This window comes from Balaenoptera acutorostrata, unplaced genomic scaffold (genome assembly GCF_949987535.1).
Source record: "Balaenoptera acutorostrata unplaced genomic scaffold, mBalAcu1.1 scaffold_1009, whole genome shotgun sequence".
NCBI classification, from domain to species: Eukaryota; Metazoa; Chordata; class Mammalia; order Artiodactyla; family Balaenopteridae; genus Balaenoptera; species Balaenoptera acutorostrata.
Window position 1 is genome coordinate 6,930 of NW_026645685.1, and position 72,089 is coordinate 79,018.

General features: G+C 38.6%; 2 protein-coding genes across 2 annotated transcripts; both read left to right on the plus strand.

The window, feature by feature from the left end:
* The first annotated feature begins 15,590 nt into the window (after positions 1 to 15,590).
* LOC130706681 (spermatogenesis-associated protein 1-like) lies at positions 15,591 to 28,968 on the plus strand. The gene is made up of 4 exons (XM_057539340.1): positions 15,591 to 15,662; positions 16,056 to 16,286; positions 16,415 to 16,443; positions 28,104 to 28,968. The coding sequence occupies exons 1-4, from the start codon at positions 15,591 to 15,593 to the stop codon at positions 28,966 to 28,968; spliced, it is 1,197 nt and encodes a 398-aa protein (XP_057395323.1).
* Positions 28,969 to 29,265: 297 nt separating this feature from the next.
* Positions 29,266 to 29,505, plus strand: LOC130706680 (transmembrane protein 258-like). Its single transcript, XM_057539339.1, has one exon. The coding sequence runs from the start codon at positions 29,266 to 29,268 to the stop codon at positions 29,503 to 29,505; it is 240 nt and encodes a 79-aa protein (XP_057395322.1).
* The last annotated feature ends 42,584 nt before the right edge of the window (positions 29,506 to 72,089 follow it).

The window sequence follows — 72,089 nt, forward strand, 5'->3', positions numbered from 1 at the left end:
AGGGCATTCTCAGCTGTGGCTGACAGCTCTCTTCTGTCTTAAAGATGCTCTGGCGTCTCACTCAGGGCTTTGAGCCACTATGTGCAGGAAGGGAAATGCGGGAAGTATGTTAACGTGGGAGAAAAGAGATTATTTCAAAAGCAGCATGCTAGTAATTTATAAGAAGCTACTTAAGGAGCCAGTTTCCTTCAGTGCCTAAAACACTCCCTTGAGTGAGTTAAGAAGCAGCTTTCTGGTTTTGTGTATGTGGTTTCTTAGCCTGAAAGAGTTAAAAGTTTTTGAGGAAAAGCGGGCATGTGTGTGCTCACATGTGTTTTAGCTATACCAATTGACTGTTTTAATCAAATATAATAAACACCGTCTTAATTTCTACTCGACAACACAGACCTAGTCTTCTCTAACAGAATGTTTATAAAAGGTTCACATTTTATCAACTATCGTGTGTCATGAGAATTTAAACATATTTAAACATATTTAAAACCAATTATTTCACTGAACTGATACAATGTATTCACTGTGTGCTAAGCACATGTGGGTTTTGACAATCTTCCTAATTTTATCTGCAAACTGCCTTATTTTTATAATCAGAACTCAGGTCAGATTAGGTAGAATACGGCTTGAAAAGCATTAACACGTGGAATATGTAGCTTCTTAGTAACTTTGAAATGAAAAACCTGTCTCTTCTATTTTACCTGTTGGTTCTAATTGTTCATAACCCCTCTGGCTATACAATAACAATGTTACCTTCAGCAGATTGATGGAAATAGAAGGTAGGAAATGCCAGTTTTACAATTGCCTTGAAGTGGATTGAAATAGAAGAGGGGGTGTAAACCATCAGCCATGCCTGTCCTTCCTCTCCCTTTGCTAGTGCCCTTTATCTCCCATTAGTGTCTGGTAGAAGTCCTGTATGTCTTGGAGCTGTCTACCATAAAGGTGCTGGCTGTGATCCACAGTGGTGAACCCAGCTAACAGGGGGAAGTGTGGAATGAACTTAGGTCTACAAAGTCTTATTCTCTACCTGAGGACATCCTTGTGGGTGCAGGTTGCAGAAAGCATCTTCAGTGAACCTGCTTTAGGTTATTCTGTCTTTTCAGATTTGTTGCCTCCACCGTGCTAATGACTTTAAAAAGCCAAAGAAGATTGTGTTCTCTTGTGTATTAACTAAAGATAGAAGTATGGGCTTAGAAAGCCAGAGAAACTTCAAATATTAGCTGACTTTTTTTGGTTTTTTTTTTTTCAGAATAGCACTCTCCTTCTGATTTGGTATCATTTTTGTCTATAGAAGTAGATCTTTCAGGGTTCAGTGACCTGAGAAGTGCTGTTCGTTGTGAGGTGGTTGGTGTCTCAGATCAGCCTTGTTGGCATGGAATGGAATGTCCCAGCGATGGCAGTTGTGCTTGTCTCTTTGCTTGGTCTACACAGTTTTTGCACATATATCTGGTGATTTATTGCAAGCCCAGCTGCTTTGCTTATTTTTTCATTACTTGAAATTAAAAAATTCATTTGTAATTGAAACTCAGAGAGAAATTATATTAAAAATGACTTTCCCTCAGCCAAGGAGCAGAATGTACAAGTTTGTCTCGTGATTTACAGCCATCTGCAGACAGATGCATGGTTATTTAGAGTAGACCTCTGGATGCTGGCTGGAATGCATTTTTAGCTGTAGGAGGTGCTTACTCTTGGGACTTAAGCTTAAAAACAACTGTATGGTTTTCTGATTAGCATGACTAGCACTAGCCATCCAGAAATAAAATGAGACTTTAAAACACATGTGCAGACATTTACGCCTACACACCTTCGCTCCTGCCTTTACACACACACACCCACACGCACACAGTTACGGTATTGTGTGGATTCAGAACTAGAGTTAAAGAGAACCAAGTAGAAACATTTCCAATAGATCTAAATGAAAGGAACAGTTGAGGTCAAAAGAAAGATGTCTAGGAAAGGAGGGGAAAAGCTCCAGAAGCCTCTCTCTTAGCAGTTTTTACAATTACTGTGTTCTTCACAGTAGAGAATTGGTGTCCCATTGGACTCCATTCAGGCATTTTTTTTCAAAGCACCATTCAGTTTCTTCATTCATCCATGATTTTCATTTGTTTGTGTATTTATCCTACTTCAACAGTTCATTTTAATGAGAGCCTTAGGTGTTCCTTCCTCTTTGCAGGCTCTGTGGTAGTATCTGGATGACCCAAAATTGTTAGGACTAAGCCCCTGCTTTGTGTGAGTGTATGTGTGAGAGACAGACATAATACATTATTTTTGTGATGACTGCATGTAACTAGGAGAATAAACAAAGTGTTATGGGACCACAGGAAAAAGAGTGACCAGCAGCTTTACGAAAGAGAGCAGTGGGTATGGTTCTTTTCACTGAATTTCCCTGAGAATTCACTTTTTCATACAATCCTAGGTCCTCTTTCCACTTGATCCTAAATAACAGGAGAACCTCTTCTATTTTCCTGTATCCACTCATTTTCCTTCTTCCCTTCCTTTCTCTAGGCTTTATTTCCTTTTCTCATTCATTGAAGACTTAAAGACTTAAGAATTGACTCTTTTTTTTTTGGTGGATATTCTTAATATCAGCTTCCAGTATGGTCAACTTCTGGCCATGGTCTTTCTTTTTTAAAATAATTAATTAATTAATTAATTAATTAATGTGGCTGTGTCGGCTCTTTGTTGCGGCACTCGTGATCTTTCATTGCAGCGCAAGGGCTTCTTTCTATTTGTGGTCCGTGGGCTCCAGAGTGCGCGGGCTCAGTAGTTGTAGTGCACGGGCTCTCTAGTTGTGGTGCACGGGCTCTAGAGTGCACGGACTCAGTAGTTGGGACATGTAGGATCTTAGTTCCCTGACCAGGGATCAAACCCATGTCCCCTGCATTGCAAGGCAGATTTTTTTTTTTTTTTTGAATAACTGAATCATCCTTGGATGAAGAAGTCATCCATTTATTTATTTATTTATTTATTTTCTCTCTTTAATATTCTAAACTGAAATAGAACTGTGGCATCATATTAAGAAACGCTGGATTCGACTTGACAGAGAAGAGGTAGGGGATTTTGAACAAGCATGGACCCAAACTGAGATAAGACATGGAACATGTATATAATTAGGATAGAATTAGTACCAAGTATGTCTCAGACCTTCTCACAAATCACTATATAAAGCAAAGCTACTAGAAATCACATTAAAAATTCAAATAGCATTTCAAAGAAGATGAAAAGATGAAATGATGTTCAACTTCTCATTAATCAGGAGAATGAAAATAAAAATATCAATGAGATACTATTTTATGTCATCTATACTGGTTTAAAAAAAAGTCTTATAGTATCAAGTGTCTCCAGGATGTGGAACAGTATGAACTGTTTCGTGGTAGTGGTGAATTTGTATTTGATTCAATCATATTTTGAAAATAATTGTTGTCATCTTTTTTTTTTTTTTTTTTTTATGTCAAAAATATTATTTATTTCATGTGGCTCTTCTCGATCTGGAAGGATTCCACATAGTGAGGCTAGTTCAGGACCGAGGACCAGATGTGACCAATTGTTGCTAAAGGCAGCAACAATTTGACTTTGACTGATGTAGGCCTGAAACAGAGCCAAGAAGTAGATCGACAAAGTCTCATCAGGGCATGGCTCCTTGAGCCTGCTTTTGGCTGAAAGAAACAGAAACTTCAACTCAGAATGGTTTGGACAGTAAAGACCATTGTCCTTATCATCGCCCATAAAAAGAGATCTCGAGGTAGGGTGCTGCAGGGGTTGGTTAATTCAGTGGCTCATCTAGCATCAAGGCCCCAGTTTCTGTCCATACTTCTATTCTGCCCTTTTCAACACATCAGCTTTTTTTTTTTTTTTTTTTTTTTTTTCCTACTTCTGTGTCTTTATTCCTGTCCGGCCCCTAGGTTCATCAGAACCTTTTTTTTTTTTTTTTTTCCCACACACACACACTGTATTTTATTTTTACAAGAGATAGATAGACTGACACCAAGCATTGTACATGGATGACCACAACAAAAGCAACAATGATTGCAATTACCAAACATGAAACACACTTATACTATGTCATAACATTGACATTCAGTCCAGTAATATTTGCATTTGTATGGAAATATGTATGGAAATATGTTAATATAAATGTTTCAGACATTACATGAAATTTCTAAAAATCTTATATTTGTATTTGTATGGAAATATGTATGGAAATATGTTAATATAAATGTTTCAGACATTACATGAAATTTCTAAAAATCTTATATTTGTATTTGTATGGAAATATGTATGGAAATATGTTAATATAAATGTTTCAGACATTACATGAAATTTCTAAAAATCTTATATTTGTATTTGTATGGAAATATGTATGGAAATATGTTAATATAAATGTTTCAGACATTACATGAAATTTCTAAAAATCTTATATTTGTATTTGTATGGAAATATGTATGGAAATATGTTAATATAAATGTTTCAGACATTACAGGAAACGTCTAAAAATCTTATATGTTCTGGTATAATGTTATAAGTAATAATCCTAGTTATTACTTTAAAATGTATATCTCAGAAATAACTAATTTTCTTGCAAGGCAGATTTTGAACCACTGGACCACCAGGGAAGTCCCTGGCCATAGTCTTTCAAACATCTTGTCAGGTTTCAGCCAGGACAAACAGTAAACATCCCTGGCAGAGTATTGAACAAACTCATGGATGCCACAGGCATCCTTAAAGAGATACAAAAGATGCTACCTTCCCAAGATCCAGAGCCACTCCCAGAGATAACCAAAAGAAAGACAAGTCTCCTGAGAGCCAGCAACAGTCAGGAGGACCTGAGCCACAAATGGGGTGCAACCCACATTTCTCTGCATATTTCTGGGCCCCACCTGATGTGCCAGGTCAAGTTCTCAGGACACAGAGTGAGGCCGGAAGGCAGTGCTGTCCCTGGGAGAGAGGATCCATAACCAGTGGGCACCCGAAAGCAAATTCAAAGGTCTAATTTTTAATTTTTTTTGGCCTGCCAATCTGAATTTGGGAAGGTAGGGACAAGTGAAATTTTACCTTTTTCTCCCAACCAAGCTCCACAGATAAAGATCTGGAGAGAGCTGACTTTGTTAAGAATTGTCACCCTTTGCTAGCTTTTCCAAGTTTTCCCAGGATCCTGTCTACAGCTTTTGAGTGAGTGGAGTGTCCAGAGGGATTCCTCCTTATCTCCAGAAACTGTAGAGGAGGAAACTGTAGAGGAGAAACTGTAGAGGAGGAAAAAGAATTTTCCTTCTGCTCTTTATGGTGAGGGCTTTGCCGAGACTCCTTTTTCTCTTGGGCACCTCATAAATGGATGAATTACCTGGGTTGAAAGTTCTTCACTGTGGCCACTGTAGTCCAAGATCATCCTTGGTACGGTTAATCTGCTTCTTGAGCCTAAAAATTAAGGCTCCTTGTGTTGGGCCCCCTTGTGTCACGCCCTCCTGTGTCAACAAGAAATGCTCCAAGTTGGAAAGCTCATAACACAAAAACTGAGAAGTTAGGGTCCATGGGGGACTTGGCCACCACCTCCAGTGGCAGTGAGCAAGCTGTGAGCTCAAGGGGCTCTACCTTCACCTGGTTGCTCATTGCTTCTGGGGGCCATTGCGAGTCTGATGTTTCTAGAACTGTTCAAAGAAACTGAGGCATATTAAAAATCTTAGTTTATTTGAGCAAAAATGAATTCAGTCAAGAAGCATCCCATCTAGCAGGTTGAAAGGAGCACTGACTGAGGAGCAGTATGAAATGGAAGACTTGTATAGGCAAAAGGAAGTGGGAACAAGGAAGCTGTCATAATCAACCTACTTCTGATGTCTAGGGTAAGGTTACTTTCTTTAGGGGATGGCAGGGGGCTATGAAGCAGATTACCTAGCTAGTGCTGATCGGGGGATTCCTGATGGACTCATTTAAGATTCAGTTTCTGGGAGAGTCAAAACTGTAATTACGTCTTGGTTTGGTGACGTGGGGTTTAGCATCACTGACTCAATTTCGGGCCTGGTATCTTGTTTTTAACAGTATATATTTTGGAGATTAACCCCTTATCAAATACATGATTTACAGATATTTTCTCCAGTTTCATAGGTTGCCTTTTCATTTTGTGGATTGTTTCTTTTGCTGTGCAGAAGCTTTTTAGTTGGATGTAGTCCAACTTGGTTTTTCGCTTTTCTTTGTACTTTTTGTGTCATATCCAGGAAATCACTGTGGAGACCAGTGTCAAGGAGCATTTTCCCCTTTCATTCTAGGAGTTATATGATTTCAGATCTTAAATTTAAGTCTTTAATCCATTTTGAGTTCATTTTTATGAGAGGTATAATAAGGAGCCAATTTGATTCTTCTGCATGTGGTTATCCAGTTTTCTCAACATCATTTATTGAAGACTATCCTTTCCCCCACTGAGTAATCTTGGCTCCCTTGTTAAATATTAGTTGACCTGAAAAAATTCTGGAAAGCTATCACCAAGAGACTGTTGAAATAAGGAAACAAGCAAAACCACTATTCCCTATAATAAAAATAAGGAAAGGTCTAGAGATAAGGGACTCCTTTGGGTTCAAAGGCAACATCCCTGTCACTGTGCACCTACCCCTTATTAGCTACCTGAGAATGAGGAAAGCATTTCTTCAGCCTCAGTTTCTAAATCTCTTAACTGGGGAGCTTGACTAAATCAGACTTTGAACTTACCTTTTCTGCAGCAAATGAGAAGTATGATGACCTGCCCAGTGCAAGTCTCAGGGCATTAACTGTACCTGAAGCTCTTTCTCTCCTATAAAAGAAATCTTAGCAGAAAGCAGTCAAGTACCGCTACTCTTGGATGGCGTTGAATTCTCATTAATTTATGTAATTGTATTTTGCGATTTTAATGATGATTAGTACTAAGTTACTTGGGATCTTCTCACATTTTTACAGACTACTCCTGAAAAGGAGAACTCCAAGAAGCTGAAAGGAGCATTCTAGATATCATATTTTATTTTGCCAGTGCAGAAAAAGGTTAACATAGCCAGGCCTGAGATTGCTGTTATTGAAAGGTCTATTTGTAAAGGTGGCCTTTCGCTGGCATCTGGGAACTTGACTGAAAAAGAGTTCCCTACGCTGATTAGGAGGCCTTTCCTAAATGGTAAGGGTGGCTCAATGTGTCTAGACTGTGCCAACAACACACTTTATGTGGAAAAACTGCTTTCTTTCTGGGAGTCTGGAATTGTGGTCCATGCTAGGTAGAGGGTATCTATGTGACCAGCCTCCAATAAACCTTGGATGCTGAGTCTCTGAGCTTCCTTGGTAGACAACATTTGGTAGCTGTTGTCACAATTTGTTGCTGGTGGAATTAAGCATGTGTTCTGTGATCTAGCTGGAGAATTCTTGGAAGCCTGCACCTAGTTTCCTCTGGACTTTACCCTATGTGCCTTTTCCCTTTGCTGGTTTTGCTCTGTATCCTTTCACTGATGTCTTTGTGCTGGGTCTTGTGAGTCAGCTGAACCTGGGGTGGTCTTGGGGATCCCTAACACAGGACAACTTAATGATTTCTGTTTAAAAAATCATTTCTTGAACAAATAATGCCTATGGAATTTATTTCGGGATGAGAAGACAGAGTAATAGGAGAAGAACAAAGATGAATAACACATAGACATGCCCTAGGTCAGTGGATGAGATTGACTTATTCGGGGGACAAATGCAGTGGGAACGATGGGCAGGTGGGCAGATGAGAGGGCCTGGGGAGCTGAATGTGGGCTGAGTATCTTGGAAGCTAGTAAGATTGAAGATGGAAATAAGAGGGCTGTGATAAGTGCTTCTTTTAAACTGTGCTACAATGTCTAGGTGATCTAGAAAGCCTGACCTGAGTTTGGGTATAAGGAGAAACCCCAGGAGATGTTAGGGGAGAGTAATGTTATGTTTGAGAAGGGCTACCCAGGATTGTATTTAGTCTTCTCCTACCTGAGAGAGAAGGTATTAGCATTTAGTGAGGAACACCTTTTGAAAGAGTCTTCAGGTTGGGGCCCCGGGAATTTCAAGTCAGCGGGAAAGACTCTATATCCTTAAGTGCAGTAAGCATTAGTTTGGTGCTTGTGAAAACAATGACTAAACTTAGTGAGTGCTTGCTTTGTGCAGTTACTGTTCTAAGTTTTATACACATTAAATATTTGAATCATCTCAACAACCTAGGACGTAAATACTTTTATCATCTTCCCTATTTTATAGGTGTAGAGTAGAGAACCGAAAGTTGTTTTTCCCTGGGTTATAAAGCCGGTAGACCCCAACTTGGAACTTCTGTGCTCGACTGCTCTGCTGGAAGTTAGCAGAGGGTTCATTCATGGGAGGCAGAACTTGTTTCCTGTCAGCATACGCCTTTCCTTGGAATACTCCAGAGCCCATGCAAGAGCAATGGAGCACTGGGGAGAAAGAAGCAGTCTCTCCTCCTGCCTAAGACCACGGTGATAGAGCTGTAGGGAAGCAGGCAGTGCACTGTTTAAGTGCCTGGCTTGGAGTCAGGAAGCTGGACTGGATCTACTCTGCTGTTACTGGCTGAATGATTTGGGACAGGTTCCCTAGATTTCTCTGTGTCTCAACTTCTTTCCTAAATCGAGGAAACCTAGTGTCTACATTTATGTGGATGATGGGAGGACTGAATGCCATAAAATGATGGCTCTAAGTCCTTGGCACACTGCCTGGTACGTAGTAAACACTCAACAAATGGTAGCTCTTATTAATCCGTAGGGGATAGGTTATTCTCACACCAGTTTCCATTTCATGGCCACTTGGAATTTACCACTAATTACATTTTGATGGCATTTGCATACAGTATTTAGTTGACGGAAAAATCCCATTAATACTTCATAACAAAGTACACAAATTATATGGGGAAATCATTGTTAGGATATTACAAAGGAAGGCCCACTTTTTCCTTTTAATTAAACATTTATGTCTCATGAAGATGACTGTATCGCAACGGTAACTTTTATTTAGTGGGACCATTAGGTTCCTCATGAGCAAGGGATGCAGTCATTTCATAGCCTTACGCCATTCTTTGTGTACCACCCGGAAAAGTGCAACTCCCCCATTCAACCCCTTCTCTACCCCCACCATTACCATGTCAATCTGCTCCCTCCCCTACGGTGGTTTTTTGAGTCACATCTTTGTTCACTTGTCAGCATTACTCTTAGCATTCCGATAGGCCATCAGCTCCCATCTTCTGCATCTTAGTCAGTTGCTGGTTACACACACATGAATTGGTTTTCTACCGTCTTCATGCTGCTTCTAGCAATGTCCTGAATGGTGTTTCTCAACCACATGTCACTGGCTGCCTTCTCCTCCCCATTCTCAACCTAGTCTTGAAAAAGGTGAGAAAAATTGTGCCTAGACCCACTCATGGATTTCCAGTTCTTTCTCTTCAGTGGCATTTGGTGACCTGAAATTGTGTGCCCACCCTTGAATCCTCGTCACGTGCATCAACATCGCCTCTCACAAGGCTGGAGGGGAGGGGTCTGAAATGAGCTTGCTAACATTTCCACATAAAGGGACCTTTTGAATATCCATTCTTGCTGTTATTTAAGTCCACTGTGTTGCCTACACATTTTCCACCTGTACTTCTGTACGGCCTTTATTTCTTAGTCTACTATTTGTACTGCAGGTGTTTGTCTTTAGGTATTACTTTACGCTTGTCCTGACTGAAATCCATCAATTGTTATTGACATTTAAAATATTTTCTGTTCGAGTTCTAACTATAGCACTTTATCAAATAATATATGAAAATTTTATGAGAAACATTGAGAAAATTTTATGGAAAACATTGTCTATTATTTCATTCATTCATATGTAACATCTTCAAAACTCTTTGCTGTATACACATACCTCCTCTACTATTGCTTAATATGTTTAAAGTCAAATGTCCCCGGGTGGGCAGAATTGCTGACGTGATTCACGCACATGGGAGAGACCCACGCAGATCTCCTTGTCTTGATACTTACTCTTAGTTCAAATCTCGGGTTGGTTAGTCACATCAACAAGACTGTAGTTGGACCATCCTTACTTGTTCTGTGATTGAAAAGGTCACATGAGACATCAAATCAGACTGCACGTATTGTTTATGGAGGCCGTCAATGCTGTCACAGAAGGAAACTAGATAGGTTTGCTAAGATTTATCCTCTTGTTAGCTATGCAGTATTTAAATCAGGGGTCTGTTCTTCGAGGGGCTAGAGAGGAGCTATTTGTCTCACTTGATTCATCACAAACAGAATGGGACCCTGACATGGAGAGGTGCTACCGATTGCCTGATAAGTCATGGGAGGGGTAGACAGATGACAGATCAGCAGATGCTACTGCAGTCCTTACCTTGTTTCTAGGTTCTGCAGCTGTTCCTGTGATAAGGCTGATGCAAGGAAAATAATGCTCTTTCCCTCTCTCTGGTTCTGTATTGGTAGAAGAATTTGAAATATCATAAGAGAAACATACCCATCCATACAATTAAAAAATGTGTTTTTTTTTTTTTTTGCTTAAGTCACATTTGGAAGTGGATTTGGGAGGTCCCCTGAGGCATCTGTTCTCTAAGTGCTTACTCAGGAATCTCAGTACTGCTGCCTTTTTGACTATGTAGTGAGAGCATCTTGGGTCAAGAGCTCTGAGAAGGTCATCTGGGGTATTTCAGGCCAGGCTTGGAAGTGGCAAACTTGACTTCTCTCCATAATTCATTGTCTAGAATAGTTTACCAAGATGTAATATGGGTAAAACACACACTTTTTTTCTTTTCCTCCTCTGGAGGAAAGGAAAATTCTAAACAGATAGCATTGCCTTTACCCTGCTACCTCCATGTAAAGACGTGGTCTTGCCTCTGGGTTTGGGACTGATGACTTTAAAAGTCAGGGGAGAAAGGAGAAAGTGTAGTCCATACCCACAGTATAGACTCAACATGTATCTCATTCTTCTTACCAGCTCCTGCCATATAGCTGAGTCCAAGTCCTCACCTTGTAATAATCACAATGTATTTTCTATTGTCGCTGTAACAAATTACCACAAACTTAGTGGCTTGAAATAACCCAAATGTATTACTTTATAGTTCTCTAGGTTCGAAGTTAACACAAGTCTCACTGGCCACTACAACAAGGTGTTGACAGGGTTGTTCTTTCTGGGGATTCTAGGGTAGAACTAGTTTCCTTCTCCCAGCTTCTAGAGGCCACCCACATTCTTTGGCTTGTGGCCCCTTCTGTCTTCATACTCAACAATGTTGTATCTCTCTGACCCTTCTTCCATGGTCACATCTCCCTCCCACCCTGACCTTAGCCATGAAAGGTTCTTTTGAGGACCCAAATAATTAGGTAGTCTAGGGTAATCTTTCCATCTCAAGGTCCTTAACCTTAATAATACCATCAAAGTCCCCTTTTCCATATAAAGTAACATATTCACAAGTTCCAGGGATTAGGATGTGGATATCTTTGGGTGGGAGCCTTATTCTGTCTACCACTCCCAGCAAACACTTACATAGTGGTTACTATCTAGCAGGTTCTTAATGTTCCTTATATATACTTCTCTCATTTAAACCTCATAACAATTCTCTGAGATAGATCCTAATTATATGCCCATTTTCAGGTGGATTTTTAGATGAGTAAACTATGGTTCAAAGAGGTTAACTCATCCAAATTCATAGAGCTAGGAAGTACAAGAGGTCAGATTCCATCCTAAGTAGCAGACTTCAGAATCCAGGCACTTAATCATAACCTTATACTACCTATATACTGTAACATAGTAATGTATAGTATATAATATATACTTCATAGTGAGTATATAATAATATATAACACATAGTGAATCATACTAGAGATCTGGTATATATTCTAACTTATCACTGGAACCCTCCCTGTTTCCTCTTCTGCTACTTTGCTTCCATTCTTTTGCAAACCAGCCCCCTCCCTTGTTCTAGAGCCCTGCTTATCTACAGGCCTGGAGTCCTGTTACTGACTTGGTGTGCATGCAACTTGCTACTTGCTGACACGCTTGTTAATGCTAAGTCTGGAATTTCCCAAGTGTGGATTGGGCAGACTATTGATGGTCCACGGATGGGCATTGTCTATTTCAGTCGGCTTTTAACATTTCCATATAAATCCAGGAGAAAGTTGCTGCTCAGCTTATGTTTTTCAAACACTCTAAAACCTGTTAATCTCTTGTTCACAAAGAGAGAAGATCTCATTTTGTTAGAGGTCTATAGAGCAGGGTAAAGGCCTGCAGGAAAACAGGGTTGGCCAGCATTTAATAACATTGATTATTTTGGTTACCTACTAATGATGGCAGGTAATTCTGTGTTCTCATTTACAAACATAAAGTTCTTTAAAATTTTATTTCAATAAAGTATACCTATTTCAAGAAAATAGTAAGTACTTACAGTGGAAAAGTAGGTCCATGGTGATGACAGTAATTGTGAGGGAGGCATATGAGTGGATGTCATTTGCCAGATGAAGTGCCTACGGCCTTCCTGCATCCTGGCCTCTCCCATGCTTCTAGATGACCATTGCCTGTGGGATCCTCCTGACTATTCGGATCATAGGCTCTGGGTACCTGTCTGCCTGACAGGACTCCTTGCCGTGTCCTGTATTGCTTCCCTGATGTCTGCCCCACCTCAACTCCAAATCCCAGCCACTCCCACCCTCATCACTCAGTTACACAGTCCCTTTTCTGGTCCTCTGTGTGACAAGATACGGCAGCTGTATGGGCTCAAACTGTTCTACTGGGATTATAGTCTGCGATCTCAGACAATGAACCATGACTCCCCAAAGTTACAAGCCCAGACATTCCAACGAGAAGGAATGTTGGGAAATGCCTTCTCATGTCAGATGAGATTTTGCAAATGCGAGAATATACTTTGAGAGAAATGTGAGGTTTTATTTTTAATAGTATGCCTGTTAGAGATGGAGTTATAACTAAAATAAGGAGATTTTCTCCATCAGCAAAACCCAAAGCCACTCTCGCTACAGTCTGGTCACCCTTGACAAAGATGAAAATGTAAGAACAGTTTTGACTGTTTTCATTATGAGGTTTATAGCCAGGTATTTGCATAACATAGTGGACTTACATAAAAACACTACAAAACCCAAACAAACCCACAATTGTTTGTGTGAAGATAATGCGAAAGAAAATCTTAAACTCAAAAGTTGCATTTTTACTCTCTTCTCTTAGCAATGTTTTTTTCCTTCATGAAGAGGGCAACAGTTTCTCTGCATCTCTTGTACTCATCATACCTAGAAATACTGTTGTTGATGTTTTATACTTTGCTTAATCAAATAAAACTTGATGTTAAGCAAAATTGTGAAAGAGGCAAAATCTATATTCTAGCCACCCCAATCCTCTGCTTTTAACTACACGTCTAGGTTCATGTTTCCCTCAGATGCAAATATTCTAGAGCTGTTTTTGTAGGATGGGGATGCTGTCGATCAAAGGTAATGGGTGTGGTTTCTTTGTAATCCTCCAGTTTGTCTACACAGGGATTTTAAAGAGCAGGGTGTGAGCAATAAATGTTGGTCCCATTGATGCCTGCTTATCCCTTGCCTATTGGCTTTGTTTTTACTGCCATTCAGGGAAAAAAATTATCCAGTGAACTAAATATACATCAAGGTGTTAGGGGACTAATATATTGCTTCCCTTAGGAGAAAATTTTTATGTCCTTTACAAAACTAGGATGTTTTATTTCATGTTAAGCTATTTAGAAGAAAAAGCAGCTGAAAACTTTAATTCCATATATGTATTGGAAACTGAGATGGCTCGGAGCACACCAGCCTATGGAGGTTAATAGACGAGCAGCAATCATAAGAAAACTTGAAGAAACATTTTTTTGTGGCAGGGAGGCACTTCACCCTCTCATCTTTGTATTCAGTAACTTTGGGGTTCCTCAGGGGAATCCTTCCAATCTTTGTCCTCATGGCCATTAGGCCTGCTGTTTATCCTGTTTCTGGAGCCAGTAAGGTCCTCTAAGTCCCAGTATCCGATACCCTTAGCTTCTGATTTTCGAGGTTTTTCCGTCCATGTTTTCACATGTTCCAATCACAAGCCCCAAGCAAAAGAGTCCTCTTCTTCCTCAGCCCTCTGAGCTTTGGAATGCTGTTCTTTAGTGAAACAGATGCTGTAGTGAGTTGAATGGTGGCCCCTGCAAAAGATATGCCTATGTCCTGATTTCTGTAAACTGTGAATGTGACCTTACTTTGGAAAAGAGTATTTGTTAAGGATCTTGAGATGAGACCATTCTGAATTACCCAAGTGGGCCCTAAATCCAATGACAATATCCTTATAAGAGACAAAAGAAAAGAAACAGACAAAAAAGAAAGGCCATGTGAAGACAGAGGCAGAAATCAGAATTTTGCTGCCACAACGCAAGGAATATCTGGAGCTGTTGGAATCTGGAAGAGTTTCGAGAATGTTCTCCCTTAGAGCCTTTGGAGGGAGTGTGACCCTGCGGACACCTTGATTTCAGACTTGTGGCCTCCAGAACTGAGAGAATCAACTTCTCTTTCAAGTCACCGAGTTGGTGAAAATTTGTTAAAGCAGCCCTAAGAAAGTAATACAGGTGGACTTTTCAGACATTATTTCTACCTCTTGGCTCCATTCCTGGGGATTGGGTTTAGGGCATGGTGTATGACAGTCTCAAAATCAGGCCTCAATCAGATGCTGACTCCTTGACCCTGAGCCATACTATATGCCTCAGTTTTCTCTTCTTCCCTTAGGTTCAAGTTGTTGTGATTACCCTTCAGGGGCTCCCCTAGAACCTGTGAAGGGACTCTGGGTGTCCGTACAGGGGGTGTGTCCCTAGCAGCCATGGTCACTTACCCTGCCTTAATAGAGAAGTTCAGAGGTAGACACCTGACTCTGACATAGCCAGTCAGTCAACTGAGATGGGGGAATTGGGACCCAGAGCAGTGGGCAGATGGAGTAGTCACATGTAAATTCAGGAGTGGGTAGGACCACACTGCATGGAGTAAACTGAAGCACAAAGGAAGTGTCTGCAGATTAAAAAAAAAAAAAGTGGACCCACAGATAGGAGAATGAAGCATGTTCCCAAGGCTGTCCACTTTCTGGTCCTTCCTGAGGCCTGTATTTTGGCTCTTTGTTCCCAATCATGAATGTAACAAGTTCTCATTTTTTTTTTTGCTTACATAAACTTGATTTGGTTAATATTATTTGTCATGAAAGAGTCCTACAGACCCAAACTGTGGGTTCTTCAGTCAAGCCTAGGAACAGTGAGGCTCAGACCGGTTCCCTCCTGGCTAGCATTTGCAACCTGCAAAATATTTTTATCACATTATCTCATTCCAACCTTGCACGGGAGGATGAGCTACGAGGCACTGGGGGCAGGAGCTTTGACCCGTACTTGGCGTACGAAGACACTGAACTTAAGAGAGTGGTAGCAGCTCTGGATTCCCAGTGTATTCTGCTCAGTACAATTCTGTTGTATAAAACAAACACCCACAGCCGAACTAAACAACCCCAGCAGGGCCAGGTTATGAAAGCTGCTTCACCGTAGAAGGTTCTGAGCAGGAGAAATAACGGGACCAGTGCATTTTGTGACTAAATTCAGGTCAGACAGTGGGAAGGAAGGGGTTGGAGCAGGACAGAGAATGGCCCAGGCTGAGAGCTGTTACGAGCTCTCAGCCCCGCCCCCAGAAAGGATGACAGGGAGCACTAAAGAGGTAATTAGGCCCCTGATGTGAGAAGCAGTCACAAATAAGCCGACAAAGCCATAAGTAAGCCAGAGGCATCCAGCAAGGATTAAGTACCATTAGCTAACCTGTTAGCTTAGAAGTATCTGGCTTTTAGAAGACAGTTTTGTTTTAACTCATGCGTTGACCTATACCAGTTAATTCTAAAATGGAAAGCAGGCTTTGTGGTTACATGTTTCAGGTTTTAACATTTTAAAAAGAGTTTGGGAGCACAAATGATGAATATCAGAAGGCTCCTGCAGTTTCTGTCCTACTCATTTTCAAACCTAGCTCAAGTTCTTTGGGTTTTTTTTTTTTTTTTTTTTTTTACAGTATAATTATCACTCTTTTTGCTACAGCCTGTTTTTCCTCTCTGAGCTTTAGATTTCTAGCTGTTCGCCCAGCAGGAACAAGGCAAGTACAATGAAGAATCCTCCCAGTGGTCTGGTCATTCATTCAACCAACTATGTGCCAAGCATTGTTCTAACAGCTCGGGATATATCAGTGAAGAAAGATTGCTGCCTTTTTGGAGCTTACATTAAAAAGTTTGGTAAAAAGGAAAAGTGCAATAGAGCAGGAAAAGGGATGGGAGAATGGGTTGGAGTTTTCCGTAGGGTAGGTTATTTCTATTTTGACCTACACCCACTCTGCTGATCTTATGTAAGATCTCCTTTGATCGGCCCTTTGATCTGCTCCTCTACAACCCTTAATGTTTTACGATGGAACCATTCTCCTGATTTTAGGTTTCCTACTTAAATCTATTGGAATTGAGGTAACACTTGCCAAGGGCTCAGGATTTGGGCTATGTGGCAAGTAAAGAAATTCTCAGCCATGAGGCTGATATAATATTGTGTCCATGTGTTACCTATCTGCATTATAATTATTCCAAAGGCTTAGAAAAGAAAAGGACAACCTTCTTTCCTCTTTATCACATTACAGTTGACATTAATTATGCTGCCTATTTGTCCTCCATTCACCTTATTAGGAAAATAATTCAGAGTAGAGGAAAAGTCTGTCTTAAATAATCAATCTGGCTATTTCTGACATGTTTAACAGGAACAAAATAACTAAATTATCTATTTTTCAGAAATAAAAAGAATTTTCCATTTGTTTTGCCTTTCTTGCCTTCTCCACCTTCTGAAGAATTGACACTAGTAGGGAACTTCCTTTGAAGTCAAGCAAATGAATCCTTGAGATTTCAGAGTGTGAACTTTGTTAAACTTCATTATTTGGAAAGCCTTTCTACCTTTGAGTTCTTAGCTTGCCCTGGAGGACCAGCTACATAGTTTTCAGGGCCCAGGGCAAAATGAGTACTTGGAGCTGGTGTTCAAAATTAAGAATTTCAAGATGGCGATAGCAGGGCATTAAACCAAATGTGGGACCCTGCTGACCTGGCCATCAAGCTGGCTGTACCAATTTGTATTGCTACCAATACAAATACAATAGTGTACAATAGTACACAAGGATTCCCTTTTCTCCACATCCTTTCCAACACTTGTTAGAATGGCTATTACTAAAAAGACAACTAAGAGGTGTGGGGTGATACTTCATTGTGGTTTTGATTTGTTTTTCCCTGATGATTAGTAATGTTGAATGCCTTTTCATGTACCTGCTGGCCATTTATACATCATCTTTAGAAAAATGTCTGTTCAAATCCTCTGCTCATTTTAAAATTTGATCACTTGGGTGGTTTTGCTATTGAGTTATATGAGTTCTTTATGTATTTTGGATATTAACTCTTTATCAGATACATGACTTGCAAATATTTTGTTCCATTCAGTGAGTCGCCTTTTCATTTTATTGATGGCTTCCTTTGCTGTGCAGAAGCTTTTTAGTTTGATATAGTTCCACTTGTTGAGTTTTGTGTTTGGTGTCAAATCCAAAAAATCATTTCCAAGACTGTAATCAAGGAGTTAACTGCCTGTGTTTCCTTCTAGAAGTTTTATGGTTTCAGATCTTACATTCAAGTCTTTAATCCATCTTGAGTTAATTTTTCTGTATGGTGTAAGATAGTGGTCCTATTCACTCTTTTGCATGTGGCTATTCAGTTTTCCCAGCACCATGTATTGAAGAGCTTGTCCTTTCCCCATTGTATGTTCTTGGATCCTTTGTCATATTAATTACCCATATATGTATGGGTTTGTTTCTGGGCTTTCTATTCTGTTCCATTGGTCTATATATCTGTTTTTATGCCAGTATCACGCTGTTTGGATTACTATAGTTTTGTAGTGTATTTTGAAATCACTAGGTAGTGTGGTGCCTCTCACATTGTCCTTTTTGCTCAAGATTGCTTTGTCTAGTTACAGTTTTTTGGTTTCATATGAATTTTCGGGTTTTTCCTTACTTTTGTGAAAAATGCATTAGGATTTTGATAGGGATTGCATTGAATCTAAAGATGACTTTAGGTAATAAGGACACTTTAACCATATTCTTTCAATCCATGAACATGGGATAGCTCTTCATTTATTTGTGTTTTCTTCATTTCTTTCATCAGTGATTTCGAGTTTTTAGTATAGAGATCTCTCACCTCTTCAGTTAAGTTTATCCCTAAGTAATATTTTATTTTTTTGATGCTATTGTAAGTTAGATTTTTTTCTTAGTTCTGTTTTGTATAGTTCATTGTTAGTGTATGGAAATAGATCTGATTTTTGCTTGTTGATTGTGTATCTTTCAACCTTACTGAATTTATTAGTTCTAAAGAGTATTTTGGTGGAGTCTTTAGGGTTTTTCTATATATAAGATCACACCGTCTTCTTCCTTTCCAATTTGGATGTTTTTATTTCTTTTTCTTGCCTAATTACTTGTTATGACTACCAATACCATGTTTAATAAAAGTGGCAGGAGTGGACATCCTTGTCTTATCTCTAGTCTCAGAGGAAAAGCTCAGCTTTTCCCTGTGGGTATAATGTTAGCTGTGGACTTGTAATATATGTCCTTTACCTATGTTGAGGTACATTCTCTTTATACTCCCTGAGAGTATAGTATTTATTTATACCCAATGAGAATTTTTATCATGAATGAATGTTGAATTCTGTCACATGCTTTTTCTGCATCTATGAGATAACTGTGTGATTTTTATCCTTCGTTTTGTTGCTGTGATAAAGCTCATTGATAATGCAAATGTTAAACCATTCTTGCATTCCTAGAATAAACCCACTTAATCATGGTGTGTGATCCTTTTAATGAACTGTTGAGTTGAGGATTCAACGATTAAGGAACTGAAACTTTTCGTTTAACCTTGCCTAGGTGTTGGTTGTCTCTCCAACATTTGTGATGACCCAAGCAGCCTACTTTGTTGCTAGTAGTTGAGGGTGTGCCAAGACCTATCAGTGTTCCTCAGGGGAGGATCTCAGTAAGCATATAGACTCAAGCTAATTGGTTGTTGGATCCTCAGGCTGCAGCTTATAAAGTTTGCAAATATATCTATTTCAGGGCAAGACTGGGAGATGGGTGTTTCTGTCTGTTCCTTCTGCACTGAGCCCTGGTCTGATAGCTGGTTAAGAACTGTTTCCTTGTTTGCTCCCATCCCAATGAACCCAAGTCCTGCTGGCCACCAGAGCCAGGCTATCAAGGAGTGTGTCTTTTGGATGGCAGCCACAGAAGCTAGGGTGCCAGTTACGTGTACAAGCTCCTTTCTTGGAGATACCACTGACCTGGGGTAAGGCAGAGAAAGAGTGCAAAGATGGTACTTGCTAACCTCTGCTCTTTTGGAGAGTAGTTCAGTAGGCCCCTAGTTGTGTGTTGAATTGAATGCCTGCAACTTGGGCCAAAGTGTTGAGATAAGCAAATAGGCTTCTTCCACAGAAAGATGGTACATTTCAGTTTGCTGCCTCTGTACTGGGCCCTGAGGGGTAGCCAGGTGAGCCCGTGCAAGCCCCTTAAGAACTGTTCCTCAGTTGACTACACATTCAGTTCTCTCACAGCATGTGCCTTTGATGTCATGTTGATACCACTTTTATTTAACTTTATTTAAAATTATTATTTAAAACTAGTTCATATTTATTTAAAATTTTAATAATTTTAAAATAAAATTAAAAAAATTCTTTGGGTAATCTAAGCATTTAACATTACTTAAAACTACATTATTCAAGTTTCAAAATTATTATCTACTAGGTCTGTCAAATGTGTATAGGGATCTGCTAAAGATTGTTTTCTCTAACTTTGTTCTTATATTTTGGGGCAAAACTATTTGAAATATGAATTTTAATGGCTTTTAAATTTTTTTAAACAAATTGTCATAGATGTATACACCTGTGTAACTACCACCTCAATCAAGATATAGGGCATTTTAATCATCCCAGGGAGTCCCTTTATTCTCCCTTGAAGTTGATCCTCAATTTCATGGTCAACTACTTCTTAAATCTATCACTATAAATTAGTTTTGTCTTTTTTTTTTTTTTTTTGCTCAGCATGTCTTTAAGAATCATTCATATTGTGGTGTATATAAGTAGTTTCTTTTTATTGCTGAGTAGTATTCCTTTATATGAATACCATAAAGTGCTTATCCGATCTCCTATTGATAGACATTTGGGTTATTTTCAGTTTTTTGCCATTACAAAAAAATCTGGTGTAAACATTCTTCTACAAGACTTTTTACAGACATGAGTTTTCATTTCTCTTGGGTCAATACCTATGAGTGAAATTCTGAGTTGCAGGAAAATGTTAACTTTATAAGAAACTGCTGAAGATTGTTTTAAAGTTTTCACAGCAATTTAAACTCCCCACCAGCAATGTATGAAGGTTACTCTACATGCTTGTAGGTAAAAGACGCTTGATTCTGGTTGCCCTCAGAAATGATTCTCAGAGTGTTCTTTGTGTCAGTTGGTTCTTTTGTTGAACTCAACAGAGAGAGGTTCTTGGTAAATTAAGGAAGAGGGAACACAGTCAACACTGTAAGTGGCTCAAAGAAGCAGTGGGATTGGAACGAGCCACAGTAACAGGCTGATGGGAGGAGCCATCAACTGATGGCAGGGATGGAAATTTCAACCACCCTCGAAGATAGAAATACCAGGCAAGAGTATCTAATTTATCTTAACTGAGTCATAATTTGCCTCTTGGCTAGGGACCAGCAGGACCCCCAAACACATTTTCTGCCACGAAGGTATTAGTTCCTCAAATGTTAAGGGGATCTGTTAAGGAGAGGAATTAGATATTTGGTAGTCAAACCCAACAAATAGCCATTATAATCTTCTGAATTTTCAGGATGATAGTTCTCTCATTGTCCTAATGTATATTTTCTTAAGTATCTTTTTATTTTTGCTCTTTTCTTGCTTATTCATCCTGGAATGAGGGAGAATCTCTGCAGACCCAGTGTTTGCCAGTGGACATAGTAACAACTTTCCTTCCCATGTTACCACCAGTTCTTTGGCAGTCTGATCCAGCAGAGCATCTGAAAATACATCATCTCAGGAATGTCCTGCTGTGAGGCTTTTAAAAAAAACTCTTGACTTTCCAATTCTTTGAGTACTCTTCAGGAATTCAACCTATGCACACGTAAGGGGACATGACCCCTTCCTCCCTTCGCTTCCTATTTTATTATTATGCGATTGTTGAAACTGTCCAGTGGCTATAAGAGGGATTTCTATTAGATGGTACTTCTCTAGCCACCTCTTGGCTGTGGGACAGTGGCTGAACTGACTGGTACAGAGCTGGTTTACCTAGTTAGGGGACAGGCAAAAGAATAGCCCAACCAAAGGAGTCTCTCTGACTGCTTTCAAGCTGGTGAATCAGATTGCTTTCTCCTTGGGAAGCCTGTGTCCGTTGCCAATAACTAATCCAAATTCACTCCATAGATTTTATAGCTCTTTCTTATTTTTACTAGTTTTTCTCCCAGTGTTAAGAGTTTGATCTCTCTCAATGATTTTATACCTGTTATATCAGAAAATTGGAAGGGATAGCAGTAGCTGACAACCATTTTGGACTGAATATGCATTTATCACAGATTGTGTATATTAATAGCACAATTAAACATAGTTGTTTAAATAGTCTTCTGTATCAATTAGTGGTACCTTCAGTATTGCAAAGAAAAGTTGAAAACTAAAACATTTCTACATGGGAATCTTCTAGAGTGTGTCTACTACTTCCCTGGAGAGTGCATTCAATGGTTCGTTCACCAGACATGTATCCTGACAGGCCTGTGATCAGCTTTCCTAGAGGCATGAACACCAACAAACTATAACAAGATTTTGGACTCTAATTTTGGAGAGATGGTTATTTTCTGAAGAATAACAATTTATTTTAGGTACATTCATACAACTACCTCAATCAAATGGTGTGTTTATGCCATTGTCTTCCTTGTAACGGTATTTAAATCTGTTCTATTTAATAATAGAAGTCTGACTATGTGTTTTTTGTACATATAAATTGCTGTAGAGGTTTATCAAAATAAGTAGGGCTACAAAAAGGGCAAAAACTAGACTGACAAACTCATAGCAGGATGGATGAGAGAGCAGCAAATGAATAAAGTGAAAAAGCAGGTTTCTCTGGTTTCCCTGACTATTCATAAGTAGCTAATACAATTTGTTCCAGTGCTGAGGATAATCAGAGTCTATATCCCTAAACTCTTTGACTGAAGTAAGCTGTAAGCAAAGAAAAAGAGACAAGATATAACTCAGAGAAATTTAATCCATTCATCAAAATTAATCCACATGAATAAGTAAAGCTAGGCATAAAGAAGAGAGAATACATGTCATGTTTATCTTTTTCTCCAAGTTTGCAGTCAAATGCATGGGAAGAAACTCGGTGCATTTCATTTGTGATGCTTTTGAAGTCTTTGCTTGAAACTGCAAATTATTGCTTTGCTTCTTAACATCAAGCTCTAGAAGTGATTGTTGTTAATTTTGAAAATATTTTGTTTATTTTCTCTGTCAAAGAAGAATAAATCCTGATTGACAGATGACAGGAACTACTGCTGCTTCTTATAGAGACATGTACCAACATGCTTCTGAGTAACCAAGTGACCTCCAAAGGGAACTGATTAAAAACGTTCCATTATGGCATCCGACATACCACATTGGAGAGCTAGTTTGGTAGGAACCGTATTGGATATCTAGCATTTTTTTTTCTGCACAATAACAAATAATAAAAATTATCTGATGTTTTCCATGGGAAGAACTAGAACTGAAGGATTTTCTGAGAGTTGAATGACATCTGACAGGGACTCCCTAATCCCTTCCCTCTAAATAACTTCTTGTGAATTCAGGGTTTTGACCCAGCATTTGTCTGCTTTGTGTGAGCTTCTGAATAGAAAGATGATATCAGGTAATATGTGATATGGGGATTAGCTCACAAAGACACGGTGGCACAGGATTTTTGTAGCCATATATTACCATAAAATCTACAACTGAAGAGCCCAGGCATAGAGAGAAAGTTGATCATTTTTTTTTTTTAATCTTTATTGGAGTATAATTACTTCACAATACTGTGTTAGTTTCTGTTGTACACCAAAGTGAATCAGCCATATGCATACATATGTCCCCATATCCCCTCCCTCTTGAGCCTCCCTCCCGTCCTCCCTATCCCACCTCTCTAGGTCATCGCAAAGCACCGAGCTGATCTCCCTGTGCTATGCTGCTGCTTTCCACTAGCTGTTTTACATTCAGTAGTGTATATATGTCGATGCTACTCTCACTTCGCCCCAGCTTCTCCCTCCCACCCCATGTCCTCAAGTCCATTCTCTAGGTCTACATCTTTATTCCTGCCCTGCAACTATGTTCATCAGTACCTTTTTTTTTTTTTTTTTAGATTCCATATATATGTGTTAGAATACGGTATTTGTTTTTCTTTTTTTTAAAGAAGAATGTCTCATTATTTTGGATACACTCTTGGGAATCTGAGTACTAAGGTCAAGTTCAAGAAATACTTTTTACTTTGGTTCTGTTTTTTATTCAGTTATTTCAAATGACTTTTGAAAACCCTCTGCTCCATTTGAAAGGATTCCTTTGACCATGGTGCATGGGAAAAGGGGGAAGTTGTATTCCAAAAGGGAATAAATTGAAAGTACTTAATCCTAATTCATAAAACATTAGACTAGAAGCGACCTTTGAGATCATGAGTCTAATCTTTCTGAAGATAATCATTTGGTCTCACTTAAGCATTTCTAGTGATTAGAAACTCATTATGTTTTAGAGGATTATGTTGTAGAGGAAATGGACTACAAGTTCTTACCTTGAGATTAAATCTGCATACCTGTAATTTCTACATCTCAGAGCAATACAAAAGATGATTAAGCCGTTCATATAAAACAGCAGTTGTTTTAGGGCTCTTCAAATATTTGAAGAAAGCTTGTGTCCTCACATAAGTGTGAGAACATAGCTAGCTAATAAATATATGACCAGGACTAGATGAGTCTTGAAAAAGTGTATTAAGCATTTTAGGAGAAGGTAGTATTTACCATTTATAAGAGGCGTATTCGGTGCCTGGCATCAAGCTTAAGTATGAATTCACTTAAATATAAAACTTAGTTACTTTGAGCCTCAGGTTCTTATTCCTAAGTGACACGATCAAGGTGATATTGCCAGGAACAAAGAGGCGAGGAGCTTCCACACCAGGCTCTCTGGCCCTTGAACTAACCTCCCTCTTGATCACTTGGCTGTGATCTAATTTGTATCCAGCACAGTGCTAGTCACTTAGACTCTTTCACTGTAAGCTCCTTTATGTTATACTCTTAAGTGTTCTAGTTAAAACATAATCCATGTTAAAAATAGGTATATGTGGATTGTTAAAGGAGCACATGTAACTATTTTGCCAGATAAGACAGCTACAAATTCTTTGGTGCTCCTCCCATTGAGAGGTGAGGTCTTTGTTCCCTGCCCTTGGTTCTGGTTGGGCTCTGTGACTAAGGTACTGGCAGCTTGCCCTTCCGGTCTGGGAAGGCTTACGCTTGCAGTGTACCCTCTGGGCAGCCCATCTGCCATGATGTGAGAATCTCAGTTCACCTAGTGAGCCTGTGTACAGGTGCTTTCATCACCAGCCACAGCTGAACTCCCATGTGACAGCCAGAATTAGCTGTTGGCCATGAGAAAGAGCTATTTTCAGTGTTCTGACCAGTTGGACCTTTCCATGACTGCTGCCCTACTGACATCTGACTGCAACCTTAGAGGACATTCTGCATGTGAACCATCCAACTAGCCCAGTCAACTTACAGAAACATGAGAAATAATAAAAACAATCTTGTTTTAAACCACTAACAGTTTCAGTGTGGTTGTTATGCTAAAATAGATAACTGGTCTACTTATTCAAGTTTTAGGGAAGGTTTCTTAGTTAAAGGTATATTGCTTAACATGACCTTCTTCTGCATAAGTTGGTCACTTATTTTGAGTTAGAAGATGAGTTTGAGTTATCCATAGAAGAAAGTCAAGGGAATTGGTAGGAGCAAAAGTACAGAGGTATAAACATTCTGATATGTTTAGGAAAATATAAGCAGTTTAGTTTTACTAAGACTGAAATGATAAAGAAGGCTAGAAAGTAGAAAGTTGATCATGGAGGTACCTACGTACTTGTCGAGGACCCGCGTCCGTGACCTAAATTGTCCTCAAGAAGCTAACAGTCTTAGGTCATCAATTAATTGGCTAATGAACCTATGGGCTCATTCCAAATTATCTACAAATATATTAATTAGCAATGAATAAGGCTCATTCATCCAGCCATCCAAAGATTTATAGAGCATTACTTTGTACTAGATGTTAAAGGGTTTAGGAAACCAAAAAGTCATGCTTCCTTGAAAAAGCTTGGAGTTTCTTTGAGATCTAAATGTTGAAGTAAAAACATACAGAACAGCAAATGATAGATGGAAAAATAAACCTTCTAAATGATCTAGGAGTTGAGAGAAGAAATCATGATTGTGAACTGCAGCCCAAGAGGGATTGTGGTTATTTATATCTTAGGAAGGAACTACCACCACCAACCCAAGCCAATACTGCAGCAGTACTCATCTCCAAAAAAGACTGACTTCCTCAATATTTTATGAAATAACAATGAAAGCCAATACTTAAATAGCATTAATAAGCACCATTCTAAGTGCTTCAAATTAACTCATTTAAAGATAATTCATAACAAAGCAATCCTATAGGGTAGTACTAGTATCATTGTTCCAATTTTAGAGAGAAGCCCCAAAGAGTCATTACCTCACCTAAGGTCACATAGCAGTGTCAGAGCTGGGATTTGAACCCAGGTTGCCATTACTAACCAGTACAGTACTGCCTCTCATTAAAATGCAATGGGTCTATCTAAATGTTTTATGAAAGATTACTTTTGAACTACAAGTTGGTGACCCGCTTTTGCTTCCTTTATATATACCTATGAATATTCTTAAAAAATAATAATAAAAATGCTACTTGGTCAAAGTATCAGTCAGTCTGACTCATTTATACCATTATTACCTCGTACTTTAATGCAGCACTAAATTGATTTTCATTGCTAAGAATACTTTGTTAAGCAAAAGAGAATTGGGACTTTGTTTTTATCCCTGAGGGCATTTGACCCAGCGCATATGTCCATTTTTTTCATCAAACACTTCTTATAAAAAGCCAAAACTTTGATTAAGCTCTGAAGGCTTAAATGCATAAATGCTGAGGGTTAAAAGCGTGTCTGTGCCATGGTTTTAGTCTTTCCTTGATTCTTTTGTTTGAACATACCCATCAAGTTGGCCGATTTGGCCAAAGAAAGCAGCTGCAATGAGAAGAATGTGGGTGAGGGGAGAGCACACACGTCAGTGGCAAGAGTGAGAAAGGATTGAGATTGCTTTTGCTTGTGTAGTAACGGTCAGCAGAGGCTGTTCCCAGAGACCTGTGCACACACGACTGGCTTTCTGAGTTCTTTTATTTTGTTCTGATTTTTTTCCCCCCAAACAAAGCTACATTCAACTTAGTGGTCTTCAGAAAATCACTGCCTCATTAGCTTCCAAGGATAATTGGAAATAAGTAGACCACCAGTACTTTAACTTGTCATATGTACGCAGATTAGACCTAGAGGGATGAATTGTTTGGAACATACTGACAGAAATAATAAGCTGCGATTTACTGAGCATATACTATAGGCCAGGCCCTGTTCTAAGCATTACCTCATACCAACCCTATGAGATAAGAACTACTACAATCCCATCGTAAACAATGGGTTCAGAGACCGTCAGTAACTTGCAAGGGCCACGTAATTGGTGTGTGTTGGAGCCAGGTCTTGAACTGGTGGGGTTCTGAGAGGAGTGCTTTGTGACTCTCTGAGGACAAAGTGCCCATTAGAGTTAGGTCAGCCTGCCCATTCTCTTGTTTGATGCTGGGAACATTCTCTTTTCTCTGAATGAGGCAATGCCACACTCACAGTTAACCTTACATGCATTTTTTACCTCCCCCCTCTGGAGGCTCCTCTTGGGAATTTTTTTTCGAAGTCACCGTCTGGTGATAATTGAATAATCCCCGTCTGCCTCAGAGTCTTTGTACTGGCATACCATCCTCCAGATTTTAAGCAGCCTATTCTTTAGTGTCTTCCAGCCCCTGCTAGATTTAAAGGATAGAACACGGAGTGCCCTTTCCCGGAAGAGTGCTTGAAAGTGGATCCGGCTGACCAAAAGCAAAGGAAAACAACAAGTGTCAACAGATCGGCAGGGTTCACTGAAACCAGGATAAATTTAGAGAATTGGACAATGGAAATCTAATCACAGAATTCAATGAGAAATCTTAGAACTCTTGCTGAAAATATAGATACAAGTGATTAAAAATGACGTATAAAAGTAAACTGGATTCTATGACCCTGAATTAAGAACTTGGAATTGGAAAAAAGAGTAGGCTGCTTAAGCAGTGGTGATCAGAGCAGCTCAGGAGAACCCACAGGCTGAACCGGCAACCCTGTGCCTCATTGTGGGTGGAGGTGGAACCAGTGCTCCTAACAGAACACAAAGCAATAGGATAAATGGCTATTTTGCAGGCTTGCCCACAATCCCCGTCTGAGATTTTCTTTATCCATCAATGCCAAGTGATGCTTTAATTGGGACAAACGGAGATCATGCTTTGAAGGTGCTCAGGTTTTAGAGCGTACCGTCTTCTCTGCTGTCCATCCTCTGATTCCACCTCTTGGCATTTCAGAATCCAGTGGGCACCCTCCTCTTGATCTCAGACACTGAACGTGTGTATTGGTGGCAGCTGCCAAGGGAATAAACAGGAGATGGCAGTTGTGGCAACAGTTGGAATGAACTCAGTTCATTTTGAAACTGCTTTTCAAGGGAGGCTCAGCCAAACACCTCCCGGACCTATTCATGTGTGTTCCTTTGGTTAGTTAAAAGTGCAAGACAGAGCGGTGGGATGCTAACGCGACCAGACACCTATCCTCTCCGCTCTCCCTCTCCGGAAAGGCCGATTTGAGAGAGACCAGAAATGAGTGGAATGCTATCTTAAACAAGCCAAAAATCTGTTATAACCTTTATTAAATACTACTTCAATGAAGAAAGATTTTAAAAAACCCTACAAGATTACCCCATTCAGACGCTGGTGAATATGTCCCTCAGTCCAAGTCGACCTTCCTCATCAGAGCTGGGGGAAAAGCCACTCCAAATGAAAATCAGACTGGAAATAATCAAATTGGAAATGCTGAATTGCCAGGATCACAGGAAGATTCAGATGATGATTATTTTAGCGGCAAAAAAAGTCAGTTTCTTTGGAAAACTGAAGATGATAGAACTAATATCATTAGAAGAGAGGACAATCAGCTAGGTAAAAAAGAGTGCATCAGCCTACCAGACCTTATTGATTTTCCTTCAGTTCCTTGTCAACCTGCTCTTTCTCCAGGAATAACTGATATATTGTTATTACAGATTGAGAGAGAGAATATTATCGAACAAATGAAACAAGTAAGGGAAGAAAGAAGATATCTGGAAAGAATTAGAGAAGAACTAATAAAAAAAGTTGAAAGGCTATTGGAACAAGGCAAATTAAAGCGATATCATGCTTGTGATGTTTGGAAGAAAAAGTACTTTGAAACAAAGAAAGTTGCAGCATCATTGGAGGAGGTTTTAACAAAACTTCGAGAAGATTTGGAACTTTACTATAAAAAATTGCTCATTCAGCTTGGAGCCAGGGAGATCAAGATGAGACCAAAGAATCTGGCAACCATCACAAACTCTAAGAATTACCTTATCATCGAGATCACTGAAGTACAGCATGCTATTGACCAACTTAAGAGAAAATTGGATACTGACAAAATGAAACTGATAACAGAAATTAAGGTGAGAAAACAAGCAGTTTCAGATTTACGCACATTGAAAGCTGAACTGGCCCAGAAGAAATTTAATACATCTTTTCAATCTCAATAAGCAATCTACAGAATGAAGGAAAAGTGTCTGAGACCAAAATGTGTGAGGAGAGGAGTATGGTGGCCTGCATACCAGGATTCCAATGATGCTAAGTGAAGAGCCAATTTGTGAAGTGAGGAGAGAGGTCACTGGAGCATTCCAGGCAAAAAGAACAGCAGGTGCAAAGGCCCAGAGGATCATTCTGGGCAGTCTTCCTGATGCTATCACAACCTCTGCCTGAACCCCAACAGGAAGGTCCAAAGCAGCAGATGCAAACCCAGACGGGGCAAACTGGTGGATTACTCTGTGTCCAGAAAAATGGAGCTCAAGGCCGTGAACAGATACACCATCCCAGGGAACCTGGCTGTCTTCCCCTATCTGACCATGGGGCTGTTGGCTATTGTCTGGTTCTTCACTCGCTGGTACTTTGTTTATGAAGCCACCTCCACCAAGCACACTCATGATATGTACAAAAAGCTTCTCATCTCCTTGGTGACCTTGCTATTCATTGACTTTGGAGTTCTCTTCCTGTTGCTCTGGGTTGGCATCTACATATGAGCTCCTAAGGGATCCAACCAGGTGGATTCATTGAATCTTGGTTTTTGTAAATTAATTTTTTTTTAAACTATTGCTGGAAGTGTCCCACCTGCTGCTCACAGTAAAGGCAGATGTGGAAAGAAAGAAAGAAAGAAAGAAAGGAAGGAAGGAAGGAAGGAAGGAGGAAGGAAGGAAGGAAGAAAGAAAAAGAAAGAAAGAAAGAAAGAAAAAGAAAGAAAGAGAAAGAAAGATAGAAAGAAAGAAAGAAAGAGGGAGGGAGGGAGGGAGGGAAGGAGGAAAGAAGGAAGGAAGGAAAGAAGGAAGGAAGGAAGAAAGAAGGAAAGAAAGAAATCCTGAATAGGAACTTCAGAATAAGTTTGATGCTGGTAAGCTGCCCAGCATTGCCCCTGACCTTCAGAACTAGGACCATGTCATCCTCATAGCATTTACAGCCACAGCTGCAAAGTCATGGAAACCTGCAAAGCAAGCCCATCATCAGGCAATAAAAATCATAATAGGGGCTTCCCTGGTGGCGCAGTGGTTGAGAGTCTACCTGCCAATGCAGGGGACACGGGCTCGAACCCTGGTCTGGGAAGATCCCACATGTCGCGGAGCAACTAGGCCCGTGAGCCACAACTACTGAGCTTGCGCATCTGGAGCCTGTGCTCTGCAACAAGAGAGGCCGCGATAGTGAGAGGCCCGCTCACCGCGATGAAGAGTGGCCCCCGCTCGCCGCAACTAGAGAAAGCCCTCGCACAGAAACGAAGACCCAACACAGCCAAAAAAAAAAAAAAAAAGAAAAAATCATAATAGCACTTACTATGTGCCAGGCACTGTTGATTTAGTCATTTAAAAAAAAACAAAAACAAAAGCAAAACTAAAAAAAAAAAAAAAAAAAAAAAAAGTGCAAGACATTTATACTTGAATTAGGAAGTCTTAGAAAATGTTTTAAAATGGAACGTTTTGATCTGAAGAACTAGATGGAAAAGTCAGGGCTTCCTAGCATGCCTAGCTCCCGAGGTGTATGTAATTGTCTATGTAGTCATTGACGCTGGTAAAGCTTTCCCTAGAGGAGTTTTCCTAGTTAGAAAGTAAACTAATCTTTGAGATCTTCAGTCTCCATATCACTTCACCTGGGGCTCTGAGAGCTAAACCTGGGTTCCGTTCGAGCAGAGGCAGGAGAGAGTCTCATTTAATTGGGCTGGGGTTTAGCCTAGCCATCTGGATTTTCAAAGGCTCTGCAAGTGGTTCTTACGTCCAACCAGGTCTGAGAACCACTGATGTAGATAGAATTGTCATAGGCAATCATGATGCCCTGTTGCTGGGGAAATTTGTAATCCTTTCCGCTTTGATGGTTAGGTTTATTGACATCAGCGTGAGTTGGAAGCTAAGGAAAAGGCTTAGAGAGAAAGAGAGACTTGGGATCCAAGGGTGTCTCCATCACTTTCTCTCTGTGTGATTTTGGGAAAAGTAACCTCTGTGGTTTTGTGTCTTCCTTTTAAAATGATGATAATAGCACTTTCCTGTAGGGCTGCTGATAAACTAAATGAGATAATTCATGGAAAGTGTTAAGCACCAAACCTGGCACTTGGTATATGCTCGATACGTGTGAGTTTCCTAATGTCCTTCCCCCCTGGACAGCCACATTCTACAACACATGTGTATCTGTGTTTATGTTTATATTTAATATTTAGGTTAACTCTTTTCTAGAGCATGGGTTTGCTCTAGGCAAAATAATAACTCAATAAATATTTGTCGATCTGAAGTGGATAACGAAGTTGATATATAACCCCAGGTGGAAAATATGGCTGGAAGTACCCTAACATAGAACGGAAGTACTGCCTGGCATTTTCCCTACTGCTTCATCTATATCTGCTTCTCTCTGATTAACAGAAGAATTCTAAGATGTTTCCTCAAAAATCAGCAAAAATAGTACTTTGCAGCATTAATACACAGCCTTCTGATTTTGCTGTCACGGTGCGTTTTATGTGGGATGAGTGGGCGCTTGGCTTGGAACTGTCTTCCACATTCAGGTTTCATGTAAGACTCTGATTGGCAGTCAGCGTTCTTCTGTTATGGAATTCTGATGAACATTTCTAGTCAACCGTACTCTATTGATGAGGAAACTGAGGCCCTATCAAGTTAAATGGTTTTCCAAGTTCTCTCTGCAAATAAGTGAATGAACTGGGTGGTGAATTCAGCTCTCCTGTCTCCTCCCACTTGCACCCACCCACTCCCATTCCACACTTCCCAGTTGTTCTCAGGGGTCCATAGGGACCCTTAGCAGACTTGAATGTGTGTAAGGATGCCCTGTGGATTTTGTACAAATGCAGATCCACATTCATTAGGCCTGGGACAAGGCCCGAGTGTCTCCATTTCTAACTGGCTTTCGGATGTCAGAATGCAGCAGCCCTTTGACTGTGTGACAGTGACATCCAGGTGCTTCACTTAGGTGCTCCGTGGAGTGAAAGCTACACCTCCACCCCACACATACTCATCTCTTACCGTTTCTAAGCAGGCAGCTCTCATTTGGAAAGTGTCTGCTCCTCGCTCCATGCATCAGAATCCCACCGTTCATCCACGCCTCCCTCACTATTCCAGCCTTGCGCATCTTCTTTCCTCTCCACTCTCACAAATTAACATTTAATAATTATCTTGATGTTTCATAGATGATTGCCTGTACAGTAGTATCTTTATAACTACATCATGAACCCCTTTAGATGGGAATTCTGTCCTGACTTTTCACAATTCTGCCTGTGTGTAAAATGACCAATAAATGCGTGTAGACTAAGAAAATGTACCCCAGTCAGCTTGACTGGCACCTGGTAGTGGGGAATTGCAGACTTTCTTTTTCACATGTGTATCCTGAAATAGACCCTACAGTCATTATTATTTTCATGAGCATTGCTTTATTATTTTTTTCTTTCCTCAGGTGGTCGGCTAGGTCTCTGCACGACAGTGCTTTTCTGTAAAATTCTGACACGCCATTCGCTTTACTCAGGCAGGGTCAGTTCTAGCCAGTTGTTGCTTAGCGATGATACTGACATGTGGAGAATCGTCTGAGGGGCTTTGAACACCCCGAGCAGAGGCTAGCCAAGGGCAGCTGGTTGGTTAATTGTGGCCTCCAGTCATCACCAGGGGACCAGCACTGATGAGGGAAGAAAAGTGCTGGAACCCCTGCAAAATGCATTTGAAATCAGATTGCTGGTACAAATACACATTTTGAAAAATTAAATGGTAATAAAATCCTTAATACATAGTAGATAATTTTCACGTGCCTGAAACAATGGAGATCTGGCCTGAAATCACACGTTCTCCCCAACAGCCCAAGAGGTGATTTGCCGGTGTGTGTGGTTCCTGCTTTCCAGAATTCTCTGTGGGTGATGGATGGTGAAGGCCATGGCGCTGATGGCAGAATGCTCACCTGAGGAATAGTCACTTGTAAAATGTCACTTGTAAACAGTGCCGTTTATGAACGATTGGAGTTTATGTTTGGTGCTCTGTTTTTTTTAATATAACTCAGAATGAGCTGATGATGGTCCTACGCCTGGGGCCTTTCACGTCAAGTTTAAGTCGACAGTGGATCACAAGTGCCAAGTTATAAAATCCTGAAAATAGGGCTTCTATTGGAAACCTTGGAACTGCACGCTAGCAATTAGAGAGACTGACGAATGCTCTGGATGACCTCATCCTCTCTTTCCTCCTTCAAGCCCCAGAGCTTTGCAATCATGTTGCAATTAGTGATGTAGTGATAGTGTGTGTACAGAACAGTTGTCATTACTGATGACTGTTTCTATTGTCATCCTGACAGTATTGTTACTACTTCTTGGAACATTGAGACCCTGCAGTGTCATAGGCATAGGGCAGAACAAGTCTAGGAGTCTGAAAGACACTTGAAATAAAAGGGAAGATGGACAAAATCCCAGAGAGAAAGACATCGGGGACTGATGGGAATTCCAGCAGGTGACCATCAGATGCAACATACAATGCAGGGATGAGGATATGTTTGTTTGTTTGTTTTTTTTAAATAAAAATATTCTGGGCTTCCCTGGTGGCACAGTGGTTAAGAATCTGCCTGCCAATGCAGGGGACACGGGTTCGAGCCCTGGTCCGGGAAGATACCACATGCCGCGGATCAACTAAGCCCGTGCACCACAACTACTGAGCCTGCTCTCTAGAGCCCGGGAGCCACAACTACTGAGCCCATGTGCCACAACTACTGAATCCCACACACCTAGAGCCCATGCTCCGCAACAAGAGAAGCCACCGTGATGAGAGGCCTGCACACCACAACAAAGAGTAGCCCCTGCTTGTCGTAGCTAGAGAAAGCCCAGGCACGGCAATGAAGACCCAACGCAGCCAAAAATAAATAAATAAATTAATTAATTAAAAAAAAATATTCTCAAGAGACTCAAGTGGGACAAAAGATGGCCAGCGACATTACATTTTGAGGTCTATTGCTTGGTTCTCTAGAGAAGTATCCTAATGAGATGTAGTTAACTCACACTTGGGTTAGCGTCACTGCGGAGAATCTTTCTTGTGATTCTCTGGCTTCCCTTATTCTTACAACAAGGGATAAAATGTTTTAAGGTTACTTCTGGGCATTTTCTCATTAGTGGCTAGAGTCCCTGAACTTTGAAAATGAGATGTGAAGAGTCACAGATTCTGTCTGCCTCTAGCAAATCCCTAAATAAATTTGAAGTTTGTTCTCAACCATCGCTCTACTTGGCTACAAAATATTTGTTACTGCTGTCATCACACCTGCAGCTTTTATTACTATATTCCTTTCTGGAACATCAAGGCCCTATAATGCTGGAATGCTCTGTGTATGACAGGGCAGAACCAGGAATCTCTAAGAAAACATTCAAAGGAAAGATAGAAAAACCCAAAAGAGGGGAAGAGAAATTGCGCTTAAAAAATACATCTTTAAAAAAACGTGCCTGTCTCTCCATACCCAGTACAATCAGACCCATCCCTTTAAAACATTACATTTGTGAAGTCACTCCCATGCTCAAAAACTTCAATGGTTCCCCCAAATCTATAGGATAAAATATAAACACTGCATTCAGCCTTCAAGACTTGCCCGGCTAATCTTCCTCGCCAAATCAAAATGCATCTCACCCCATTTTCACTACATGTAAGGTTTTAAATTTCTGCTGCGTATGTCTTTCTTTTCTCATTAGATTATGATTACCTGGTCAGGGATCGGTTTTTATATACCTTTATGTCATTTACAGTGTCAATGTCTGCTTTCCTTTGCCCCTACTGGGAGAAATCACTTATGACTCCCTCCCTTCCTCAGCTGACCAAAGATGAACCCATCCCCTTTCCTTGCCTGAGATGTGTCTCAGGCCATAGACTTTTCCTGTCCCAGAGTGTTCATGTGTACTTTGTACCCAGGCTTCAGTCTTGGTTTCTTTCCCAGTGTCCTAACGAATCACCCACCGGGTGGCTCAGAATTGTCAAGTTCCTTAAGTCCTTTAGCCTGCTGCCACCCCTTTCGCCCCCATACACTTCACCTTGTCAACTTGTTTTGACCTTGTAAACACTAAGACTTGTCTAGACCTGGTCCAGCTGGACACTGTGGTTTGAGCTGCTCTTCTTCCTTTGAAACTACACCCTGAGGTAAAGATATGTCTTTGCAAGCTGCTGAACTCTTTCAGGCTTCTAGGGTTTTGTTTTCCAAGGGTATTCATGTACTTTCCTCCTGTGAAGTGTGTAGCAGAAAGTAAGACTCTAGTCTACCGAAGAAAGTTTAAACTTGAGTTTGGCCTGGAGACAGGATAGGCATAATGCCTTGAATATGCTCTGTGTATCTATGGCTTAGTGACTGAATCCAAAAGGATCCCTGAGGTGTGAAATCATGAGCAGACTTTATAACATTCAAAGGTTTTGGACAATAAGGGAATTGTGTGTAATGTGGGAAAATTTGTTATAATGTGCTGTTATTAGAATTGGAAAATTTTTTTTTCTTTTTTTAATTGAAGTATAGTTGATTTACAATGTTGTCAAAGTGATTCAGTTACACACACACATATATACATTCTTTTTTATATTCTTTTCCATTGTGGTTTATCACAGGATATTGTATAGTTCCCTGTGCTGTACGGTAGGACCTTGTTGTTTATCCATTCTGTATATACTAGTTTGCATCTGCTAACCCCAAACTCCCAGTCCATCCTTCCCCCACCCCTTAGAACAGGAAAATTTTAAGAGGAAAAATAATGATTCATTGTACTTAGGGCTCTAAGAATGGTGAGAGTCAATAGAGACTCTAAATATTCTGAAATTCAGAAAATTCCTACACAGTTTGGTGTTTGCTTAAATTATGTACATGCCCAGATAAATGCCTTACTTCTGATTCATGTCTCCAAGAGAAGAATTATATACCTGAGGTTATTCCTATTTATTGACATTTGTTTTTACAATTATAATAAAACTTTTAGAAGACTTAAGAACAAAAACTATGAGCCAAAAGAACAAAATTGCTTACCATCACATAGCCCAACGATAACTTTGATCCTTTTGGTCTCTTACTTTCCCTTTCTCATTACCATATACATAATTTTTACCAACATTAGATCCTTCTCTCTGTACTTTTTTGTAACCAGCTTTCTTAATTGACAAAAATTCATGAATGTATTTTCACACCGATAGATACGTACACATATCATCTCTTTTAATGGCCAGTAGAGTTCCTTGTATTCATGCCCTGTAGCAGGACTAGTTTCCTATGGCTGGGTATTATAGATATTCTTCATCTTGCTATTTTTAAAATGCTGCAAAATATCCTTCAGCTCACATCTTTGAAATCTTGTTCTTTAGTATAAATATACAGAAATTGATGGCTGGCACGGAAGAATATGCAGTTTTCAGCTTTTAAATACTTATTGCCAAATTGCCCTCAAGAAAGTTTGTCATTTTGACTTCTCTCCAGCAGTATGGCACTGCTCTTTTCTTTATGTTCCACTGTGTTCTTTAGATTAGTAGAGTTCTTTTAAATTTTTGGCAAGCTGATAGGCAAAACACATTGTGTATTTTATTGTGTTTGTTCATTCATTTAATAGATATTTATGAAATGCCTACTGTGTACCAGGGACTGTTCAAGGGATGGGGGTGTCAGAGTAAAACAAGACAGAAAGTTCCCTTCTTACGTGAGGTAAGGATATAATTGCAGTCAGAAGGGGGAACTGAAATGCGTGCAAAGTAATCTTAGATAGCGAGAAGTGCTATGTTGAGATTGGGACAGCAAATGATTGGGAAGCTGTATTGGAAAGGTGATCAGGAAAGACTCCTTTAAAGAGGTAACATCTATGCTGAGACCTGAATGACAAGGCGCTGGCTTTGTAGTGATCTTGGAGAAGAGTATTCCAGTTAGTGCAACAGCTAGTGCTAAATTGCTGAGGTCAAAAAGGGAGAAATAATCCAATTGTTCATCAACTGGTGAATGGAGAAACAAAATGTGGTATATCTCTACATTGGAATATTATTCAGCCATAAAAAGGAATGAAGTACTGATGCATACTACAGTGTGGATGAACCTTGACAACATTAGGCTAAGTAAAGGAAGACAGACACAAAAAAGGCTACAGAGTGTAAGATCCCATTTATATAAAATACCAAGAATAGGTAAATCCAAAGAGACAGAAAGCAGATTAATGGTGGCTAGGGTGATGGAGAGTGACTGCTTAATGGGTACAGAGATTTTTTGGGAGGTGGATGAAGATGTTCTGGAACAAGATTAGGGTGATTTCTGCAGAACATTGTAAATGTGCTGAATGCCACTGAACTGTATACATTAAAATGGTTAATTTTATGTTATGTGAACATAAAAGGCCAGGGTGGGTACATGTGACAGTCGTAAGGAGGGAGTTGAGTTCTCTGTGCCTCCCCCAGGGCAGAACATTTTGCTTCTATCCCTTGTCCAATGGCAATAGATCCTTGGCAATATCCTGTGGGAAGACGGGCTTCCTGACCCTCCTGGAAAGCAGTGGATGACTGCCTGGGCCCTGGGGATGGGAGAGACAAAGGTTTGTGCCCTCTGCCCAGCATTCAGTTCTTAGGAGAAAAGGGACAGGGGAAGTAGGTAGTATTTTGTGCCTCTCCCCCAGCAGCTGTGGATCACCTCCCACAGGCTGGCCTCACACTGGTGGTGGGGGTTCTTTTGTCTCCTCCGCCCTGCATCCAGGCTTCTTTGTGGGAAAGGAGCTAGCCAGAGAATGCAACTTCCCATGAGTCTGGAGTTTCCAGCTATTTCATCTTGAACTCTAGCCCATCGTTGGCCTTTATTAATTTTTAGCAATATCAGATGATTTCTTCTTCCTTGCTTGTATGCTGGCTATTTCTTACTCTGTCAGAGCTGAAACAGTTGATATGTTTTGCCTCTCCTAGGAAGGGCTTGCTACTCTTTGGAACTTTTTGTTCATTTGTTTGCCTAACATGTTCAGCTCCAGAAAAGTTACTGGTTTGTAGATTATCTGTCTTTTTCTCACTGTTAAGTTGGGAGTCATGTTCACATACAGCTTTCTATATTCTAAGTGGAAATGAAACTGTGTGTGTGTGTGTGTGTATTTAGTTTGTGCATAGTCAAATCAATTCATTTTTTTCCTTAAAGATTTCTGCTTATGGTCACATTTTTAGGAAAGAAAAAAAAACTTTGTCACCAAATATTATATAAATATTTATCTGTATGTTTTAAAATATTTCATAGTTTTCTTTTCATGTTTAGATTGTTAATCTATCTGGAATTTACTCTAGGGTAAGATTTAAAGTAAATAATCTTTTTTCCCCCCAAATAATTAGACAGTTTTTTAAAGCATAACTTATGAAATAATCTGTCATTTTCTCTTTTAATTTGAAATAGTACTTTCATATATATACTTTTGGCCTGTTTATTGGTTTCCCATTCTGATCTATCGATATGTCTTCTACTTTTTTTTTTTTTTTAAACTATGTCACTGAGTTTTAATTACTGTAGCTTTATAATATGTTTTAACCAATGGGATAATTTCCCCCTCATTTCTCATCCTTAAAAAAAGATCTAGTTTATTTTTGCATTTCTTTTTTCTAGATGATCATGAATATTATCTTTCATGTTCTTCAGAAGTTCCCATTGGAATTGTGATTCTGTTAAACTTTAAAGCAGTTTAGTGAGAAAATAACATTTTAAAACAATGTCTTTCTGTTCAGGAGTGTGCGACATTTATTCCACCTTCCTTTACGCCTTTCAGCAAAACTTTAATATTTTTATATATGTATTTTTTTGTTACTTATGGACAATATTCCCCCCATATTTTCCACCTATTTATTGTTGGCATATAGGAAATTATTAATATTAGTAAGAGCTAACATATTGAACTCTACTCAAGTGTGAAATACTATGGCAAGGAATTTTGTACAATTATATAATTTAATTCTGCCAACACTCTTGAGTTGGGTACAAATTTAGATCTATTTTGCATATAAAGAAACTAAAGTTTGAAAAGATTAAATTGTCTGATGTTAGAGATAAGTATATAACAGACTTTGGATTTGAAAAAGCAGTATGGCTTTAGTGTTGTATTTTTAATCAGTCACTTGTTCTAATATTTTACTATGATGATGGTGGTTAATTCTATGAGTTTTTCAAGGATACATCATATCTGAGTATACTACTAATTTTATATTATTATTATAAAGGCTATAATTTCCTTTACCTTAGTTTCTAATTTCATTGGCTAGTACTTTTAGCATTATATGAGATAATACTAGACATGATAGGCAGTGTTGCTTTGTTTCTTCTTTTTAGATAAATAAAAAAGGAATAAGATAAGGTGGAGAAGGGCAAAACCCATATGTATGAACACAATTTTCCCCAGAGATGCAGTGAGCCATTCACTTTGCCTACACAGATCTTTTAGTTAGCTCAGGAAATTTTCTTCTATTATATCTGTGAATATTGTTTTTGTTCCACTCATTCCCTTCTATTCTCTAGGGACCCAAATTATCCAGTTATTTTTATTTCTCTGTCTTTTATGTCTATAAACTTTTTTCCCATTATTTTCTTCTGAATTTGGGAAACATAATTGGAGTTTTCCTTTTATGTCTCAGATTTGAATTTTCACAAGCTCTTTTTCTATTTGTTGACTCCAAAGTGAACTTCAATGTTTTTCTTTTAAGACATTAGTTCCTTAGGAAAACATTCTTTTTAAAAAAAAAAACTTTAAAAATTTTTAATTAAAAGCATTTGTTAAAAAAAATTTTTTTAGCCCCATTCCTACCGTCTCCTCATAGGGCGCCAGGACCATATTGCCTGTGCCCAGCTCTCTGCCCCCGCACCAAGGGCTGCGCAGACAGCCCCAGAGCCCAGCCCACCACATACTCAAAGCATTCTTTTTTCATGTATCTGTTATATCTCTTAAAGTTTTATCCTCAGCTTTATTTTGCATTATTGTGAGCCAGCTAGTTTTTAGAAATTTTAATCTCCATGATACAGACCATTTTTTCAAAGACACTTTTTTCCTTTTGAATCTTCAGAATATTATTTCTTCTTTCATGGCTTGTACTTTATTTGAATAGACCCAATTCTTTATTTTGTCCTTATTGAGCTACACCTGAGTAAAACATATTTTGGTGTTTGTGAACACACAACATCTGTGGACTACCAACTTTGTGTTTATGATGGTCTCCTAAGCTTATTAAGCATTAACTGGAGAACAGGTTGATGTGCAAAACTTCTGGCCCAGTCCCTGCATTCACATGGGAACCTGTGCACCACTGAGGTACCACTTATACAGCCTCCCACCCCCAAATTGAGTGTGTGCAATAGAATTTTTTTTTTTTACTAGTGTCAGCACAACTCACACCTTTTGATTTCCACTCTAAAACATACACTATTTTTCATTCTACTCTGAGTGTTCATGGACAGTAGGCTACTCCCTAGTGTGTCTGCATAATTCTGCTCACTCCTGATTATACTTATTAATAATCAATTGTGCTTGCTCCCAAACCTGTTTATTCTAGTTGTTTGTGATTAAACTTATGTAATTTAATAGAATTTTATATAAACCAATACATATGTTTGGAAATAAAGACAATATTTTCTATGAAATATAATTTTGGAAAGGAAAATTGCCAATAAATAATGATGCCAAAATAGATATTGGCAAGAAAATTGTGAAAGTTTGAAACTAGTAAAAATCTATGAAGATTTTATACTTAACACGGTTTTACAAGGGTATTAAGTTTTTCAATGTTCCTTAACGAACTAAAACTTGAGATTATAAGGAATGTAATTATTCCAAGGTAGAAGATAGGGAACTCTAATCAGTGGGCTCGTTATCAAAGGAAAGGCTTTGGTCTCATATTAATATTTGTGAATTACTTTTAAAAAATACGTTTAAGTTAAAAATGCTCATCTGTTCAACTTTTCTGATTTTCTGCTCTAACCAAGGAATAGACCTGATTTTATCAAATGCATGAGCTTCTACACGTAGTAGCTGTTTACTATCATTGGCTTCTACTAAGGATCTTACTGATTTTTCCCTTTGTGTAGCACTACTTATGGGGGTACACCCTTCAGTTTACAAAGCGCCACCACTGATACTCTACACTCTTCTCTTGTCTTTGTTTTCTGGGAGCCACTAGAGCTTAATAAATGTCACATGACATGTAAAGAAAAAAGGTAAGGTTAAAAGCATTAATATACATGTGTACACATACACACACACACACAGGGAGACCCTTGTAAGCATTTCCCAGCTCTGTAAGGGAAAAGGAAAGGTATGACCCAGATTTTCTTGGGGAGAGAAGTTTTAGAGGCCAACTTCCTGTGATATGCAAAATAAATGAACTCAGACAAACTGCAATGCAGTGGGAGTTCTGCTTTCATGCTGTAAACTCATTTGTCAAAATAATAGATGCTATGTCTACATGGATGACCTATATGGCTTCTCATTAACTTGGTTTGATTAGGCAGCTAAACTATTGAGTTGAGTCTGAGGAAGATTGTAAATAAAATTGGGGGCTAAATGTTGAATGCATGCGGAGAGGCCAAAACTGAGTGGTAGGAATGTAAATTCACTGTTCAAATAATTTCAGATATATAGAGCCACAGAAGAAATCAGAATTATCTCTGGACATCTTTGTGCTACATTAACAACCACTTATCTGTGTATATCGATAAACAGCTAAAACATTGGAGGGTGCAGTGTATTTAATAACTGTGTTAGAAGTTGCTCATAACAGCTGATCATATCTGTTTAATAATCTTGGTTATTTTAGGAACCAACTTAATAAGTGTTGATTGCTATAAAGCATTAGGGATAAAATCATATATGTACACTTTCAAATACTTCATTGTTCTAATCATTGCGGCTGACTTAAATTGCATCTTCTTTTTGGCAAATGGCAGTTGGATTCATTGTAGAGAATACTCTCATCTTTTACTTGTTAAAAAAATAATGACAGTGGGCCTGTTTTCAGTTTGTCTCTGTTGGTTGCCGTAGTTTCCTAGGATACAATGACTCCCAGTTTCCATGGGCACACCACTGGCTAGGGCTGAAATGCTCTCTATCACGATGCAAGGGCAAATCTGGGAGTATAGTCTGCCTAAAACCACATTATTGAAAGTTTCAAAATGGAAGCATTAGGGAAAAAAATAAAAGCAGGACTCTTTTTTTTCCCCCAAAAGGCATAATGTTAAAAGAAACAGCTGCTAATTGGAGGCAAGTAGAAATAGCACCAAAATTCATAGAGAAAGTAAAAGGAGAGAGAGATGGGCAAAGAAGGAAGGAGACACAGATCAGGAGAGTCAGGAACTAAGGAGAGAAATCAAAACACATTGTTAAATAATGTGGGTCACATGAGTTAAACGGAATTTTTTAAAAGACAGTTTATTAGATATGCTTTAACAGTAACAGCACTGAGTATATCATTTGCTTTATATTGACTCTAGCTTTTGGCACCTTTTTACCTCTTCTTTTTCAGTGTGTGTCAATTACAAATAAACCATTACCTGAAGAATTCATGAGTATGAAGCCTGTTTCCTCTAGTTTTAAATCAAGTCCTTGTCTTTTCTATGAATTCCCAAGCTCACATTTTTTTGTTTCATATGTGGATTTCCTTTGCTTCTTCTTTCCCTGTGTTTTCCAATTTTGTCTGTCTTTCCTTTGAGTTTGTTTCTAGTGACACTATTTTCCACCACTGTTCTAAAAAATAGTAGCTAATATTGTTAGATAAGAGAAATAGGGTGTAAAATATTTGAAATGAAGAGAAAAGAAATAATTATTTGCAGAGATATTATTTACATGGAACACATCGAGATAATTGAGTGGGGAACTATTTATAAGATTAAGAGAAATTCGTAAATTAACAGTTCTAAAAATCAATCTAAAAATCAGTTGCTTTCTGATATATAAACAATAGTTAGAAAATATAGCTGAAAGATCTCATTTCTAAAAGCAACCTAAAAGTTAAAATATTACGATGTAAACATAACAAAAATTGTGAAGAGCTATGTGGAAAACTGCTTTGAACCTCTATTAAGAGTGTCAGCTGGGCTTCCCTGGTGGCGCAGTGGTTGAGAATCTGCCTGCCAATGCAGGGGACACGGGTTCGAGCCCTGGTCTGGGAAGATCCCACATGCCACGGGGCAACTGGGCCCGTGAGCCACAACTACTGAGCCTGCGCGTCTGGAGCCTGTGCTCCGCAACAAGAGAGGCCGCGATAGTGAAGAGGCCAGCACACCGCGATGAAGAGTGGCCCCCACTTGCCATAACTAGAGAAAGCCCTCATACAGAAACCAAGACCCAACACAGCCATAAATAAAAAAAATAAAAAATAAAAAAAAGCACAGAAAAAAAAAAGTGTCAACTTTGTCTAGATGAATTTATACATCCATCTAATCCCTATGAAAATATCGATAGTGATTTTTCAGAACCTGAAACAATGCTAAAATTTATCTTGAGAAGTATAATAAGAAGACCAGCTAGAAAAATTCTGAGAAGAAAATAGAGGAGAATAACCTGAACGATACTTCAAAAAAAATGACTACAACTATATATTTGACCATAGGGAAGAACTAGATAAATATATCACGGAAAATCAGAGTGCATTAACTGGGAATAGGCTAGGTTAAAAAACAAAACAAACAAATAAAAAAACAACCTGTAATCCTAGGCACATACACAGTGAGATTTCTTTCTTTGCTCGTGCTCTAAGTTTGTTGTCGGTCAGCGGAGCAGTAAGGTGGCTTCTCTCAGGGACCCTGTCTCATGTGGACTCCTGTAGGTTCTAGCAGCATTAGTTGCAACATAGAGCTTTTCTTCTGTCTCCACAGCAGGATGAGCAAGTCTGAGGAATGGCACATAGTTATTCTCCCTGTCTCAGCCTGGAAATGAAGTCCTTAGGCCTAACCTCAGGGAGTTGAGAAGCACTGGTTAGGAATGGCGTAGATACTAGGAATGTCTATGATGGAGAGGTCAGATGTAGTTCCAAATATGTATGGGAGTATAGTTTGCAATACAGGTGCCACTTCAGATCTTCAGGGAAAAAGGATATTACTCAGCGGTTTGGTTGGAAAGCATTCAGTGCTTGTGTAGATAGAATCGAGCAACATTCCTTCCTCACTCCCATACCAATATAAATTCCAAATGGAAAGAAGTTAGAAAGGAAATGACTCTGGAAGGAAGAAGGGCCAAAGAACTTGCTAAGCAGGACATCAAATTCAACCCACTAGAAAATGGTGAGAGGTTTGAACTGGCAATTTGGTGTCGGGGGCGGGGGGGAAAGGTGAATCTCAAACTCATTCAGGATTAATCGCAAATCTAAACAAGAATAAAATGTCATTCTTCTCCTTTCCAAAAAAATGCGAAATTTGATGATACCAAGTACTAGTGAGGATTTGGAGAAATGCGCAGGTTCATGTTTCATTGTCAGGAGTATATGTAGATAAAAACATATATATTAAAAATAAAAATGTACATTGATACAAAATTTACCCTATGGATAGATATATTTGCAAAAATTATCCCAGTGAACAGTGTTCACTGAAGAATTGTTTAGAGTATCAGTAAGACTGATACAATTAAAGTGTCCTTCAGAGGGAACTGGATGAATGAATTACGCTTCACTATTCATGTAAAGGTGTACCAAATACTTCTTTTAAAAAGGAAGTAGATCTGTACGTGCTGGTATGTAAATATCTTCAAAGTACATCGTTAAATGGAAACATAAGATACAGAAAATTATGAATAATATACATACTTTTATATTGTGTGTGAAAATACATACATTTATAATATACACATATATAGATTATTTATCTGTGTTTACTCCCCCCCACCCCCTAGATTTTACCTAGAAGGATTTATAAGAATCTTACAGTGGTTATTTTTTGGAGAAGGTCCTATCAGAGCTGTGTCTATGAGAGAGGAAGGTTTTACTTTTTTAAAAAATGAATTTACTAATCATATATACATATTTTTTACATCAAAACAGTTTATATGGTAATTTTGTGGGGTTTTTATTTCTTAATGTTTAATAGACACAATTAGAAATTTTATATGTATGTATATGAAACAAATGATAAACTTTTTCTCCAACATCATGGTTTTTCAAATATTAAACGGAAATAGGAAGAAAGTAAAAAGTGAAATTAGAAAATGATAGGTTACATTTAGATTAAACTATTAAAATCTTGAATCTCATTTCTCCCTGAGAATTTTTTCTTTCTTTTCCTTTCTTTTATTCTCCAGCTCTATTGGTAAATAATTGACAAATAAAATTGTATATATTTCAAGTGTACAATGTGTTGGTCTGTCATACATATCATACAAGTGAAATGATTACTACTATGAAGTAAACATGTCCATCACCTCACATAGTTACCATTTTTTTGGTGTGTGTGGTATGAACACTTAAGGTCTACTCTCTTTGATTTCAAGTGTACAATATGCTATTATTAACTGTAGTCACCATGCTGTACCTGAGATCCCCAGAACTTTATCTTGTAACTGGGAACTTGTACTCTTTGATCAGTATCTCTCCCTTCCCTCACCTCCAGCCCCTGGCAATCACTATTCTCTCTGTTTATATGAATTTGACTTATTTTCTTTTATACTACATTTCTTATCAATTTCAAGAAGTCTCAATAAATAAAGGCTGTATTGCAAGGTCAAAATTCTTTGGGTTTGCATACTTATGAACACTGATTTTTTAAATATATATATATAATTTACTACTGTAATACCAGGGTATCTGCATACTTACACAAAAATGTCTACATAAAGATATTTATTGATGCATTATTTGTAATAGCACAGTGGCAGAAATATCACAAATGTTCCTTTGTTAGGTACAGGTTCAATAAAACATGGTACAGCCATAAAATAGAAACCTTGTAGAGCTTAAGAGAAAGAAGCAGGTTATATACTAAAGTGAAAACTATCTAGGCTCTATTGCTTTGTGAAAAGCAAGGTGAAGAAAACAGTGTATAGTGTGCTACCTTTTGTTTGAAATGATGCCCTCCATACATTCAGGTTGTGTGTGTGTGTGTGTGTGTGTGTGTGTGTGTGTGTATGATCTTATTCTGTTGGGATATGTAACTATAAGACGTGTTGCTCTGATGAGAGTGGGAATGAGGATAGAAGACTTATTTTCCTTTGTTTAGCTTTTTTACATTGTTTGGTTTGTTTTGCCATCTAAACTATTTCTTTTTAAAAAAGTTAACCAATCAGGCAATCAAAGAAACACATTATGTTCTATGTTTATTACCTTAGGCATATGAGTAAACAAAATTAAGGTAAATAACACCTTAGTTTTTGAAATCTTGTCTTTCATTAACTTTCTGTAAGTAGTGACATCTATGTTTTTATCGTGTGGGAAGTCATTATCGTCATCATGATAAAGGATTTTATCCAGTCAAATTTCTTTTTCTTTAAACTCAATTTTCGATGACATAAATATGGTGGACAAATAAAAACCATGAAATATCCAAGGTCCACCCCTCGCTGACTCTCTTGGGTTAGGCAGACCATGTAGGTTGAGATTCAGGCTGTCTTGCCTCTGAAGTGGGCATGTAACTCCCATGCTGCCCTGTTGGATTCAGGCGTGCTATCTGTCAAATGTGATAGAAACCTACGTGAAGGGGCTTCACATAACATGATGTTGTTAGTGTAAGTTCATGTGCCTGATGCACAGTGAGGCCAAAGAAACCAAACATGGGAATTTGGAGCAGAGAAAGCTTTATTGCAGGGCCATGCAAAGAGAGGGGTGGCTCATGCTCTAAAACACCCAAGCTCCCCGAAAGGTTTCGGCCAGGCGTTTTTAAAAGTCAGGTTGGGGTGGGTGGTGGTTCCTCAGGGTGTGTGATCAGCTCCTGCACAATTCTCTGATTGGTTGATGGTCAGGTAACAGGGCAGTGTCAGTGTCACAAGGGTTAACATTATCAGTCCTTAGGCTCCAGGAAGCCTGGGGCTATGTGCTCATGGTCATCAAATAGTTAACATCTTCCATTTGGTGGTGGTGGGTGGATGGTGGTTCACATCTGTAAAACAACTCAGGAAATGTGCATCAAATACTCTTTTCTCGGTACTTCAGAGAGGAGCTAAAGCAGAGCATACGGGGGAAGGCCTGTCCAGGGAAGGCCCCATAGGGCCCTGCTCGGTTGCAATTCCCCCCTTTTCTTTGATACTCCTCAATCTTGAGGAGAAGAAGTTTTGCAACAGAATACAAAAGTTAAACAGATCTAATATGGAGTCAGATATGTTATTCCCTATTACAGTGTTCAGTTTCAATGTAATGAGGTGGTACTGATCTTCTTTTAATGGTAGTAGGATGGATGCTCTAGAAATGTGCATAGAACATGGATGTGTAACATTAGACTGTAAGTTGTGACTCAAGATACGGTAGTCCTGTACTCTGTTATTCTACAGGAAGAGAGATTGAATGGCTACTTCATAAGAAGCCAGGGAGTAGAGCGTCCTTAGAGAAGTTAGAAATCTGACTGCTAGAGGCTGAGATAAAAAGTTCCTTGACAGCAAGGTGTTCATTCATAGGTCGGCTCCACACCAATGGAAGGTCCAGGCATAGATCCAGAGAGGAATCACTCTCCATTAGAATTCAGTTACTGTTTATTTTATTTATTTATTTATTATTTTTGGCTGTGTTGGGTCTTCGTTTCTGCGCGAGGGCTTTCTCTAGTTGTGGCAAGTGGGGGCCACTCTTCATGACGGTGCACGGGCCTCTCACTATCGCAGCCTCTCCTGTTGCGGAGCACAGGCTCCAGACGCGCAGTCTCAGTAGTTGTGGCTCACGGGCCCAGTTGCTCCGCGGCATGTGGGATCTTCCCAGACCAGGGCTCGAACCCATGTCCCCTGCATTGGCAGGCAGATTCTCGACCACTGCGCCACCAGGGAAGCCCCAGTTACTGTTTATTTTGTTTAACTTCATAACCCTCTGCTATTTAATTCCAGTTTTAATTCCAGTAGAAACAACAAAAGGCAACATAAATTAGCTTTTAAAAATTATATTTATGTACATAAATATGTACACACACACACTTTTCTATTACCCAAGAGTTGGCAAGAAAGAGATAATGGTGCTAATTACCTTTTTACTGTTCATGTCACATTGTGTTTAGCTTTCCCTTTTGCAATGACCTTTTGTTCAATAGCTCTGGAAAATAAGGGGATCCAGTCTACTTTAACATCCCTGGCATCTTATGAGCAAACAGTGAGTGATATTTTGGGTGACTGCTGGGGTAATTACAAATATGGTGATAGTATATGCAAATCTCATGTGAGAGAAATTATAGGTCACTGCTGTTTGTATCATGCCATTTCTGTGGTGATGAAAGAAATTGCTGTTAATTACCAGATTATTACCATCCTTAATTTTGGTAATTCTAGGCTATCAAAGAATGTTTTGAAACACAAATCATATTATTTAATTTTTCCAGCAAGATGGCAGCACTTGGTTCCTCAGTCATGATCCCTGCAGATTTGTGTGTGTGTGTGTGTGTGTGTGTGTGTGTGTGCGCATTTGATAAATTCATAGCTATTATGGGGTAAACGTGGATTATTCATGAATCTTGGGAAGACAGTTTCCTTTTCACTGGCCAACATACATAGTTCATTCCCTGGAATTTTCACTCCTGAATTCTGCATAAATGTTGCTTTTCTTGTAAGCTTCCCTGTCCCCTGGGGAGAAGTGAAATAAGAAACCAATGAGAGTGCATTTTCGCGTATTGAAAAACATAACAGGTTCTCAGAGCTAAAACTTGTCTGTGCAGTGGACTTGACCACTGGTGTAACCACAATCACTTTCTCATTAAATGTTGGTCAGTAACATTTCTACTACCCTAGTAAGTGGGTCAGACTTCACTCAGCCTCTGGCCTGCTTTTAAAGCACTTATCCATGGAAGGTTTTTTACTATCTAGGGCCCTGGAATGACATGGATCCTTCTCACGATGTCACTGTTTGTTTATAAAGATGAAATCCTATGTTCATCATTTTAAGTGATGCGATAAAAGACATTACATACAAGGATTGGCAGCTTTATTTGACTAGATGTGGTTAATAAGGTAATCACTTTGGTATTTAAATTCATGTCTTTTCTTGTCTGAATATAATTATTGAAATAATTTTTAGTGTTCGTGGGAGAAATTCTCACTCAAGACTCAGTGACTGAGGTTTAGTTGCCCTGTTCCTAACAGATAAAGCCAAAAAGCAAAAATCTGCATAACTCTTTTGTAGAATATTACATGTGTAAATCAAACCACCTCATCTATACGTAGCAACTGCATTTGTGATGTCACTCATGAAGAAGGCATTTTAGTGTTTATAGAAGCTACAGTTCAGTCTTCCATTAATCTCTCAAACTTAAACTTTCTTACACTCATAAAGACAGCCTGGCTAGTCTATAAGTTCAACTTGTTTTCAAAACTCAGTTATTTACTCTTTATGGTAAAGTGATATCGTTCAGGGGAAGATTTAACTTCTGTATTGTTGATCAGAAATGTGACACATGCCTACGTGCCTTTATATTCCAAGAACAAAGAGAAGACCTTCATGTTTCCAAAGTGCCATCTTACTTACCTGTGTTCTCAACTATGCTTACTTACTGTGTGCATTTTTTTTTGAATTTTAAATATTTCTTACTTTACAGGAACGTACCATACCCCTACTAACACGTTAGATGGGAAACATTTCCGAGATGGAAATCTTTGGATTCAAATCCTTTGGAGGCAGTCCTTATGGATTCACTGATGATTTGTATCTTGGCAGATTTTCTCATGTCAAGTGTTGTCCCTTTTCAGTCTTTACTACTGGTGAGAACTTTTCAAGAGTCCCTCCTTTCTCCCCTAACAGACCTCGAAGTTGACTGATTTGAGACTGAATTTTTGACAGTCTGAATTTTTAATACCACTGCAATTTATAGTGTAAATAGAAACAACTTAAACTATTGTAGGTTGTGTAGGACACATGATGTTCTGCAACAGCCGCATTGCCTTTCTGTAATTTGAAATCCCATTTATATAAAGAGAAATTTGACCTGCATGTCATGTTTCTGGGGCATTCACACCTGTCTTACTATAAGCAGTGGAAGGAACAGCATGATGTTCACAAACCTGATTTTTTTTTCCTTCAAACCTGGGTCTTCAAATATGTCCTGATCCAAATGAGTTTCCTTATCCCATTTATGAAGACTTTTGCTAGCTATACATGGTCAGGTTGTCTGAGAAATCATGCGATTGAAGGAAAGAAATTTGTGTATCATTTTGCAACTTGAACTAGACACGTCATTTAGTATAGTCACAAAGCAAAGGCTAAAGAAAAACCAAGTTTTCTTTAAAGAATGTTTATAGACAAATGTCTCCCTAGAAAGTGGCATCTTCTGCTAGATTTTCACTGACGTTTACTCAATAATCATGCAGAGAATTATGGAAGATTTGAGTGTGAAGGCTGTAAATTTAATACATTTTAATGTAGTTCTACTTATTTTAAATATTCTTGAAATCGGTATTAGTAGGAGAATATCAGTCGAGAGCTCTGTCTCCCTAGAAGGCAAAGACTGTATTTACCATCAAAGGCTGTTGGTTGAAACTTGAGTGCAATCAGTAAAAAAGGTGTAACCTCACAAACAACCCAATCAAAGAATGGGCAAGAGAACTAAATCAACATTTCTTCAAAGAAGATATACAGATGACCAAGAGGCACATGAAAAGCTGCTCAATATCACTAATTATTAGAGAAATGCAAATCAAAACTACAATGAGGTATCACCTCACACCAGTTAGAATGGGCATCATCAGAAAATCTGCAAACAACAAATGCTGGAGAGGGTGTGGAGAAAAGGGAACCCTCCTGCACTGTTGGTGGGAATGTAAATTGATACAGCCACTATGGAGAACAGTATGGAGGTTCCTTAAAAAACTAAAAATAGAATTTCTATGTGACCCAGCAATCCCACTACTGGGCATATACCCAGAGAAAACCACAATTCAAAAAGACACATGCACCCCAATGTTCATTGCAGCACTGTTTACAATAACCAGGTCATGGAAGCAACCTAAATGCCCATCGACAGAGGAATGGATAAAGAAGATGTGGTACATATATACAATGGAATATTACTCAGCCATAAAAAGCAACAAAATTGGGTCATTTGTAGAGATGTGGATGGACCTAGAGACTGTAATACAGAGTAAAGTAAGAAACAGGAAAACAAATATCGTATATTTACACATATATGTGGAATCCAGAAAAATGGTGACCGGTTTGCAAGGCAGAAATAGAGACACAGATTTAGAGAACAAATGTATGGACACCAAGGGAGGAAAGGAGGGGGTGGGTGGTGGGATGAATTGGGAGACTGGGATTGACACATATACACTGACATGTATAAAATAGATAACTAATAAGAACCTACTGTGTAAAAATAAAATTCAAATTTAAAAAAAGTTATAACCTCAAAGACATTGTCAAGCTTTAGTGTACAGAGCAATCACTACAGTAGCTTATTTAAAATGCAGATTCCCGGGTTCTGGGCCTCAGAGGCTCTGTTCAGTGAATCTGGACTAGGGCCTAGGAACTCAGATTTCTAATTTGTCCCCCAGGTGATTGTGATGAGATGATTCCTCAAATACTCTTTGGAAACACCATTCTAAGATAATGATAATTTGTACTTCAATTTTCCTGACTAAATGTGGTAGAAACATGTGCGCTCCCCACCCAACCGCTCATATATGTATATACCCCTTACAAAAACAAATGAAGAAATTAAAGAAGTTTAGCACCTTTTATAGTCTCAATAATATACCCCTGGTCTCTATCCCAAGATTAGAACACATGACGTGGAGTTACTTCCTTCCATCCCCTAGATGTTGATGCATAGTTACCTTCTGAAGATACATATCCTTACAAGCTTTTTCTTACCAAGTCTAGTTTGGTTCTTGGAAATGATGATTCTAATTCAAGTCTTCTAGTTTTAAAAAAGATTACCCTTGTTAGGCATCCGATAGTATCTTGAGCTCCCAACATTTAATAGTTCTGCTTATTTTCCTTTCCTTGGGAAAGGAGAGCAGAGTGGAGACCATGATTATGGGAGCCTTGGGTAGTTCATGGTCAGAAATATTCTTCAGTCAAGTGTGGCTCAAACATGGGAAGTCCTAAGTCTACATCTGTAGATTCCAGGGATCTGCTAAACTGTTTCCTAACAGTCCCAGTAGGCAATCATCTGAGACTTCTTTTTTTTTTTTTTTTTTTTTTTTAAATTTTATTTATTTATTTATTTATGGCTGTGTTGGGTCTTCGTTTCTGTGCGAGGGCTTTCTCTAGTTGCGGCAAGTGGGGGCCACTCTTCATCGCGGTGCACAGGCCTCTCACTATCGCGGCCTCTCTTGTTGCGGAGCACAGGCTCCAGACGTGCAGGCTCAGTAGTTGTGGCTCATGGGCCTAGCTGCTCCACGGCATGTGGGATCTTCCCAGACCAGGGCTTGAACCCGTGTCCCCTGCATTGGCAGGCAGATTCTCAACCACTGCGCCACCAGGGAAGCCCTGAGACTTCTTATAGAGTCTTTGTAAGGTGAAACATTTCTTCACTAAGGCAATTCCCCTGTTTTGATGATCTTAGAGATGTTCTTGTCAGAGGCCTAACAGTGGGTTAAAATGTAATATTTTATAGACCCAACCCTCCCCTGTCTCTCTCCATTCCCCCCGTAGAAGAAGAAGTGAACAGATGAAAAAATTAGTCCAGGAATATCTTGTATGTCCTCCTAAAGTCCCAGAAGAAATGGGCACTATCTGTCCCTTTGTGTGAGCAGGTTCTATGGGACCTTACAGAAATTGATTTTACAAAAGGGAGGCATGTATCTTCCATTTGAATGATGGCTGTGTCTTAATTTTCCCACTGGATGCCTGTTGTGTTGTTTCTGCATCAACCATGACCATGATTCTGGCTGGAGTTCTTCAGTTTATTCTTCATCAGCCTGGCCAAGAGAAGGATAAAAGGGTTAAAAGAGACACTAAAGAAACTTTGAACATGTGATTCTTATAAACCTGACAGGAAAAGCAAATCCTAAAGATGTACTATATCTTGTTCAAAGTTAGCCATTGGGTCTGAGTCAGATTTGGAGTAAAAATTTCAATAACTTTTGCTTCCCAAACCAGGACTGGAGCTGTCGAAAAAATCACATGACCCTATGAACTTAATGAGAAAATTCAATAGAAACTGGTTCTCATTCAGAAGACCACTTGACAGTGGTATAAACTAGAGATTTTAATAGTTGAAAACTGTTGTATCTTGGATTGAAAAATTGATTTACAGTAGATTTTAATGCTCACAGCAAGAGAATTTTGGCATTTTATGTCGTACTGTTTGTCACGCTTCTGTACTGTTTGTCACGCTTCTGTACTGACACAGCTGTAAATCTTGATTATAGCTCCACTTCCAGTTAATATAGACTTTATACATGTAATCTTCATCTTTTTTTCTTGTGAAAAGTGAGAACATATTAAAACTAATCTTAAAGTGTTTGTAAAGCAAAAATATCAAAAGTAATCATAATGACATATCCTGTGTGGTGAAGGACAAAATAGTACTAAAAGAAATACCTAGATTTGTGGAAGTCACAATGAATAAATGGCTCCATGAAAAATTGACCCTTACATTTCTAGTTAACTTGGCCTTATGTATTGTTTCTGCTCTGTAAGAAAGTACAATTTTTCCATTAAACTTTTTATTTAGGGATAATCATAGATTCACATGCTGGTCAAAGAAATAACATAGAGAGATCCTATGTGTCCTTTTCTCAGTTTCCCACAGTGAGACATCTTGCAAACCTATAGTACAGTATCATGACCAGATAGTAACTTTGATACATTTAAAATACAGAACATTTTTATCACCACAAAGATCCCTTACACTGCCCTTTTGTAGACACAACAATTTTCTCGCTGCCCTCACCCGCGCCTTAACTAATGGAAATCACTAATCTTTGCCTATTTCCATAAGTTTGTCATTTCAAGAATGCTTTGTGAATGGAATCATGTGGTATGTAACTTTTTGGAATGGGCTTTTTTCACTAAGCATAATTTTTGGGAAATTCACCCACGTTGTTTTGTGTATCAGTAGTTCATTCCCTTTTATTATTGAGTAATATTTTATGGTATGGATATAAACCAGAATGTTGAATTCACTCACTGAGGGGTGTCTGGATCATTTCAAGTTTTTTAGTTGTGACGAATAAAGCTGCTAAAATAGGCAAAAAGTAAAAATTTCATGTGCACATAAATTCCCCTTTCTATGAGATAAATGACCAGGAGTGCCATTGCTTCATCGTATGGTAGTTGTGTGTTGAGTTATAAAGAAATGGTCAGACTGTTTTCTATAGTGGCTGCACACTTCTACATTCCCACCTTCTTTACTTCTGGGTGGGGTTGGGAGTGCAGACTCTCCACTGGGCTCCACTGATACCCCCCTGCCGCTTGGTAGGGACAGGAGTGTCTTGTTACTGCTCCCCACATGGCCTCCACTGACCAAAAGGGGCATATGATGAGGTGCGAGTGGCCTCATTACTACTAGGCAGCGGTGAAAATCCTTACTCCTTCTTCGATTTGTCTGATACCACCCAATCGGGGAAAGGGATGGCCACTTTATTGCTGCTAGGTGGGGATGTTAAGTCCAGGCTCTCTATTCAACCTTACTTAATGCCACTCTGGCAGGGGAATTGCGGTGCTTCGTTATGTTTCCGAACCAGGTCCATTTATCCCATGTGCAGAAAGCCACGTGCTGAGATGCCAAAGCCTGCATCCCAGAAAAGTTTATTCACAAGGCAGCCAAGCGAGGAGATGGGTGAACACGTCTTTGATCTGCCTCCCTGAAGGTGAGGCTGTTGGAATGTTTATAGGATAAGAAGGGAGGGTGGTCTTAGGCGTGGGGAAAGGTTATGGGAGGCAAGGGGAAAGGTAAGGTAATTGGAGTTCTGTGCAAGTGTATCTAGGTGACATGCATAAGCGAAAATGGAGGCACTTAGCATGATCTGAGGGTGGAGTTTTCCGGCCCTTCAACATCAGAAGGCCATTCACTGGACACCTGCATTGGCCCATTTTTATGGTTGGTGGTCCCAAGGAGCTTTAGCCAGCTCACTCTGAACAAGAGCTGACTCTACGTTCCTGTAAAATAACTGTGCTATGTGAAGCCAGGAAGGTATACAATTAAAGAGAGGAGAAAACAAAACGAAACTAAAGGAAGCATACAAGGCAGTTTACAAGCAGAGGGGTTCTAACAAGCTGTTCCTCTCTCTGTTGCTCTGCAAGACAAACTGAAGAATTTGTGTTAGCGATCAGCTTTGTTAACTCTGTGGGGCACGGTTTCAATTATGACCTGGCCAGAGTGTAATCTCAGTGCCCTACTCAGCCTTTTCCAGCCTGGGTGTGGATCAGGACATAGTTTCCTGTGGTGTTTGACTAGAGTAAAACCGTTACTGTCTAAAAGTTTCCTACATTGTTAGGCTGTCCCTTCCTGGTCCTTTGGCTTGAAAAAGCAAGCTTTATGTTGGGACTTGATTTGTCTGTGCTTGTTGGCATTTCCAGCCATCTGGCTTCTTCAGCTCCAAGTCTGGGATATATGAAGCGGGAAAAACACCTTGGAAATCACCACCACAACTTTCCTTGGGTCTCTGAGTTCTCTGGGCTGTCTGTCTTCTTCCTACTTTTCAGAATTTTACTATGTTTGTTCTCTAACAAAGATAAAGGTATTTTAGTTGTACTTGGTGAGAGGCATAAGGAAAAATACATCTCCTCCATTTCCCTGGAAGTGAAAATCCTCATACGTTTTTAACACAAATGTTTGTTCAATTTTCTATAAGATCCTTGGGTAACTAGATTGATACCTTCATTCACCCAATTAACAAGCATTTATTGAATTGCAAGTCTGTACCAGGTACCAGGCTACCTGAGGGAATAATAAGATGCCTTCCAGACCTCATGGAGCTCAGAGTTGAGTAGGAGAACAAGAAATACTTAAAAAAAAAAAAACAAAAAGCAAAACAAAACGGGATTACAACAAGGCAATAACCACAGTAATAGTGATGTGTACCAGGCATTATTTTGGGTGACATACCTTTTCAAAACCTCTAAACCCTCAGCCTATGTCTGCTACACCCAAGCAATCTTGGGACAATCTAATACATGGAGAAGACAAGGTCTATGAAATTTTCTTTTTAGATCTCTTGCCAGATGATTAAATGGAAAAAAAATCAACATAAAAATAACAGGCAATTTAAGTCAGATTGTGGCATATGGAAGGTAAAAATGCCCCTTCTTGCTGGCAACATTCCAATCATTCAAACAACCTTCTAGTGACTAAGGGTAGGCAACAAGTGATTCTATTATGACTTCCTCCGAGTTTTTTTTTTTTTCCCCTGTGCTTTCTGTTGCAATTTTCCTGCTTTTCTTATCTCTTCCCAGATAGCACATGTGGGCATCATCATCTGCTCTAGGTGGTCCTCAAGCACGTACTTAGCCTGTGAATTATTCTGAAATTGATTACTTCCATATTCCTATAAGATCTGAAGCAGAAATACTGACGTTTCTGGTCTCTGGGTTGCTTTTTGCTGAAGGTAACTTAAGCCCTGTATGACTCCCTCCAACCCCACCCTTTCCTTCAAGATTTGCCCATCAACGTCCATCTCTCTCTTTTCTGCTATCCTTTGTTATCATAAACCAGGGTCCACTGTCCGGTGACAGTGGCCCTTTATTCTAATTAGCTTGCTCTCTCATACCTACTTACATGTATTTCTTATCAATTCTCTTAATCCTGCACATTGTACTTTTGGTGTCTCTGCAAATCAGTACCTCTCCCAGAACAGTTTTTTAAAATACATGTTTTCTTCTTAATACCAGCATCTCTAGCTCTTCTTTCAACTTCATAGAAATGTATTTCTTTAGAATTGAAAATCATTTTTCTTGGATGGACACAGCAATTCTGCTTCTCTGAGTTTGTTGCAGAGCCAGGAGCCTAGAATTGAGAGTGTCCTAATGGGCTTCCTGCCCAGTATCCCCCCAGTTCGCTAACTCCATATACAGTAGCCTTGACAAATGGCATCGATTATTATAGAAGCAATGCTTTCTCTCTGCCTTTCCCATGTTTTGGCAGACTGTAGTTTTAGTATCTCTGGTCCTTGTCTCTGGAAAATATGCCAGGTCTGAGTGTTTTGCTGTCTCTTAGTACTTAACATTTGCACCCAATTAAGTGCTTAGCAAGCAAACACAAGGGGGAAAAAAAGGAAGAACTGATAGCTGCAAGGAGAGACATGAGAAGGAAAAGGGCAAAGAAGGAAATTAGGACTAGTGAATTGCCATGGCACATAACTAAAGTGGCACTACTTGAGAGGAAGCTTTGACTACTCAGAAAGGCCTTCTTAGAATTTTCTCTTCTCATGAAGATCATTTCAGATAAATGCAGTTTTCATCAGAATGAATAACTTGACCTCTGAATGGGCGCTTGCTGAAAGCGGATTTGTTTTGCATATCTTTTCCTAGAAGGTTAACAGAGAATAACATTTAGGTGTTTTGCAAAGCAGTTTGGAAAGAAAATAACTACACTTAGTTACCAATAACAACGTGCTTTATTTTACAATGTTTACTTTGTCAAAGTCAAGAACTCTTCAGCTCTCTGCAATGAGACACTGCGGTCATATGTGCTTTAGCATGATGTGTGAGCTAAGCCTGCAGAAACCAGATCCTTATCGGTATTGCTAACAGAATGATGACTCTGCCTTTGTGAACTGTAAGTTCATTGTTAGTGCTTGAGGAAACTGTTGAGTCGTCATTTTTATTATGGGATGGTATTTTGTAACGGCTTGCATTTTGACCCAAGTTTTTAGGTCTGTCCCAGTTACTCTCTTTCATCCCTGCTGTTACTATTTCTTAGCTATTTAAAAAACATCTTATAAACTAAACTGCTATAACAAATATATCCCCAACTCTATAATGGCTCAACAGAATAGGAGTTTAATTCTTGCTTGTGTCCAAGGCAGCTGTTGATGGTTACAAGGTGGCTTTTCTCCACTCAGTGATTTAGGAATCTAAGTTTCTTCCAACTTGCATCACTGCCCTCTACTAGAGCCTGACTAAAATTTGTAACTAGTTGAAAAGTACCTTCCCTCTTAAAGCCCCTACCCTGAAGTGGTGCTCACCATTTACACTTTCATTCCCTTTGAGCAAACAAAGGCATTTGTCTTACTGTAAGAGAGACTGGGAAATGTAGGCTGGCAATGTGCCCCAGACATACTCCTACTAAAATGGAAGCAGGAAACAGTGGTCTTTGCTACATTTCTATGGATTTTTCCTTTTCTAAAGAATAATTAACTATACCCCGGAGATGAGTCCTTTTGCTGTATACATCTAGTAGAAAGTCAGTAGGGTTTTTCTATGTTCATAGTTTGACACAATGCAGAGATTTTTCTTCGGAAATTATCTGATTCTTTTCAGAATTGTGGTCTAATTTTATATCTGGATAAAAATTACTACAAAAGATACCAAATCTAAGATGTCTGTATTTGTAATTTTACTCTCTTCATATTTTTTGGTGCTGCTCTGAACATTTTCTCTGAGAAAAAACCATGGAATCATATATTTGAAGGAACTAAAAATTAGATGTGTAACATGAACTTGATTTTTACTGCACATGGAACCAATATTGTCAACAATTAATTTGTTATTTTTTTATTAAGAAACTATTAGGTGGTTAGCACTGTGCAAGGTGCTAATGGAAATAAAAGGCTCATCTTTGGCTTTGAAAATTCTCGAATGGGTCAGAATTTGTGTAAATAGTGGAAGAGAAAACCAAAAACAGACTGTTTCCATGGGCAGGCCTAACATTAAAGATTGCTTCAGATTTAATAAACCAACATACCCACTAACCTCACACTACGTATGACATGGAGTATTAAGATTCACAGGTATGTCGCAGGTATTGACCAGCTCTGGGAGGTCTGGCGCTGGAATACTAAGGGTGTGAAAAAGATCGGACTCACCTGGATTGAGTTAGTTTCTCAAGAGTCAAATAGCGGTAAAGGAAAGTTATCACATCAAAAGTGATTTTCAAATAAATCTGACAATAAAAAATCCCCACCATTAACAGTAGGTATTTCAGGTAAACATCTTAGACATTTGCATTTGTTGTATTAAAAACTTCAAACTGGTCTGCAGACCTCTTGAGTGGCAACATTCCTTTTTGGTGGATCTATAGTTCATCAGAGGCAGCTGCAGGTGGTACAGTAAACTCTGGGTCACCAGAAAAGCCTTTGCCCAGTGACAACACCAGGATTATGGATTTAATTGTCAGTGACATAATCCTCAGTGACTGTGTACAACTCCATTATTTTTAAAAATACATCTTTGTTCAGTAATGTGTTGTACTATAATGAAAGTAAGAACCATTGATGTGATAGATGGATTTTCTTTAATCGAGGTGAAATTCAAATAACATACAATTAACCATTTTAACGTGCATGATTCAGTGACATTTAGTACAATTGCAATTTGTGTAACCACCACTGCTCTCTAGTTTCAAAACTTTTCCATCGCCTCAGAACAACCCACCCCATCCCCTTTGAGAAATCAATCCCCATGTCCTTCTACCCCAGCACCTGACAGCACTAATTTGCCTTCTGTCTCCATGCATTTGCCTATTCTAGATATTTTGTATAAAAGAAATCATATAATATGTGACACTTGTGTCTGGCTTCTTTCACTTAGTATAATGTTTTCGAGGCTCATCCATGCATAGCATATATCAGTACTTTGATATTTTTCATGGCTGAATAATACTCCATTTCATATATATATCACCATTTGTTTATCCATTCATCTGCTTACGACACTGTTTCACTGCTGAGGCTTTATTAATTCTATATAGGTTGGCTTAACTTGAAAAGAGATTCTGTGCAGTATAATCCAATTTTTTAAAAAAGTACATACACAGAGGAAAAAGAGGGAATGAGAGAGGGAGGTGAGGGAGAAACAGAAAGAAGAAACACACTTGGATAGATCTACAGTTGAGCCTTGAACATCGTGGGGACTTAGGATCACCAGCTCTCTGTGTTGTCAACAAACCACGTGCAACATAGTCAAACAGCATCCATGGTTCCCCTGCATCTGTGGATTCGAGCAACTGCGGATCATGTAGCACTGTAGTATTTACTACTGACAAAAATGCACATAAGTGGATTCACACAGTTCAAACCTGTGCTGTTCAAGGATTAGCTGTATTTCAAAATTCTTCTCTGAATTTTCAGAATGTAATCAGCATATATTAATTTTATATTCAAAACAATTTAAATCTATTTTATAACCACCAAAAAAAAAAAATAAACTAAACCCAAGACAAGGATATGGTTTAAGGGCTTTTTATAAAAGTCGACAGATTTTATTCACATAGTTTTGCTTTTGCTGTCCTGTTTATTATGCATTCTGAAATTGTAAGTAAGTCGCTATATATTTTTGGAATTGGGGTTTAAATTATAAACCAATTAACAATACAGAATGCAAGCAGAATAAACATTTAAAGGACACTTTATCTGAATATGGGTTTAAAAATTGCAGCTAAAGTTATTATGTGCTTTTAAAGTCTTCTCACATCCTCCTTAGGACTTCAACATTTTTCTTACCTGTCGTGAAAATATAGTAACTATATAGCCTATCATCTCTGAGTGTCAGAGGCAGATAATGAACTTTTTGGAATTTGAATAGGGAATATCTGAGTAACATACTATTTTAATTTGAAGGAGGTAAGTAATAATATAACAGCAGTTAACATTTATTATTTAAACATGTGCCGGAGACAAATTCTAAGAAGTTAGGAGTACATTAGCCCTAGACTAAAGACAACCCCAGATACTCTCAAAACAAAGAATAAAAGGAAGCCTAGAAAGGAGTCAGCTTATTTCAAGTAACTGCATCTCAGAAAAATTCTAACACTATTTAAAGTAATACAAGAAAATCCAGCAACCAAAAATAAAAAACTGAAACTGTACAACATCAAATTAAACATTTCCATGTGTTGTGTGTGTGTGTGTGTGTATGTATGTGTGTGTGTGTTGTGGATTTACTGGACTGCTTATGTCTCTGCATTGTTATTTTTAAAAATCATGTGTGAGACTATTTTCACTTTTTTCTTTAAATTTTTTTTCTATCTCATTTTTTTTTCTTGCTCCTGAATGCCAATTGCATGTATGTTAAACTATTACTTGGCATTGTTTTTCATGTCACTGACACTCTGCTCATTTTTTCTTTCTGTACTTAAGTTTGGATAGTTTTTATTGATCTGCCTTCAAGTTCACTGATTTTTTCTTCTGGCGTCTTCCATCTGCACTCAAGTGAATTTTCCCCTTGAGATATTTTTCAGTTGTAGAATTTACATTTGTTTGTTTCTTTTTAAAAAAAAATAATTTCTGTTTCTCTTTTGAGGTCCGTTATCTTTTCTCTTGGCATGTTCATCTTTTCCCTTAAATCTTTGAACATAGTCATAATAATTTTTAAAATTGCCTTTATCTGCTAATTTCAACATCTGTGTCATCTCTAGAATTGTTTCTGTGGATTGATATTTTCTCCCTAGTTTTAGGTTATATTTTTGGCCTCATTTGTCTAATAATTTCATTTTTTATTATCATTTGCTCTTTGTTATAGATACTATGTTATTGAGAATCTTGATTGTGTGATCTTTGTTTAACGGTTGTTGGGTCTTACTCTGGATAGCAGTAAATTTATTGGAGGCTTAACTTGAACTTGTCAAGACTTGATTTTAGGCTCATTTTATGGCAGTTCTAGAATAGCATTTACTCTAGGATGAGGGCAACTCTATTCAAAAAGTGCATCCTCTTTGGAGTCTGAATTACATGTTTGATGTGTTCAGCAAGGATTTTCCACCATGGCTGGTCAGAACTCCCACGTCTTAGTGCTATGAAACCTCCGGAATCTCTTTTAAGCTCCTCAACCCCAGTAGTGGTTGTTTTATTTTGGCTGCCATGCCTTATGGAGTATTGCCTACATGTGCATACATAGCTTAGTATTTAAGCCTAAGACTCAAGCGGACTCTTAGGCAGATTTTTGTGCAGCTTTTTTCGCTTCAACTTCCGGTCCACAAACTCCAGCCTGCTCAGTAGCACTGAACTCAGAGCTCTAAGTCCTCTGCCTAGCCAGACCGCTCCTGTCTCCTTCTCTGTGTTATGATTTGGAGAGTGTCCCTGGCCGAGAAACAGGACGAAGATGGAGCTCAACCCACATGCCCTCAAGGATCACACATAAGTGCCGTCCATTGTGCAATGACTGCAAAGTTGTTTTACATAGTTTTGTCAAGTTTTATAGTTACTTACAATGGGAGTTTTAAGTCTGATACCCATTCGAACTTTATAGCCAAAATTGGAGGTTGCTTATTTAATCTTTTCAAACATGCTAAATTTGTATCAAGTCCCTTTCTACTAAGTATTTATTATTTCTAGAATGCTTTTGCCTCTGTATCCTTTTTCTGGGGGGCGGGGAGTGTGGTGTTCCTTATCATTATTCAGATCTCCTTTCAGATGTCACCTTCTGTGATCACTGGATCTAAAGTACTAGGAGACCCTCTAGTAACTCTCTATTTCAGTACACTGTTTTATTTCTTCATGGCCTTCATTACCACCTGCAATGATCTCATTTGTTTATTCATTGTCTCCCTGTTCTCACTAGAAGTTCAACTCCTTGAGAGATGTGAGCCTCTCAGTGTGGTTTGCCCCTGTACTTGGCTAGCACAGCGACTAGCGCTGAGGGGTACTTAAACAATATTGCTTAAATGAATAAAAAGGGAAGGAAGTTGCTAAGGTCCTTCAACCCTGGGTTAAACACCTATCTATTAAATGATACTGGCTAATGTGCTACCGAGCAGCTCACCTGAAATGGCTTTAGGTTGTAAATATAGAAAAGGTTACTTCAACCTGAATCTTCATGAGTGTATGCCCTTGTATTGGCCTTGGAAAAATGTGCTTACCTTATTTTGTAGAAATTGAACATAAAATACTTACCCTCAGTTTATTTAGTTGTATTTCATTTAGTAATTAACCTTTTAACTCTGTTCTATGAAAACAGAGTATATCAGAAAACCACATTCTATAACTGGATGTGTTAGGAGAAATTTTATGAAGACTTCCACACGATTCAATGATTATTTCTGAATTCTGAATGAATATTTGGTAATTACATAATTCATTTTTGACAAAATGAATTTTGTTACTGAAACTTCTTTCTAATGTTTGAAGAATAAGGAGAAAATATGTAGAAATATTTTAAAAGAAATGTAGAAAAATGAAAATGTAGATAAAAATTCAAAATTTATTTTAATGTTTCTTGCTATTATAACTGAATTATCCATCGAATCAAAATCTATTTTACTCTTCTCAAAAATTTTAATTTATCCCTTCATAAAGGCATAGATTTTGTTTCCTTATATGTCTGATTGTTTCAACTTTCTTTCCAAATGAAATTATCTTCCTGTTTTAAATAACTTGTACACCTGTATAGTCACTTAAAACATTTCTTTCAAATTTACAACACTTATTTCACTCTTTTAGGACTAAGAACTTGCAATGAATAAAAATCAAATAAAGGTAAGTAATTTTAGCACATGCTGTATATTTGACAATATAAATACAGAAGATATTGAAAATATCTAAATCTATTTTTTAGATCTAATTCTTAAAAAATGGTATAAATGAACCTACTTACAAAACAGAAATAGAGTCACAGATGTAAGAAACAAACTTATGGTTACCAAGGGGGAAAGGTAGGGGGAGGGATAAATTGGGAGATTGGGATCGACATATACACACTACTATAAATAGAATAGATAACTAATAAGAACCTACTGTATAGCACAGGGAACTATACTGAATATTCTGTAATGACCTATATGGGAATAGAATCTAAAAAAGAGTGGATATATGTATATTTATAACTGATTCACTTTGCTGTACAGCAGAAACTAGCACAACGTTGTAAATCAATTATACTCCAATAAAAAGTAATTTAAAAAAGAAAATAACTTTTAGTCACAAATTAGATCTCAAAAAGGTACGAATATGCTGTAATATTAGCGTGTATAGAGAACTATTCCATGTACATTTCTAGCCCATGATTTTTCTTGTAGTAGATTTACTGTTGAGAAATACACTTTTCAGGGCAGTCAAATGGAGGAGCCTGTAAACAGCTATGTAAACTAAGGATTTAAAAACGTATGACTACAGGCGAAATTTTGGCTTTCTTCTATGTACTAAATACCTTGGAGATCAGTGCATGCTTTTGTAGCATCTGTTGAATAATGGTGTGCTCTACTTGAGACATACTGAAGAAAGTGGAACAGCGTTTTCAGGCCTCTTGTATGCCCTGATGAGAAACCACAAGAAAAACAATACAATGTGCATCCTAGGATAACATGATGGTTTAAAGGGTTTGGAAATATTGACATGAGCTGTCCTTGGATGTGTTTAGTGAAACAGGAGCATCTCAAAAGTTTTAATGTTGGGACATTGAGATAAGGTATAGATTCTCCTCACAGCATGCTGAATGGGACCAGATGTGCTTATTGTACAAGTTTGCTTAATGCACATTGCAGGGAAAACAACTTTCAGAATTTAAAGCTTTCTTTCATGAAGCCTCCATTTCAATAAGATAAAAACAGAGTCAGATTTGGCAGTGATTCAGCAAATGAGAGCTAACTTTGCTTTCAGTGGGGACCTAGCGCAAGAACCCTGGAATTGAGGTTTTATTAAGACTTACATTCTTTGCCTATCACCTTTTTGGTTGTTAAATCCAACAGTTGTTTCTCTTTCTGAAATTTTTTTGAGGGAGAGACCTAGTTGATATCAGTTTAATAGATACAAGTCTCATTAGAGGGGCTGAAAATATATGTATATGGCATGTAAGAGACAAATGAAACATTTTGTATTTAGATCTCCTGAAGTCACACTGAAAAATACCCCAAGCTCATTGATTTGTCATGGGATGGCAGGTTTGTGTTTGAGAAAACTGGATCATGCCTGTCAGTATATTACAGACATAAACTCACCACCTAATCAATATTCTAAAGTTCCTCATAACTGATGAGACACATCTACATGACCTTCATGGTGGAAGGATAGGGAGTTGTTTGTGCTGTGTCTGTTTTGTAGTGTACCTTCTGCTTCCAGATCAGCTTGCTAGAAAATTGTGTAGCGATGCCAAGGTTGTCTGGTTCAGAAGCATCAGCAGAGCTATTAGTCAGCCTTTTGGTCTTTCTTTGCTTATTTCTGTTGTTTGGTTAATTATCGATAAAATATCCAGTGAGGCCCCACTGAGAAGCAATAGATGAGCAAGAACCTGAAAGAACTCAGGGCAGTGGTCTCATAGTTATGTGGGAGAACAGCATTCCAGGCTGGGAAAGTGGCAAGTGCAAAGGCCCTAAATCTAGTAAATATCACTGGTGTTAGATTATGCATCATTCATTCATTCATTAGTTCATTCATTCATATATCCACTTATCTTTAGGCACATCTTGAGCACTTAATATTTATAAAGCTTTGAGTTATGTTCTAAAGGAAACTAAGGTGAACCATGGATACTAATTGTACTAAAGTATACAAGCTTTTAGGCTTGAAAATAAGCAACACGTGAATAAAAATACTAGTAGGTCACTTGTTTCCTCTGCTACAGCCACAGTAAGCTCTGTACTATTCCTAGAACCCACCAGGCACAATCCTGCTTCAGACCTTTGCCTTTGTTCCCTCTGTCTGAATTGCTGTTTCCCCAGAGAGCACATGCTTAGTACCCTAACTGCCTTTAGGATGGTATTTAAAAAGTACCTTTTCAGTGAGGCCTTTATTTGTCACCTTATCTAAAATGTGACCCCTGTAATACTTATTTTCCCTTATCTGCTTTATTATTACTGTTATGTTAAATTTAGCACTTAACATCTAACGTACTGTATATCATATGTGTCTTGTTCCTTGTCTGTCTCCCTCATTAGAATACTAGCTCCATGAGAGTGGAATTCTTTTCATTTATTTCAGTTTTTCCAGTGCCCAGAACAGTTCTTGATAAACAGTATGTGCTTTGTCAGTGTGTGTGGTTCAAGGGTAAATGTATTAAGTGAAAAACGCAAATGCAGAGCACAGTATACAGTACGACACTAGTTGTGTGAAAGGTGGGGAAAGTAAACATGTGTCTCCTTGTACATACATAAAACCTCCCTGAAAGGGATCATAAGGAAAAAAATCACGGGTTGATGGAGGAATGAACAGGCTGGCTGGAGGGAGAGCTTGTTCACTGTATCTTGAAAACTACGTTTTGACTTTGAACTATGGGAATTCGTTGTTTAAAACGTTAGTTAAAATGAAAATAATTCCAGAAAACACTGGGCAAAAAGTGACACATGTAAAGAAAAAAAGCACATAAAGTGTTGTTTTCTTCTACTTAGAGTCATGGCATTGTCATTGGCTTTGAAGGATGGGTGGTGTATGTGTGGATGTGGGGTGATGCCAGAGGAAATGCATTTTGTGAAGAGAACAGTATGAGCTGTCCAGATGCTGAAAAAAAAAAAAAGGCTACAGTTTTGGGAACAGATGTAGTTTTGCTCAATTGGAATCAAGCATATAAGGAACTGGAAAAAATGTGTTGATAGTTTGGAATAAAACTGTGGCCGGCTCTATCTCCAGGTTAAGGAGTTTGGATTTGAATTTGTCAAATAATTTGACTCCTAGTAATAATAAAATTATGTACACTCTGGAATTCTATGGTATTTTTAAGCTAAAGATGAAAAAATGTACAGAAATTAAAGATAGAACTAGATAAGGCCATCTTGAAGGAAGGGTAGGAAAGAGACAAAATCAGACATTTAATAAACACTTTTTTTCCAGATTTGCATATTTCTTACTAAAGTTGTGATACATATTTATTGTAAATGTATTAGTTTCACAGGGTAACCATGTCCTTGTAGGCACATGTTTAGATTTTTTTTCTCTGAATTTATAAATATATATTCCTTTAAAAAATGAGATCCACACTGTGCATACTGTTTTGCAATTTAATTTATTATATTGGCATCATTCCATATCAATTTTTATAAGCTAAAACATTCCTTTTATAGTAAATAGTGTTCCACTGGGGGGATATCGTAATTTTATTTTGACCAGTTCAGCATAAGTGGATACTGATTTTTTTTCTGTTTTTGTTATTTAAAGGCAATGAATATTTTCAATTAAAGAGATCTTTAGCTATTGCTCTACTTTTATTGCTGTTGTCTTTGCATTCTCATTTTGTTTTCGTGAAGTTGCTAGATGACTTAGTACTTGAAAGGTAGCCTCTATTATTATTTATCCAGTTTAGAAGTTCTAACAATGCTGGAGAAGACTGAAAATGAAATTATGTGTTTCAGTTATCTATTGTGGTATACCACCCCTACCCCCCAAATTCTGGGCCTTGAATAGCAATCTGTTACTCTTTCTCTGGTTCTGTGGGTTGACTGGGCACTGGTGGGTGAGTCTCACTTGGGATCCTTCATGCCCTGTGGGCAGATGGTACCCGTGGCTGCAGTCATCTGAAAGCTCACCTGGGCTGGTGTCTAAGATGAGTTTTTTTTAAAAATTGAAGTATAGTTGATTTACAATCGTGTGTTAATTTCTGCTGTACAGGAAAGTGATTCCTCTATATACATTCTTTTTTAATATTCTCTTGCATTATGGTTTATCACAGGATATTGAATATAGTTCCCTTTGCTATACACTAGCACCTTGTTTATCCATCCTATATATAATAGTTTGCATCTGCTAACCCCAAACTCCCACTCCATTCCTCCCCCTGACCCCACCGGCAACCACAAGTCTGTTCTCTATGTCTGTGAGTCTGTTTCTGTTTCATAGATAAGTTCGTTTGTGTCATATTTTAGATTCCACATATAAGTGATAATCATATGATATTTGTCTTTCTCTGTCTGACTTACTTTACTTAGTATGATAATCTCTAGTTCTATCCATGTTTCAGCAAATGGCATTATTTCATTCTTTTTTATGGCTGAGTAGTATTCCATTGTGTGTGTGTGTGTGTGTGTGTGTGTGTGTGTGTGTGTGTGTATATATATATATATATATATATACCATGTAAGATGACTCCTTCATTCACTTATCAAGCGCCTCAGTGCTCCTGGCCCTCACACTATTTATTTCCTCATCATGTGGATTGGGCTTCTTAAAGAATGGTGGTCTAGCGGTTATACTTCATGTAAGGTAGCTAGCTTCTAAGAAGCAAGAAACAGAAATTTCCAGACCAGTTAAGGGCTATACTCAGAATTGGCACAGCATTAAATCTGTCATATTTTTTGGGTCAAACCAGTCATGGGGCCCACCCAGGTTTAAAGACTTAGACGTTCCAGTTCTTGACGGAGGAGTGACAAGGTCACAACGCAGAAGGCCATGCCGGATGGGAGAGATATTTAGTAACATTTTTGGAAAATACTGTCTGCCATAGTATGTTACATGTGTTATCTTTTGGGAGTGAAGGTTCTACCCCACCCTCTGTTAAGACGTCACCCTGTTGTGCTATGGCTACAAAATGAACTCGACACCGTTGCTTACTCTGTCACTGTATTGTTCATGCTCAAGTTGCTCGACAGTTTCTCCTTCTACATCATGTATCCAAGCTGTATAAATGTAACATATTTTTCAATAAATATTTTTTAAACACCTACCATGCATCTAGCCCTTGGGTCTACAGAGGTGAATATAACATATTTCATGTCCTTAGAATGATTACAATTTAACAAATGGGGTAGGGAGGACAGATATCCAAACATACATAGTGGAGTGTAAAGACACCATGAAAGAACAAGTCATTTCTGGGTGGTTTGGTACAAAAGCAAGGACGGGGTGTGGTCACCAAAATGTTAACAGTAGAAATGACAAGAGATGAGGCATGGAAATAAGTGAGATTATCCAAGGGTTAAAGTGTGGCAGGGTATTTGAGATAGAGGGAAAGAAGCCATGGTGACATGAAACAGATGGACGTAGGGGACATGAACAGCTTTGCATTTTAGAAAAACAAAATACCATGGCAGTGATGTGGAGAATGAATTGGAGGAATTTGAGATTAGAGCAGCAGATTATATTAGAATCCATTTCTTGGTGAGAGCTAATGGCCTATATTAAAACTAAAAGGCATGCACAGGAATAGAGATGTGAGGTTAGATATGCAAAAGGCTTAGAAGGTAGAATTTACAAGATCTGCTCACTGACTGCTTGGGTGTTAGGCCGAGAAAAAGGAAGTTAAGAATGACTCCTAAGTGTCTGGCTAAGACACATAGTGGATGGAAGTGCTAGTCACAAAGAAAGGAATGAAGCAGAAGGAGCAGTATTAGAGGAATCTGTGTTTAAAACATCTATGGGAAATCCAGGGGGGAGGTGCCCTTGACTCCATTCAAAAATCTTAAACCGGATGTAATGATTTGGGACTAAGCAGACCAGCAACTAAGTAGCAATGGAATGCATGAGCTCAATTAGCTCTTAAGATATTCAAGAAGACTGAGCAATAAAGACTTGGGAGAAGAGAACCAGGTAAAAGTGAAACAGAGGAACTGGGGATGGACAAAGTTGCAAGGTGGATGTAAGCTGTGTAGAAGCTCCAGATTGGTTAGGCAAGTTAGATCATTGCAGTGTAGTTACATCAGTTTCAGGTAGTCAGTCTTGGGTTAAATGGGTGAGGGAAAGATGAGGCAGGACAAACAATTTCTAAATGATTAGTTGCCTTCAATATTTACCTCAGTGTTTTAGTATACGTTCGTTTCTTTGGCAGTCTTTTCATTTCTAAATGTACAACATACTTTATAATTTTAAGACTTGTGGCTTTAGTTCTTTAATTTAGCCAAATTATTTCCTGCTAAATATTTTTCTCTAAACCTAAAGTTCTTATGTGTTTGTGACTTGTTTGGTGACCTATTTCTCTTCACAGTCTCTCTTAACATCTAGGTGAGTTTCATTGCCTGTCTCAAAACATTTGCCCCAATTGTGCTTAAAATGTCAACTTTAGGAAATTATTCTTATAGGTTTAAATGTTTCTATTTTAAGTGACCCTCCTTAAAATAGAAACTGCCTCGGTAGATGTAACACCTTGTGAATAAAACTACATTGAGTAGGAATAGGGACAGTTGTAATGGTGAAGGATATCATTTTTGAGCATGATCATGGGAAGATGGGCTAGGCTGGGAATAGAATATAACTTGAATTTCCAGAGGCTGTGTAAGGATATTGGCAACGGCACTTGTGGAAGGGAATGAGGAAGAGAAATAGTTTATGATAAGCACTGAGCAATGTGCTTACATACATTTTATCTCATTTTATATTCATCAATACCCTTTAGGGTAGGTACTATTCTCCCTACTTACAGATGGGAACATTGAGGACCTAAACGGTTGAATTGTTTGCTCAAGGTTACATTGCTAACTAAAGTGCCAGAAATATATATATATAAAAACTTTCCCCAAACCCTTAACCTTTCAAATCCCAGAGCTTATCCTCTTTCTACCAACATGCGAGTCTTTCCTACATTCCTAGATTTTATGGCCCAGTGCCTCAGATTAGAGCTCAAAGTCCTCTATCATCAGGTTTCCCCCATGTCATGTATATATTTCATTGTATCAGTCAGGATTCTTTGGGTTGGTAGTAACAGAAACTCAATTCAAATTGGCTTAAAAAGAAAAGGCAGTTTATCGGCTCACATAATCAAAAGATCTGGGGGATACTGGAATACAGGCATAGTCGAATCCAAGGTGTTTGAGGAAAGCTGTCAGGAAACTGCCTCTTTCTATGCATGGTTATTATTTTAATTTGTATTGGCCTCCTTCTTGGGCAGGCTGTCCCCTTGTAGTGCACAGGTCAACACTAGTAGCTCCAGGTTTATGCATAACAAGATGAAATAGTGTGTGTATCCCCAAACTTTCCACTTCTTCCTGGTATTATTCTTATGGGTTGGTTTCAGTCCCATGCTCATCCCTGAACTAATCTCTGGGATTTTGGGGGTGTGTCATTCCCATTGGCCAGGCCTGAGTCACATGCTAACTTTTTGAGGCTTAGCCTTACCCAAACCATGTCAATTACAAGTGGAGGAAGGGTGTTTGTCCACGGGAAAATCAGGAAGCTATTAGAAAAGAAAATTGGAATCCTGGACAGTCACAAACAACAGATGTCCACTATCATTTTCACATTATTATCCTACTTGGGCCTTCTGCTCTAGTCAGTAATGCAGACATGATTATGAGATGATTTTCTCATTTGCACTTGCCTACCTGCTGTTTCCTTTGCCCTTGCTATTCCATCCCGCCAATCCTTCTGTCCTTTCAAAGACTTTCTCTCAGAAGTGCTCCCTGCATTCTGGAAGCATTAAGAGATCTGCTCATTTCCCTGAAGTATATGTTGGTAAATCTTAGTTTTTTTAATATATATAATTTTTGCCATATATCCTTGTGGAGGGTGTATCTTACTTCATTTATGTAACAATTCAGAGCCTAGGGATAGGGATAGGAATCTATGGACAAAATGGGTTAAAATCTAACTGGAAAACTATTATCCTTCCACCAGGCCATCCAATGAAAGTGAAAGGCTGAATTTAGGGAAGTCCCTTAGTAAAATTCTTTGTGGTTACATAGAAAGAAAATATTTCAAGCCCAGTAGGAAGACATGAATACTGGTTCCCTGTGGGGAGATGAGTACAGCATACCCCTACTGCCATGTTTTCATCCTGATTCCATTAAGGTCTTTATGTATGTATGTGTGTGTATGCCTGTATTTACGCTATGTTTTGCTAAAGATACTTTGGACCACTCCTTGGGATGTTTCATCTCCCTAGTTGATGAAGTACAATTCCACATGTTTTGAGCTTGACTCCCAACTTCTCCTGACTTGTCTCTCCTCTTTCCTCCTCTACCTTTCTCCCATGAATTATCATTCTTCTTTTTTAAATTTCTTGTCTCTTTCTTTTTGTTCTTACCTCATCACTCTTCTCCCTTTGTAGCATTCCTTCTCCATTTCTTGAGCCAAATAGTATTATAATTGAATCCTATTGGACTACAC

Bases quoted from the DNA above. Each gene is read 5' to 3' on its own strand.
- LOC130706681 (XM_057539340.1), top strand. From the start codon at position 15,591: ATGGCCCAGGCTGAGAGCTGTTACGAGCTCTCAGCCCCGCCCCCAGAA. The intron at 15,663-16,055 runs GTAATTAGGCCC...TCTGAGCTTTAG, and splicing joins TGACAGGGAGCACTAAAGAG to ATTTCTAGCTGTTCGCCCAG. The intron at 16,287-16,414 runs GTAGGTTATTTC...TCCTGATTTTAG, and splicing joins GGGTTGGAGTTTTCCGTAGG to GTTTCCTACTTAAATCTATT.
- LOC130706680 (XM_057539339.1), top strand. From the start codon at position 29,266: ATGGAGCTCAAGGCCGTGAACAGATACACCATCCCAGGGAACCTGGCT.